The sequence below is a fragment of the Thalassophryne amazonica genome, chromosome 22 (assembly GCF_902500255.1).
Source record: "Thalassophryne amazonica chromosome 22, fThaAma1.1, whole genome shotgun sequence".
NCBI classification, from domain to species: Eukaryota; Metazoa; Chordata; class Actinopteri; order Batrachoidiformes; family Batrachoididae; genus Thalassophryne; species Thalassophryne amazonica.
Genome location: NC_047124.1, coordinates 38028654 through 38100742, shown reverse-complemented (window position 1 = coordinate 38100742; position 72089 = coordinate 38028654). Strand labels below are relative to the sequence as shown.

The window sequence follows — 72089 nt, the reverse complement described above, 5'->3', positions numbered from 1 at the left end:
TGCTGCTGACCGTAAGATATCTCGGCCCTGGCCTATGCAGCCGGTCAGAAGGTTTGGCTATACACTCGCAACCTGTCTCTACATGGTGTTCCCAGGAAGCTTGTTCCCAGGTTCATTGGTCCCTTTCCCATTTCAAAAATGATTAACCCAGTCTCTGTCCATCTCCACCTTCCAAGGTCCATGCACACTCATGCTTCCCATGTTTCACGCCAGCCATGTCAAGCCTTTCCAGTCTTAGTTCTCCCACACTAATGATATCTGAAGAGGATGTGTGCCAGCACTTTCACAAACAAAGGATCAAAAAGACTCCAGAACCTGATGGTGTCTCCACCTCATGTCTGACAGCATTTACTGACCAGCTGGTGCCCATCTTCACCTGGATCTTCAACAGATCTCTGAAGCTGTGCAAGGTCCCCTCCTGCTTCAAACACTCCATTATTATCCCAGTCCCAAAGAAACCCTTCATAACAGGATTAAATGACTACAGGCCTGCCACCCTGACATCTGTAGTCATGAAGTCTTTTGAACGGCTGGCGTTGAGCCACCTGAAAGACATCACAGGGCCCCTGCTGGACCTCCTGCAGCTTGCCTACCGGGCAAACATGTCAGTTGAGGACACACTTAAAATGGATCTGCATTACATCCTGCAGCACCTGGACTCTGCAGAGATGTACATGAGGACTCTGTTTGTGTTCTTTGGCTCAGTGTTCGGACACCGTCTTCGCAAAAAAACTCTCCAGCCTCTCTGTGCCAGCTCCCACCTGTCAGTGGATCTCCAACTTCTTCTGCAGGTGAAGCTAGGGAGTGTGTGCTCTCCCCACTCCTCTTCTCCCTCTACACAAGCAACTGCACCTCAGGGAACCCCTCTGTTAAACTCTTGACATTTGCATGCAACAGCACCATCGTTGGACTCATCCAGGATGGTGATGAGGCTGCATTTGTCAGGGTCTGACAGGGGGGTTTGGTTTTCTGTTTTGTTTCTGCTTCGCTTTGCCTTCTTCCTCTTTGTTCATGTATGCTTTTCCTTGTGTTCCTTTTCTTGTTGGGAGGTGTGTCTGCTGCTTTCTTGCACTCTGTCTCTGGCCACGCCCTGTTTCCGGCCCTCTCCATGCACACCTGTCCTGGATTTCCTGATTAGCTCCCAGGAGTATATATGCTCACCTGCTTGTGTCTGTTCCTCGCCAGATTGTGCGTCCTGTGCCTTCTTTCCAGCTCTTGAGTTCGTGTTTTCTAGTCCTGCCTGCTTTGTGTGTTCTCGACCTCCTGCCTGCCTGCTTCGACCACGATTAAGCCTGATGATCATTGTACTGCTGCTGTGTTTTGGACTGCCTTCCCATGTACCGACCACTGCTTCTCACATTAAAACCTGTCTGCAACCAGAGCTGTCTGTGTGAGCCCTGCATTTTGTCCATGCCAGTCCAGACTGTCAGATCAATCTGGAGCAACGGATGGATCACAATGGGCTCAAGTCCATTTTTTTTTTTTTTTTTCAGTTTGCGGCTACGCCACCATAGTCAGCCGCTTGCCCACAGGAAGACCAGCTTTCTACGCCTCAAGTGCCGGGTTCAGCGAACTTCCTAAATGCCAGGACGCGTTTCTGTCCTCAGTTAGCGCCCAGATGAACCAAATACTGTCCCGGCTGGATCCTCACGCTGTGTCGGGCGCAGCCACCGGGTGTTCTAACACCCTGCCGGCACCGCCAGCCGCCGTGTCGGCTCCTGTATCCTCCCCTGTGGTGTGTAACCAGCTGTCGCGCCCAGAACACTTTTCAGGCGAATCAGGAGACGTAAGACCTCATATTACCCAGTGTGAGCTACATTTTGAATTAATGTCAGCCATGTTCCCGACTGATAGAACAAAGATTGCGTACATCATAACTCACCTGTCTGGACAAGCCGCTGCCTGGGCCACAGCCGAGTGGGAGCGCCAGTCACCATCATGTTCTTCTCTCTCAGCGTTCACCACGGCCCTCAAGCAAGTATTCCAGCACATGGCTCCGGGACGAGAGCGCGCGCTCCTTGATGAAGCTGAGGCAGGGCAGCCGCCGGGTTACTGACTACGCCATAGACTTTCGTATCCTGGCGGCAAAAAGTGAGTGGAATCCGGCCGCGCTGCTCTCGTGTTTTTCCAGGGCCTATCGGCGGAGATCCAATCAATTGATCGCTGTCGACTTGCCAGAAGATCTGGACGGATTGATCGCCCTGGCCATCCGCATCGACCAAGGCTGCAGGACCGACCTCGCCGCGGAAGTCATCCAGATCACTGGACCAGCGCTCCTCCCAGTCGCACCGCCTCCTTCACTCACTCCTGACCCGACCCTCCACTACACAACACTGACGAGCCAATGCAGTTGGGGCGCATGTGCCTGACTCCAGCAGAGCGACAGCGCTGCCGTGTGGACAACCTCTGCTATTACTGCGGACAGTCAGGACACTTTCTTACAGATTGTCAAGCCAGGAGTGCCACCGTGCGGTCAAGAACAGAGTTGCGGGTGAGTCTAAATTCCATTTCTTCTGTTTCAGCACAGAACATAATTCTGGCCAAAATAATTACTGAACACACTGCCATTGATGTTTCAGCTTTTGTTGATTCAGGTTCAGATGCAAATCTAATTTTATTTTCTCTCGCCAGGGATCTACACCTTAAGACGCATAAGATTTCTCGTCCGCTGGTGGTATGTGCCGTGGACGGCCATGTTCTGGGCCAAATAACTCATCGCACGCAATCTGTTAAATTGCAAATCTCTCACACTCACACTGAATCAATCAGTTTTCATATTATGGAAAATATGACTCACCCACTCATCCTGGGGCACCCCTGGCTACTAACGCACGGGCCTAATTTTGATTGGGTTAAAGGGAAATAATTTCATGGAGTCCGGCTTGCAATAACCATTGTTTGCAAAGCACCGAAGGCACCCCGCAGGGTTCTAATCCGGATCTCATCGGGGTACCTGAGTGTTATCATGATCTTGCCGCAGTATTTAGCAAGGCTAGGGCCAAATCATTGCCGCCACACCGAGAATATGACTGCGCTATAGAGCTTCTCCCCGTGCGAGTCTGCCACGGGGAAAACTCTTCTCTTTGTCAGCACCAGAGCGTCACGCCATGAATACGTACATCCAGGATCCTTGGCGGCCGGTCTGATTCGACCCATCTTCACCCGGGAGCAGGATTTTTTTTGTGGAAAAGAAAGATAAAACTCTTCGTCCTTGCATTGATTATCGCGGTCTGAATAACATTACTGTCAAAAACCGCTATCCATTGCCCCTGATCTCCTCTGCTTTTGAATTATTGAAGGTGCAGCCATCTTTACCAAACTCGATCTCCGGAACGCATATCATCAGTCCGGATGAGGGAGGGGGACGAATGGAAGACGGCTTTTAATACGCCGTCCGGGCACTACGAATACTTAGTAATGCCGTTCGGACTGACAAATGCACCCGCCATATTCCAAAATCTTGTTAACGACGTGTTGCGGGGATTTCTTAACCGGTATGTGTTTGTGTACCTCGATGACATTCTTATTTTTTCTCCAGATTTGGCTACCCACACCCAACATGTTCACTCCATCTTGCAGACACTGCTCCAGAATAATCTCTATGTGAAAGCCGAGAGATGTGAATTCCATAAACCCACAGTATCCTTTTTGGGATTCATAATTTCAAAAGGGGAGATCAGGATGGACCCAGAGAAGATCTCGGTGGTACGTGACTGGGCTGTCCCCACATCCCGTAAAGAGTTACAATGATTTTTGGGGTTTGCAAATTTTTATCGTAAGTTCATTTGGAACTTCAGTACAATCGCAGCTCCTTTGCATAACGCCACCTCGTCCCACAGGCCGTTCGCGTGGACACCGGAGTGTGACGAGGCATTCAATCATCTAAAGAATCGTTTTACCACGGCCCCATGCTGCTCCTCCTCTGACCCCGCTCGACAGTTTGTGGTAGAGGTCGATGCCTCTAATGTAGGAGTAGGGGCGGTCCTGTCCCAGAGAGGCACCTCTGATAATAGGCTTCATCCGTGTGCCTTCCTATCAAAGAAGCTGTCCGCAGCTGAACGCAATTACGGCATCGGCGACCGCGAACTGTTGGCGGTAAAAGTGGCCCTGGAGGAGTGGCGGCACTGGTTGGAGGGGGCACAGCTACCTTTTATCGTCTATACCGACCACAAGAATCTAGAATATCTAAAAACTGCTAGACGACTCAATTCGCGCCAAGCTCGTTGGGCCATATTTTTTAGCCGTTTTAATTTCATCATGTCCTATCAGCCAGGCACAAAGAACGGTAAGCCGGATGCACTTTCCCGTCAGGAAGACTCTGTAGAAGGGACCGCGGAGGCCGGATACCATTCTTCCCAAAAACATGTTTTGTGGGCGGCGCTCACACTGGGATATTGAATCCAAAATACGATCCGCTTAGGTGATGCCCGGTTCCCGCGGGTTGTCCACAAGACAAGCTCTTGTTCGGTTTACCCTTAGGGGGAGACTATTAGGTGGGTGCCATGACAATCGTGTTTATTGTCATCCTGGTCTTAAGAAAGACTTTTATACATAGTACAACAAAGATTCTGGTGGCCTGGACTTGTGAGGGATGTCACGATTATGTCTCGGCCTGCCAAGTATGTGCCATGCACAAATCATCTAACACGTCCGCACGGCTGGGCCATTATTTCCATGCCGATTCCAACTCGGCCCGGGACGTCACATCACGTTAGACTTTGTGACTGGTTTTCCATCTTCGTGAAGGGTACACTGTTGTGCTGACTGTGTGGTTGATCGTCTTTCAAAGACGGTTCAGTTCATACCGTTGAAAAAAATTACCATCTGCCAAAGGAAACAGCTGAAGTTATGCTTAACCACGTTTTCAAGTTACACGGTTTGCCACAAGATATAGTGTCTGACCGGGGTCCACAGTTTGTATCTCATTTTTGGAGGGAGTTCTGCCGTCTCCTCGGGGACGAGTAGTCTGACTTCGGCTATCATCCACAGGCCAATGGGCAATCGGAACGGCTTAACCAGGACCTAGAAAAGGGACTCTGCATTCTCACGTCTCGCCATCCCACATCATGGTCTAAACAGCTTCCGTGGATCGAACTGGCACATAATAGTTTGCCTTCAAGTTCCACTGGTTACCCCCGTTCCATGTCGTTTTTGGTCACCCACCCATGCTGTTTCCCTCTGTTACCCACGATTCCACGGTTCCTCCGCCCTTAGTTTGATTCTCCATTGCCAGGGACCTGGACCAGGCTCGTGCCGCTTTGTTGCGTTCCTCGATGGCATACAAGTCCGCAGCTGATCGTCGTCGGTCAGCAGCTCCATCTACTCTCCAGTCCAGAGGTTTGGCTATCGATGCGCCACCTTACTCTTAAGGGGCATACCGAAAAAGTTGGGCCCCAGGTTCATTGGTCCCTTCCCTGTGTCCAAGGTCGTTAATCCAGTTTCTGTTCGTCTCCACCTCCCGCGGTCCATGCGTGTTCACCCCGTTTCACATCAGTCAGGTTAAGCCCATTCGGTCCAGTGCATTGTGCCCTCCTGCCGTCCTCCGCCGCCCGCCCGGTTTGTGGATGGTGGTCCCGTTTTTTCGGTGTGCCTGCTTTTGGCTTCTCGCCGTCGCGGTCACGGCTTTCAGTATTTGGTCGATTGGGAGGGTATGGCCCCGAGGAGCATCGTGGGTTCCCTCCCGTTTTGTTTTGTACCCTAGTCTGGTCCGCGACTTCCATGCTGCTCATCCCTCTTCCCCTGAGCCGCCGGGGGTCGGCCGTGGTGGGGGGGTACTGTCAGGGTCTGATGGGGGGTTTGGTTTTCTCTTTTGTTCTGCTTAGCTTTGCCTTCTTCCTCTTTGTTCATGTCATGCTTTTCCTTGTGTTCCTTTTCTTGTTGGAGGTGTGTCTGCTGCTTCTTGCACTCTGTCTCTGGCCACACTTCCATGCTGCTCATTACCCTCTTCCCCTGAGCTGCCGGGGTCGGCCGTGGCGGGGGGGTCTGTCAGGGTCTGATGGGGGGTTTGGTTTTCTCTTTTGTTTCTGCTTAGCTTTGCCTTCTCCTCTTTGTCATGTACTGCTTTTCCTTGTGTTCCTTTTCGTTGTTGGGAGTTGTGTCTGCTTGCTTTCTTGCACTCTGTCTCTGGCCACGCCCTGTTTCCGGCCCTCTCCATGCACACCTGTCCTGGATTTCCTGAGTAGCTCCCAGGAGTATATAGGCTCACTGCTTGTGTCTGTTCCTCACTCAGATTGATGTGCCCTGTGCCTTCTTATCCAGCTCTTGAGTTCATGTTTTTTTAGTCCTGCCTGCTTTTGTGTGTTCCTCGACCTACTGCCTGCCTGCCTGCTTCGACCACAATTAGCCTGATGATCATTGTACCTTGCTGCTGTGTGTTCTGGACTGCCTTCCCCCGTATTACCGACCACTGCTTCATCACATTAAAACCCGTCTGCAACCAGAGCTGTCTGTGTGAGCACCTGCATTTGTGTCCAGACATTCCAGCCTGTCAGCATTCAGACAGGAAGTGGAACAGTTGGTCCTGTGGTGTGATCATAACAACCTGGAGCTGAACCCTCTCAAGTCTGTGGAGATGGTATTGGACTTCAGCTCCCCCCCCCCCCCCCCCCCCCCCCCCCCCACCCCCCCACCAACCTCTCCATCCTCAACAAGGCTGTGCCTACTGTAGGCCTTTCTGGTTCCTAGGATCCACCATCTCCCAAGATCTGAAGTGGGCATTCCCACACAGATGCCATCAGGAAAAAGGCACAGCAGAGGATGTGCTTCCTCAGACAGCTCAGGAAGTTCAACCTGCCCCAGGAACTGCTCATCATCTCCTACACATCCATCATCAGTCTATCCTGTGCATCTCCATCTCTGTTTGGTTTCCCTCTGCCTCCAAACATGACAGGCCACAAGACTTCAACCAACTGTCAGTCTGGGCCCAGCCTGCTCTCCATCCAGGACTTATACCAGTCCAGGACCAGGAAGCGAGCTGGTAACATCTCTGCAGACCCCTCCCACCCTGGACACACACTGTTTAAACTCCTCCCCTCTGGTTGTGTTACAGAGCTCTGTATGTCAGAACAACCAGACACAGGAACAGTTTCTTTCCACAGACCATTCACACTGATGAACAACGTAACCTGACAAAAAAAGTCACTCATTCATATACCTCATGTACTTCAATCTGTTTTGTCTGTTTCACACTTTTTTTTTTCGTGTTGCACATTTTCTTCACACATTTTTACTGTGAATTATTCAGTGTTTAGTGTATATTTGTACATGCTGTACAGAGAGAGTGCAGCTAAAACCAAAGTCGAATTCCTTGTATTCTTGTGTACTCTGATTCTGAACCTCAGAACAGCCTAAATTACACAGTTACACAGTAACACAGTAACAGCTACAGTGTACAACATGTGCTACTTTATACTGCACCTTTTTTCTCTTCTTTGAAGAATCTCTTCTTCATCTTCTCTCTATGTGGGAGGGAAGTCCCACCCCTTTCTGTAATGTCTTTCCTGTCGCCAGAAAAGACCACCTTCCACAGGTTTCCAGCCACACCCCCCTCCGACTCTTTCTGTGTACTGCCGCTCTGGTGAAGGAGGTGGGTGGAGCTGAGGAGGCTCCTCCTCTTCACCTGCCCAGCACTGACCCTGGTCTCCTTCTTTGGTGGTAGCTCAGGGTTGATGTCATGGAACGATTCCTGTGTGTCAGCATCATATGTGACGTGAACACATGAAGCTCCAGCAGGCTCCTTCCTGGGGGGCTCTGCTTCCTCTAAGCCCATCCTCTTTGTTTTGACGAAGGAGTCACTAGGGGCTGGACTGGGCGAGGTGCGAGTGGCCAAGTAGGGTGGTAGAGTGCATGCTGTGAGAAGCAAAGGCAGAGGCAAGTGACGGATACAGGCGTGGGGAGTGGCTGAGGAGGGAGGAGGCGAGGCGAGTCATGTTCATCAGACGAGTCAGACGCAGAGGAGTGCGTGATGTCACGGTCAGCTGACCACCATGTCTGAGTGCCAAAGGAGACAGCTCCTCTAAAAGGAGGCACAAAGTTCACAAAGGATGAAGGGAGAAAGAAGGGAGGATGGAAGGTGTGGAGGAAAGGTAAAAAGGAAGCATTGAGGAAAAAAGAGAAAGAGATGTTAGTTAAAATGTTACTGTTGTAAAAATGATATTTAAATCATCAGAACTAAACCAAAGAGCTCAAAAATCACTGAACATTGTAGAGCAGCTGTGAGAACTGTCCCACAAAACCACTTCAGCCCGTATCCAGGTTTACTGAATCAGGATGACGATTGTTGTTTTTAAGGTTTTAAATGTACCGTATAAACCAAGTTGGACTTCTTACTGTGGCGTGGCAATCCCTCACAAGATTATCTCTTCATTGATTCCTAAATGAGCAGTGGTGGGCACAGTTCAGCTAATCTGATAACAGATAATTATCGACACAAATATCTTCTGATAAATTTAGTTCCCATCTGGCCTTAAAGACAGTGGAGACTAGAACAAACCACTCTGAAATGAGGAGGTCTAGCTTATGGAGCATTTGCTACTGCATCTGCCCTACCCCCTGTTGACTAGCAACCTTGGCCAACCTCATGCAACAAGCTAGCATAATGGCTATAAACCTGTAGTTTAGTCTCAATTGTCAGTGCTTAGAATTTTGTTATAAACAATACTTATAGAGCTTTAAAGTGTCCTTTTGTTTTTCTTTGAATTTACCAACAGTTTTGTGTTGGGGAAAACAAAATTCTGAGTGACCCAGGGTCACAGTCTGATCACTCCCCCTGTCTGATCAGTCCACCGTCTAATCAGCCCCCCCCCCCCCCCATTTGATCGCCCCTCTCATCTAATCGTCCGCGCTTCCGATTGATCCCCCATGTGATCGGTCCTCCCATCTGACCGTCCCCCATCTGCTCACTCCCCCCTTCCGATCGATCCCCCATGTGATCGGTCATCCTGTCTGATCATCCCCTGTCCGGTCAGTCCATCCCGTCTGATCGTCCCGTCTGATCAGTCATTCCCGTCTGATCATCCCCTGTCCAGTCGGTCATCCCGTCTGATCATCCCCTGTCCAATCATTCATCCCATCTGACCGTCCCCTGTCCGGTCAGTCATCCCGTCTGATTGTCCCCTGTCTGATCAGTCATCCCGTCTGACCGTCCCCTGTCCGGTCAGTCATCCGTCTGATCGTCCCCTGTCTGATCAATCATCCCGTCTGACCGTCCCCTGTCCCATCAGTCATCCCGTCTGATCGTCCCCTGTCTGATCAGTCATCCCGTCTGACCGTCCCCTGTCCGATCAGTCATCTCGTCTGATCGTCCCCTGTCCGATCAGTCATCCCCTCTGACCGTCCCCTGTCCCGGTCAGTCATCCCGTCTGATCATCCCTGTCTGATCAGTCTCCCATCTGATCATCCCCTGTCTGATTGTCATGCCGTCTGGACCGTCCACTGTCTGATTAGTCATCCCATCTGATGTCATCCCGTCTGATTGGTCCTCCCGTCTGATCGTCCCCCGTCTAATTGGTTCCCCTGCCTTCACTGCGCATGCGTCAGTTCAGAGCGTCAGCAGCATTAACAGATTATCACCTCGTTTCTGCTTCAAAACTGCCTCAAGTCATCATCTGTCTCAGCAACAGATGTCTGAAGCTTTTGTACAACAATCATTTCCACATAAATTCAGCATTATTTCATCATAAAGATGGAGGAAGCAATCAGAGCACGACACAGACGTTTCTGAATCTGACTCTCTGAGTCCGACTCTCTTCACCCAAAGCGATCAAAGGGAATAATGTGATTATTAACCAGCAGATGACTGTCAGGATCTGCCCCAGCCCAGGGTTCATGTCTGGGTTTTCACTTTATTTGGTCTAGGCTTCCACTGAGGATTTTACAGTTTTACTTTTCATATTATTATAATACATTGTCATGTAGTCTTGGTTTGGTCTGTTCGTTTCTTTACTTGTGTAATGCTTTTGTTACCAGGAATTATTCTGTGTTTCATTTATTTATGGTTTAGTCATTCATTGCATTACCTAGTCCCTGGTTTGATTTGTTCATCATTTATTTCCTATTCTGTCAATAGTTTGTTTGTCATGTTTAGTGTATTCACTTTCCTGTGTCCACGTCCTCTCGTTTTAGTTATATCACTGGTTGTCCACTCTTCTACTCGCCACCTTAGGTTTAGTTTTGACCCCTCTGTTTTGTTTGTGTTTATTATGATTAGTCAAGCACGTCACATTTTGCACCGTTGGTTTTTCTGTCTTTATTATCTTGCCCCAGTTCACTTGCTTTGCCTTACTGCACTCTCTTGCACTTACCTTTGTCTTCCCTGGTCACGCCCCCTTCCAGTACTCTCTGCACACCTGTTCCTCATTTCACACTCTGATTCTTCCACTAGTATTTAAGCCCTCACAATCTCACAGTCCCTCACCAGATTGTTGCATTTCCAGCCTAACGCTATTGTCCCTGTTTGTGCTTTGTTGTATTTCTGACCTGCCTGTGTTATCGACCTCGGCCTCATCTTATCCCTGAACTCTGCTCATTTTTGACTTTGCCTCTGCCTTAGCCCTGTGAACTCGACGCTGTGTATTTGGAACTTTGCTTGTTTTTTGGACTCTGCCTCAGCTTGCTACCTGCCTGTACCTCCAGCACGTTGATTGATTCCCTGTGTACCGAACCAGTTGCCTGCCTATCAGATAAAGCCATTTTTCTTGCTCTACACCTGTGTCTGTGAGTCTGCTTATGCCTCCTACAACTTTCAGGGCCAAGCCACCACAAGCCATGAAATAAAGTGCAGTTGAGACTCTGTCCCTGGGCGTTGTTGATGGTCATGGCAAAGCACAACTTGACAGTAAACTGAAGCCTTCTGAACTGGAAAGGCAGATCTGATGGAGTCATCTCTATTCGAGGGAGGACGACAACTTAACCTTTGTACAAGCCACAGGAAATGGCTGCTTTGATGACGTTCTGGTGCAGCTGGCGGATGACACAGTGAGTCCCATTGGGACATCAAGAGCCTATGTCACTCCTCATATATCAAAGTATAAGTATGCCCAGTGTGGCTCAATTCTGAGGTGCACTTTGGACAGGAGAGGGACACAAACAAACACACACACACACACACACACACACAAGGAACCATGCTCACACACAAATACAACAGCAGACATGGGTAGATTTGTCAAGACAGATGATTTTCTACATGTGGACACAAGAAAGCTTGCAGAATGAATGAAACAGTGCAGTGCATGGTGCAGTGTTGACAAAGAAAGGATGGACGCAGTGATAATATCAGGCTGGATGCTCAGGAATTGCAGGACACAAATGCACACACACACACAGTTGTCTCTTTGTATACAGATGCTGCTAAGGTGCCTTGGTGTTCAAACCATTTCCTAATTTCTGTGCTCTCCAGCCTCTCCAGATGATCTCCATGAGCCAGAATGACCTCATAGATGGAAACTGCCACATGAGCTGTTGAAGGAGGCTGAACTAGAAGGAGCAGAGCTGCAGTCTCCCTGGGAGAGCAGTGCTGCTGAACATCCTGAGTTCAGCAGCACTTCAGCAGTTCAGAATTGGACGGTGGAGGCTTAGCACTGTTCAGCACTGCTAAGCCTCCACCGTCCAACATCACAGGAGAAGAACGGAAAACTATAGCTATAGCTATAAGCTATAGCTATATAGCAGTCTGCCTCTCTGTAGGAGGGGTCTGGTTAGGTTTAAAACTCCAGCTTTTGTGACTTCTTGATTACTGTTCTCTACAAGAGTCAAGACAGAAGTCAGACCACCAGAGCAAGAATTTTAGCTGAGGAAGCTTCTGCGATTTGAAGCAAAACGTCCTCGTGTCAAGCAACCTAGTCCAGTCGAAGATTCAAGCTTCTCTACTATGGAAACCACCTGGACAACTGAGAGCCTACACAGGAACATTCTTGTGTGGTCATTGCTCTGCAAGAACACAGAGTCTTTGCTGCTTCCACATTCAGAAGTCTGAACTGGGAGAAGTGACTGATGGTTGAGGACTTGTTTACAATAAGGGCAGGATGGATAGTAATCTTTAGGCATGACTCTTTCTTCACATGCCACTTTCATCAGCTTCTAGGGATGTTTCAAGTTGTTGTTAGTAGTCTTACAGCCCATCACATATTTCCACAACATCCACAAAAACTGGGAGAATGCAGTAAGAACTTGTATCACTTACTAGAAACGCAGTAGAAATTGTATGTTATCAAATTTACGCATGTTCAAAAATTTTCAGTGAGAATGTGGTCAAACTGGAATGGAGTAAGAACTAAATAAGGATGTAGGCACTTGAATGACATGGGAGAAGAGTGGTGCAGAGAGGGTCCGTGGACTACTTTGTACATGAAATGTGCTAGTCGCTGTCTATGGTGCTGAAATACAGCTTACAAGGAAAAAATTCTCCTCCACCTCCTTGTACAAATCAAGGTTTGCTTCAAAGCACACGCGAGCGTGTGCGCACACACTCACACACACACACACACACACACACACACACACACACACACCACACACACACACACACACACACACACACACACACATACACATGAGGAACCATGCTCACACACAAATACAACAGCAGACATGGGTAGATTTGTCAAGACAGATGATTTTCTACGTGGACACAAGAAAGCTTGCAGAATGAATGAAACAGTGCAGTGCATGGTGCAGTGTTGACAAAGACAGGATGGACACAATGATAATATCAGGCTGGATGCTCAGGAATTGCAGGACACAAATGCATGGCTCGAACAGACAGCTGTGGTTGTAAAAAGGCTTTACTTGTGTGGATAGCAATGGTCGGTACACGAGTAGGTAGTCAAGAAAAAGCAGCAGTACAAAAATCATCAGGCAATCGGCATGGTTGAGGCCACAGGCTAGAGGTCAGGTACACACAACGAGGCAGGCAGGACTACAGACGCAGAAACAGAGCTGGAATGAAGGCACAAGGCAGAACAAACTGGCGACTAGCAAACACACCCAGTGAGCTTATGTAACTGAAGGTGATAATCAGCAAATCAGGAACACGTGTGCATGGAAAGCACTAGAACCAAGGGCGTGGCCAGAGAAAGGAAACACCCATCACCAAACAGAGACAAGAGAGAGAGTGACAGACAGACCCAAGCAGAAAACCCAGCAACCCAATCCCAACCCTAACCCTAACACACAGAAAAACAAAACACAGCAAAACAGAAGGGTAACAAACAAACCAAAGAAATAAAAGAAAAACAGACAAATATTCAAACCCTGCAGCCTATTATCGGAGGGGTTACGCTGCAAGAGGACCGCACCCACACCGATATCAGAAGCATCGACCTGAACCACGAACTGTCGAGCGCATATAGGACCATGAAAGCCTCATTGCACTCCGGTGTCCAGACAAACGGCCGGAGGGATGACATGACCTCATATAACGGAGATGTGATAGTACGGAAATTACGTATGAATTTTCAGTAGAAATTGGCAAAGCCCAGGAATCTCTGTACCTTCTTCCGCGAGGATGTAATTGTCCAGTCACACACAGCTGCAACTCATCAGGTTCCATCTTGGTCTCTCCCTCAGCTATTACACAACCCCTAAAACAAAATGGTTGGCTTGTGAAATTCACATTTTTCGGCTTTTTACAAAAAGATTGTGGTGCAACAAGGTTTGAAGTATGGTACAAACATGGCCGATGTGGGTTTCTGGGTCAGGAGGGAAATAAGGATCCAGGTACACAAATATGAATTTATTCAGATATGTCATTAACTAAGTTCTGAAACACTGCTGGGGCATTGATGAGGCTGAACGGCATAACTAAGTACTCGTAGTGTCCTGAAGGGGTGTTAAAAGTGGTTTTCCATTCATCTCCTTGTTTAATCCTGACTAAATGGTAAGCGTTGCGATGATAGAGTTTGGTGAATATCTTGGCTCTGTTGTGGTCAGCCTTTTGTCTGCCTCTCTCCCCACCCCCTTCTGTCTCCTCTTGTGTGTTGATTGTCTGTTTTCCTCCAGGTGGTGCGCTGCAGAGCTGAGGAACACCTGAAACTCATCATCTCCTCGCACCTGACGCTCATGAGCTCCTGATTAGGAGCGGGTTACTTAAACCCCGGCTTTAAGCTCAGTCTTCTACATGGACATTGACATTGATCCACAACTTTGATCATGACCTTGTCGACGTTGTCACTTCTATGCGCTTTGACGTATGAGCTTCCAGCAGCTCATCTCAAGCTAACCTGGCTCCTTTATTTTCCATAATAGAGCTCTTTGACCTTTGGTGTTTCCAGACACCTTCCTGTGTGGCTTCCACGCTGCACTGCTTCCTGGCTTCCATGCCACTACCTGCACTACATCACTTTGGAACTCGCTACTGTGGGCGATGACAAAGGTCGAATCAAACCAGCCACTAAGGGTTCCTGTATGTACTCATTCATGGCATTGCGTTCAGCGGCCGGCAGTGTAAAGAGCTTTCCCTGAAGTGGGCTTGCCCCAGAGAGGAGCTCAATGCCACAATAATAATCTCGGTGGGGCGGTAATGATTTAGCATTGCTTTTGCTAAAAATGAGTGCCAAGTCATGGTAGCACATTGGCACCCCCGTGAGATCCAGGTTAGAATTCAGCTGAGACTGAACAGACTTAACAGACAAGACTTTTTACAGGCTGATCCCCAAGAACAATTTCCCCATTGGACCAACTGAAGTTAGGACTGTGTTGTAGTAACCAGGGGAGCCCCAGGATTATCAAGTGAGTCATATTATCAAATATGTGAAACCTGATTAATTCTGAGTGGTTCTCTGACACTATCAGAGAAATGGACTGTGTCCTGTGAATAATACAACCCAATTCATGGCCATCCACAGTGCACTCCACCAGAGTTTGCGAGAGCTTAAACAGTTTTAGGTGCAGGGACCTGGCAAGAGAGGACAAAATCAAATTAACATCAGACCCAGAATCAACAAAAGCTGACACGGAAACTGACAGATTTTCAGAGGTCAATTTAGCAGGAATTACATTTTGTGCTGGGGATGGGGAAATAGAGCTTTCACTCACCCACAAGTCAGATTTTCGCCGCACGGTGGCACCCCTGGCCTGACAATTGGATATCATGTGAGTAAAAACAGAGTCCCCCTTCACGGCGTCATTGTCTCTCAGCTGAAGACAGGTGAGTGCGACCCAGTGGCATGGGCTCCTCTGTGCAGCAATGTTTTGAGTCTGCATTGATGTGGCTTGAGGAGATGGGAGTTGTGGCGGAGCGTCGGTCAGGTAACCGGGCTGCACGGTGAGGATGATCCTGAAGACGCCGGTCAGACCAGATGGCGAATGCGATGAGCTTGTCGAGGTATTCAATTAGATCTATGGCTACGAGCTGGTCCTGGATATTTTCGGTGAGCCCCTGGAAGAAGACGTCATTGAGCACCGCAGGATTCCATTCACTCTTGGCCGCCAGAATACGGACGTTGATGGCGTAGTCAGTGACTTGGCCACTGCCCTGCTTCAGGCAGGCCTCATCAGGGTACGTGCAGCTTCCCGCCCCAGAGATATGTGTTGAAACACCAATTGAAGAGCAACAGTGAATGCCGAAAGGGAAGCACAGGTGGCTGATTGACAATACCAATCAGCTGTTGCCCACGCTGCAGCACGACCAGGCAGGTGAGTTATATAAGCTATCTTCATCCTGTTGGATGGGAACTTACATGACATGAGCTCAAAATGTAACTCACAATGAGTAATAAAAGGTCTGACATAACCGGACTCACCTGAGAAGTGTTCAGGCGGAGACAGCTAATTGGAGTACGGAAGTTGGTGCGACTACTGACAGCCCTGGTGGAGGCACAAAGGTGCTGCCAGTGGCCGTAATAGTAGAAACCTGATGATTGAGTCTTGACAGTAATTGACCCATCTGGGTGCTCACTGATAGCATAAACGTGTCCTGGTGTTTAGCGAGGTCACAAAACCCGGAAGAGAGAGCGGTGAGGTGGTCTTGTTGCTGCGCGAGCTGCCTACTGGGGTGGCGTACTGCCAGCTGAAACGGGTCAGAGCCAGCTGTGTCCATTATTGGCCAGTTTGTTCTATCAGGCTGGATGGTCAGGAATTGCTGGACAAAAATGCATGGCTCAAACAAACAGCTCTGGTTGTAAAAAGGCTTTACTTGAGTGTATAGCAATGGTCGGTACACGAGTAGGCAGTCAAAAAAAAAGCAACAATACAAAAATCATCAGGCAGTCAGTGTGGTTGAGGCAACAGGCTAGAGGTCAGGAACACACAATGAGGCAGGCAGGACCAAGAGAGAGACAAGAGAAGCAGAGACAGACAGACCCAAACAGAAAACCCCAGCAAGAGAAAGAACACACAGAAAAACAAAACAGCAAACAGAAAAGTAACAAAACAAACCAAAGAAATAAACAAAAAACCAGACAAATATTCAAACCCTGACAGATAAACAATCACATTGAACATGCATGTGCAATGTGATTGTTTGCAGTAAGAACGTAGACAGAACAAACTGGACATTGCACGTGTGATCATGAGTGTGGTTAGAAATTACTGGGAACATGTTAGACACTGTGAGAACATGACAGTGACAGTACAGACTTAAGGAATATTTGTCCATTTTGACCACATCCCACTGCCTCCACTAAAACAGACTGGTCCTCATTGTTGAGTGACGGGGACGCCCTCGACTGTGATGTGATATGATTGAAGAGCATTTTAGCTGTATGTTAGAAAGCGTTTCTGTGTCAAAGCTTTCAGTTATTTTATGAGAGCTATAGTTCAGGATGTAAAAGCACCTTGTATGTACGTGTGTGAGTTTTCAGGACAGAAGGTGAATGAAGTGTCCTCACTGTGAGGATTGTCCCTGATGTCCCTCACACCCCGGCTCCACGGTCCATCCCCACCACACTCTGCTGTGTTCCGAGTTCTAAATTTGGGTTTAAAGGCAGACAGACAAAAAGAGGCATGGCCTCACTGGATTCATGCTGCTGGTCTTTTAGGTGAGGGTGGACATCCAGCTCCTCCTCCTCCGCTGTCACATCATCATGGTTGGAAGTCTCAACATGTGGGGTGTCCTCCTCCTCGTGCTGCTCGTCCTCCGAACTGTGAACACAAACAAACAGGGAGCTCGAACAGGCAGCAGCCAACCACAGAGCAGGGATGTGGGGGTGTGGTCAGACCTGGATTGCAGGGCATGGCTTTTCTCCAACACGCTCAGATTGTACTCAGCCAGCATCTCCTCAGGAACCTCCTGCACAAGCTCCGCCTCCAAGGTCTCAGAGCTCCAGCAGTAGGTTTCCAGCATGACACACTCTGGCATTGGCTCCGCCTCCGTCAGAGATACCACTGTAAAATCACCAGCACACACGCACACACACACAGAAACACACACATGCACACACACACTAAAGCCACATTGAATCCAGAGTTCAGACTCCACGCAGTGTGAACGGCAGTATGAAAGGACCAACTGAGATCACCTGAAGAACGGCGCCGTGCCAGTGCCACGGAGCTCAGCGACGACGCCGGTGCTGACCCCAGAGACCCCTGCAAAAGAAAAAACCTTCACTTATCAAGTGCTCAGACACACTGCATGTTTAGCACTGAAACTGTTTCTGCAAAAAGATAATCACTTTTTAGTCGAGTCAAACTTTTTTGTTTTAACGAAAACTACAAATTACTTAAATATTGATTTTTCTTTCTAAAAATCTCAGAGGTCTTTCTCCTAATCCTTGTGTACAATTGGTGGCTAGAAAAATAGGATTCCAACCATGTGAGGCCATTCGCAGCAATCTGAGTGGTTCTCAGTGATATCCAGGAGTACACCAAGAACTACCAGTGCCAAATGCAGTGTGGAGATCTAACAGGGACACAACCAGAGATCAAACAGAGACACAGCCAGAGATGTAACAGGGACACTACCAGAGAATGAATAGGGACACGGCCAGAGATGGAACAGGGACACAACCAGAGATCTAACAGGGACACAACCAGAGATGTAACAGGGACACAACCAGAGATGTAACAGGGACACTACCAGAGAACGAATAGGGACACAACCAGAGATCGAACAGAGACAGAACCAGATCTCTAACAGGGACACAACCAGAGATGTAACATGGACACAACCAGATCTCTAACAGGGACACAACCAGAGATGTAACATGGACACAACCAGAGATATAACAGGGACACAACCAGAGATTGAAAAGAGACAGAACAAGATCTCTAACAGGCACACAACCAGAGATCAAACAGGGACAAAACTAGATATCTAACAGGTACACAACCAGAGATGTAACAGGGACACAACCAGAGATCTAACAGGAACACAACCAGACATTGAGGACACAACCAGATATCTAACAGGGACACAACCAGAGATCGAGGACACAACCAGATATCTAACAGGGACACAACCAGATATCTAACAGGGACACAACCAGAGATCAAACAGGGACACATCCAGAGTGGTGCGGGAGTTCCACTACAGTAACACAATGATCTCAACAGTTGTGAGGTCATAGTGTACACATCATTTACACAATTCACCTGATTTTTAAGTCACCGTGCATGCTACGGTGAGGTGGGTGCACGTCTCAGCAGTCAGAACTGGGTGTAACACAGATATTAAAAGATGGTGGCTGCGATGTGAATGGAAACATATGTCTGTCTGTGCCTGTAAGAGACACATTCAGATCACCTGCAACATACAAGCTGTGCATGGCACAGTGTACGTCAGTGTGATCCACTGCACACAGTGGAGCTGACAAATAACTTGAAGCTACATAGAAATAAGTGCCTGCAGAGATGAGATGAGACAATTTTAATGCCCTCAGAATGAGGGAATTTGTGTTACAGTATTGTCTCAGACCTGAGAACAAAAGTAAAGACAAAGAAAAGTCTTTTGTTTTTCATTGTTTTTATTTTTTGATCAATGAGTGGCTGTTGATTGAGTAGCCACGCCCATCTCTCATTAAATCTAGCTTTTCCTGTGGCATTAGGCCATAATGTATTATTTCACCTCCTTATATAACACTAATTTCAAAAGATGATTCCAAATGTGGAGTGTGAGAGCAGGCCATGAGGGCTCACATGGACAGCTCTGAAACCAATAGATGTCCTCATTGAAACCAAATCTGATACCTCTGTGACCCACTGTGACACCTCTGTGTCCCAATGTGACACCTCTGTTACCTACTGTTACACCTCTGTGACTCACTGTGACACCTCTCTGACCCAATGTGAGACCTCTGTTACCTACTGTTACACCTCTGTGACTCACTGTGACACCTCTCTGACCCAATGTGAGACCTCTGTTACCCACTGTGACACCTCTGTTACCTACTGTTACACCTCTGTGACTCACTGTGACACCTCTCTGACCCAATGTGACACCTCTGTGTCCCAATGTGACACTTCTGTTACCCAATGTGACACCTCTGTTACCTACTGTGACACCTCTGTTACCTACTGTTACAATTCTGTGAGTCACTGTGACTCCTCTGTGACCCAGTGTGACACCTCTGTGACTCACTGTGACACCTCTGTAACCCACTGTGACCAAATGTGATACCTCTGTGTCCCAATGTGACATCTCTGTTACCTACTGTTACACCTCTGTCACTCACTGTGACACCTCTCTGACCCAATGTGACACCTCTGTGACTCATTGTGACAATTCTGTGACCCACTGTGACCACGTGTGATACCTCTGTGTCCCAGTGTGACACCTCTGTTACCCACTATGACACCTCTTCTACCTACTGTTACACCTCTGTGACTCACTGTGACACCTCTCTGACCCAATGTGACACCTCTGTGACTCACTGTGACACCTCTGTTACCCACTGTGACCAAATGTGACACCTCTGTGTCCCAATGTGACATCTCTGTTACCTACTGTTACACCTCTGTGACTCACTGTGACACCTCTCTGACCCAATATGACACCTCTGTGACTCACTGTGACAATTCTGTGACCCACTGCGACCACATGTGACACCTCTGTGTCCCAGTGTGACACCTCTGTTACCCACTGTGATAGCTCTGTTACCCATTGTGACACCTCTATGACTCACTGTGACATCTCTGTGACCCACTGTGACACCTCTGTTACCCACTGTGACACCTTTGTGACCAAATGTGACACCTCTGTTACCCACTGTGACACCACTGTGACTCACTGTGATACCTCTGTGACCAAATGTGAGACCTGTGTGACCCACTGTGACACCTCTGTCACACCTTTGTTACAGACTGTGGCACCTCTGTCACCCACTGTAAAACCTCTGTGACTAAATGTGACACCTCTGGGACCAAATGTGACACCTCTGTGACACCTTTGTGACCAAATGTTACACCTCTGTGACCCACTGTGACACCTCAGTGACCAAATGTGACATCTTTGCAACAACTCTGAGACCCACTTTGGCATCTCTGTGGCAAAATGTGATACCTCTCTTACCTACTGTGACACCTCTATAACCAAATGTGACACCTCTGATACCTAATGTGACACCTCTGTGACATGTGACACCTCTGTGACCCACTGTGACACCTCTGTGACCCACTGTGACACCTTTGTGACCAAATGTGACACCTCTGTTACTCACTGTGACACATCTGTGACCAAATGTGACTCCTCTGTGACCCTCTGGAACCAACATACGTCCCCTTTGTGACCAAATGTGACACCTCTGTGACCCACTGTGACACCTCAGTGACCAAATGCGGGACCTCTGTTACCCAGTGTGACAACTCTGTGACCAAATGTGACACCTATGTTACCCACTGTGACACCTTTGTAATTCACTGTGACACCTCTCTGGCCACATGTGTCACCTCAGTTACCCACTGTGACACCTCTGTGGCCAAATGTGACACCTCTGTTACCAACTGTGACACCTCTGTCACTCACTGTGACACCTCTGTGACCCAATGTGACACCTCTGTGACTCATTCTGACAATTCTGTGACCCACTGTGACCACGTGTGATACCTCTGTGTCCCAGTGTGACACCTCTGTTACCCACTATGACACCTCTTCTACCTACTGTTACACCTCTGTGACTCACTGTGACACCTCTGTGTCCCAATGTGACATCTCTGTTACCTACTGTTACACCTCTGTGACTCACTGTGACACCTCTCTGACCCAATATGACACCTCTGTGACTCACTGTGACAATTCTGTGACCCACTGCGACCACATGTGACACCTCTGTGTCCCAGTGTGACACCTCTGTTACCCACTGTGATAGCTCTGTTACCCATTGTGACACCTCTATGACTCACTGTGACATCTCTGTGACCCACTGTGACACCTCTGTTACCCACTATGACACCTGTTACCCACTGTGACACCTCTGTTACCCACTGTGACACCTTTGTGACCAAATGTGACACCTCTGTTACCCACTGTGACACCACTGTGACTCACTGTGACACCTCTGTGACCAAATGTGAGACCTGTGTGACCCACTGTGGCACCTCTGTCACACCTTTGTTACAGACTGTGGCACCTCTGTCACCCACTGTAAAACCTCTGTGACTAAATGTGACACCTCTGTGACCAAATGGGACACCTCTATGACCCACTGTGACACCTCTGGGACCAAATGTGACACCTCTGTGACACCTTTGTGACCAAATGTTACACCTCTGTGACCCACTGTGACACCTCAGTGACCAAATGTGACATCTTTGCAACAACTCTGAGACCCACTTTGGCATCTCTGTGGCAAAATGTGATACCTCTCTTACCTACTGTGACACCTCTATAACCAAATGTGACACCTCTGTTACCTAATGTGACACCTCTGTGACCCACTGTGACACATCTGTGGCCAAATGTGACACCTCTGTGACCCTCTGGAACCAACATACGTCCATTTTGCGACCAAATGTGACACCTCTGTGACCAAATGTGACACCTCAGTGACCAAATGCGGGACCTCTGTTACCCAGTGTGACAACTCTGTGACCAAATGTGACACTTCTGTTACCTTCTGTGAGAACTCTGTGACCAAATGTGACACTTCTCTTACCCACTGTGACACCTTTGTCACACCTCGGTTATCCACTGTGGCACCTCTGTCACCCGCTGTGACACCTCTGTGACTCACTGTGAAACGTCTCTGACCAAATGTGACACCTCTGTGTCCCAATGTGACATCTCTGTTACCTACTGTTACACCTCTGTGACTCACTGTGACACCTCTCTGACCAAATGTGACACCTCTGTGTCCCAATGTGACATCTCTGTTACCTACTGTTACACCTCTGTGACTCACTGTGACACCTCTGTGTCCCAGTGTGACACCTCTGTTACCCACTATGACACCTCTTCTACCTACTGTTACACCTCTGTGACTCACTGTGACACCTCTCTGACCAAATGTGACACCTCTGTGTCCCAATGTGACATCTCTGTTACCTACTGTTACACCTCTGTGACTCACTGTGACACCTCTCTGACCCAATTTGACACCTCTGTGACTCACTGTGGCAATTCTGTGACCCACTGCGACCACGTGTGACACCTCTGTGTCCCAGTGTGACACCTCTGTGTCCCAGTGTGACACCTCTGTTACCCACTATGACACCTCTTCTACCTACTGTTACACCTCTGTGACTCACTGTGACACCTCTGTTACCCACTGTGACACCTCTGTTACCGACTGTTACACCTCTGTGACTCACTGTGACACCTGTGACCCAATGTGGCACATTTGTGACTCACTGTGACACTTCTGTGACCTACTGTGACCAAATGTGACACCTCTGTATCCCAGTGTGACACCTCTGTTACCCACTGTGATAGCTCTGTTACCCAGTGTGACACCTCTATGACTCACTGTGACAGCTCTGTGACCAAATGTGACACCTCTGTTACCCACTATGACACTTGTTATATTTTTTAGTGGTTTAGTAAGCTTGTGAGTGCCCGGTGGTGTCTGTGTTACACTTTGTTTTGCATATGTTATTCGTTAGTGTTTTCAGTGTTTTCATTGTTATTGTTGTGTCTGACTAACATGGACGCCCTTTTCTGTTTGCTGCAAGTCAAATTTACTTGCGGGTACAAATAAAGTCATGTGAACCTGTTACCCACTGTGACACCTCTGTGACTCACTGTGGCACCTCTCTGACCAAATGTGACACCTCTGTGACCCACTGTGACACCTTTGTGTCAAAATGTGACACCTCTGTTCCCTACTGTTACACCTCTGTGACTCACTGTGACACCTCTGTGACCAAATGTGACACTTCTGTGTCCCAGTGTGACACATCTGTTACCTACTGTTACACCTCTGTGACTCACTGTGACCCCTCTGTGTCCCATTGTGACCCCTCTGTGACTCACTGTGACACTTCTGTGACCCAATGCAACCAAATGAGACACCTCTGTGTCCCAATGTGACACCTCAGTTAACGACTGTGACACCTCTATGACTCAATGTGACACTTCTATGACCCACTGCAACCAAATGTGACACCTCTGTGTCCCAGTGTGACACCTCTGTTACCTACTGTTACACCTCTGTGACCCAATGTGACCCCTCTTTGACTCACTGTGACACTTCTGTGACCCACTGCGACCAAATGTGACACCTCTGTGTCCCAGTGTGACACCTCTGTTACCCACTGTGACACCTCTATGACTCACTGTGACATCTCTGTGACACACTGTGACACCTCTGTTACCCACTATGACACCTGTTACCCACTGTGACACCTCTGGGACTCACTGTGACACCTCTCTGGCCAAAAGCGACACCTCTGTTACCCACTGTGACACCTTTGTGACCAAATGTGACACCTCTGTTACCCACTGTGACACCACTGTGACTCACTGTGAGACCTCTGTGACCCAATGTGACCAAATGTGAGACCTCAGTGACCCACTGTGACACCTCTGTCACACCTTTGTTACACATTGTGGCACCTCTGTCACCCACTGTAAAAGCTCTGTGACCAAATGTGACACCTCTGTGACCAAATGCGACACCTCTATGACCCACTGTGACACCTCTGGGACCAAATGTGACACCTCTGTGACCCACTGTGACACCTCAGTGACCAAATGTGACATCTTTGCAACAACTCTGAGACCCACTTTGGCACCTCTGTGGCCAAATGTGATACCTCTCTTACCTACTGTGACACCTCTATAACCAAATGTGACACCTCTGTTACCTAATGTGACACCTCTGTGACATGTGACACCTCTGTGACCCACTGTGACACCTCTGTGACCCACTGTGACACCTTTGTGACCAAATGTGACACCTCTGTTACCCACTGTGACACATCTGTGACCAAATGTGACTCCTCTGTGACCCTCTGGAACCAACATAAGTCCCCTTTGTGACCAAATGTGACACCTCTGTGACCCACTGTGACACCTCAGTGACCAAATGCGGGACCTCTGTTACCCAGTGTGACAACTCTGTGACCAAATGTGACACTTATGTTACCTTCTGTGACAACTTTGTGACCAAATGTGACACCTCTGTTACCCACTGTGACACCTTTGTGATTCACTGTGACACCTGTCTGGCCACATGTGACACCTCAGTTACCCACTGTGACATTTGTTACCCACTGTGACACCTCTGTGGCCAAATGTGACACCTCTGTTACCAACTGTGACACCAGTGTGACTCACTGTGACACCTCTGTGACCCAATGTGACCAAATGTGAGCCCTCTGTGACCCACTGTGACACCTCTGGGACCATACGTGACACCTTTGTGACACCTTTGTGACAAAATGTTACACCTCTGTGACCCACTGTGACACCTCAGTGACCAAATGTGACACCTTTGCGACACATCTGAGACCCACTTTGGCACCTCTGTGGCCAAATGTGACACCTCTGTGACCCACTGTGACACATCTGTGACCAAATGTGACACCTCTGTGACCCTCTGGAACCAACATACGTCCGCTTTGCGACCAAATGTGACACCTCTGTGACCAAATGTGACACCTCTGTTACCCACTGTGACACGCCAATGACCAAATGCGGGACCTCTGTTTCCCAGTGTGACAACTCTGTGGCCAAATGTGACACTTCTGTTACCTTCTGTGAGAACTCTGTGACCCAATGCAACCAAATGTGACACCTCTCTTACCCACTGTGACACATCTGTGACCTCATGTGGCACCTCTGTCACCCACTGTGACACCTCTGTGACTCACTGTGAAACATCTCTGACCAAATGTGACACCTATGTGACCAAATGTGACACCTCTGTTACCCACTGTGACACCTCTGTGACCAAATGCGGGAACTCTGTTACCCAGTGTGACAACACTGTGACCAAATGTGACACCTCTGTTACCCACTGTGACACATCTGTGACACCTCTGTGGCTCACTGTGACACCTCTGTGACCAAATGTGACACCTCTGACACCTCTGTGGCTCACTGTGACACCTCTGTGACCAAATGTGACACCTCTGTGACCAAATGTGACACCACTGTTACCCACTGTGACACATCTGTGACTTAATGTGACACCTCTCTGACCCACTGTGACACCTTTGCCACACCTCTGTTACCCACTGTGGCACCTCTGTGACCAAATGTGACACCTCTGTGACCCTCTGGAACCAACATATGTCCCCTTTGTGACCAAATGTGACACCTCTGTTACCGACTGTGACACCTCTATGGCTCACTGTGACACTTCTATGACCCACTGCAACCAAATGTGACACCTCTGTGTCCCAGTGTGACACCTCTGTTACCTACTGTTACACCTCTGTGACCCAATGTGACCCCTCTTTGACTCACTGTGACACTTCTGTGACCCACTGCGACCAAATGTGACACCTCTGTGTCCCAGTGTGACACCTCTGTTACCCACTGTGACACCTCTATGACTCACTGTGACATCTCTGTGACCCACTGTGACACCTCTGTTACCCACTATGACACCTGTTACCCACTGTGACTCACTGTGAGACCTCTGTGACCCAATGTGACCAAATGTGAGACCTCAGTGACCCACTGTGACACCTCTGTCACACCTTTGTTACACATTGTGGCACCTCTGTCACCCACTGTAAAACCTCTGTGACCAAATGTGACACCTCTGTGACCAAATGCGACACCTCTATGACCCACTGTGACACCTCTGGGACCAAATGTGACACCTCTGTGACACCTTTGTAACCAAATGTTACACCTCTGTGACCCACTGTGACACCTCTGTGACCAAATGTGACACCTCTGACACCTCTGTGGCTCACTGTGACACCTCTGTGACCAAATGTGACACCTCTGTGACCAAATGTGACACCTCTGTTACCCACTGTGACACATCTGTGACTTAATGTGACACCTCTCTGACCCACTGTGACACATCTGTGACCTAATATGACACCTCTGTGACCAACTGTGACACCTTTGTCACACCTCTTTTACCCACTGTGGCACCTCTGTCACCCACTGTGACACCTCTGTGACTCACTGTGAAACGTCTCTGACCAAATGTGACACCTCTCATTGTTTCCATATCACCCCAGTAGAGCGCTTCGCTCTCAGACTGCAGGCTTACTTGTAGTTCCTAGGGTTTGTAAGAGTAGAATGGGAGGCAGAGCCTTCAGCTTTCAGGCTCCTCTCCTGCGGAACTAGCTCCCAATTCAGATCAGGCAGACAGACACCCTCTCTACTTTTAAGATTAGGCTTAAAACTTTCCTTTTTGCTAAAGCTTATAGTTAGGGCTGGATCAGGTGACCCTGAACCATCCCTTAGTTATGCTGCTATAGACTTAGACTGCTGGGGGGTTCCCATGATGCACTGAGTGTTTCTTTCTCTTTTTGCTCTGTATGCACCACTCTACATTTAGTCATTAGTGATTGATCTCTGCTCCCCTCCACAGCATGTCTTTTTCCTGGTTCTCTCCCTCAGCCCCAACCAGTCCCAGCAGAAGACTGCCCCTCCCTGAGCCTGGTTCTGCTGGAGGTTTCTTCCTGTTAAAAGGGAGTTTTTCCATCCCACTGTCGTCAAGTGCTTGCTCACAGGAGGTCGTTTTGACCGTTGGGGTTTTTCTGTAATTATTGTTTGGCTTTTGCCTTACAATATAAAGCGCCTTGGGGCAACTGTTTGTTATGATTTGGCGCTATATAAATAAAATTTATTTGATTTGATTTGACCTCTGTGACCCTCTGGAACCAATATACATCCCCTTTGTGACCAAATGTGACACCTCTGTGACCAAATTTGACACCTCTGTTACCCACTGTGACACCTCAGTGACCAAATGCAGGACCTCTGTTACCCAGTGTGACAACTCTGTGACCAAATGTGACACCTCTGTTACCCACTGTGACACATCTGTGACCAAATGTGACACATCTGTGGCTCACTGTGACACCTCTGTGACCAAATGTGACACCTCTGTGACCCTTTGGAACCAATATATGTCCCCTTTGCAACCAAATGTGACACCTCTGTGATACCTGTTACCCACTCTAGAGGTCTCCTAGAGGTGTCCTAGGTAGTGTTGCCAGCACTATCCATTACCTAGCTGTTGGTTACTGTCCCAGGGACGCAATAGGTATTGTTTTCTCCCTGTGCCCTCCGTAGTTATTATTAGTGTTCCACAGGCTACTGTGTTATTATCTGGAGTATCCTGAGTTTGTCTAATGTGTCCATGATGTGTTGGCTGTTTTTGGGCTACCTTGCTGTTTTGGACCTGTTGCCTTGAACTTTAGCTGCCAACCTGCCTTGTCACTTGTACACTTGCTACTTGTGTTCTTTGCCTGAGTTCAATAATACAGTATTTTTTAAACTTCACTAAATGTCATTCACTCCACAACCTGGGTCTGTGACACAGGGCCTAAGTTTGGCGATCAGTGTTGAGTACTAGGATCACATTAAAGTATTCAAGAACAAATACGTGAGAAAAGATCATGGGCCAGGGTCACAGGTCAGCATTCAGAAACAAATGTGAGTGATGAGGATCAAGAAGATGATCAGGATCAACAGGGGGAGCCTATTATTGTCTAAGCATCAGAGAACTTTGGTCCAGATCAAGGTGAAGATCCATACCTGGTGGATATGGTGGAATGGACAAAGGTTTGAAATGTAGTTTGGGGCTTAAATTAGTGATGTGTGTCGGAACTGTCAAAGGTCTGTCCTGTCTGAGTGTTCTTCTAGTCTTTAAGAACATTATTTTGTTTTTCTGTGAGATGACAGACGACGTGTCCTGGTTCTGATTGTGCATCAGTGTTTGTCCTTTTTCTTTAGGTGTTTTGTAGAACCTGGTAAGTTTAAAAAGTGCTGCTGTTGTATGAGCAGATTTCACCATGGTGCAGGTGCATGTCCTCCAGCTCCAGTCCACAGTAAGAGACAAAGTTGCTCTCACAAAGACAGATTATTGCATTCAGCAGCTCTGACGCACTGTTAGTGATCATCAGTGGCTCTTACAATGGAGTTGCGGTGGGATGTGTGGAGGTCAGTGGCCAAACTTGCTGCTGCTCTTTTCCTTGCGGTGGGCGCGCTCAGCCTCATGTCGTAGTGCTGCGGGCAGTAAAATCTCCCTGAAAACCAATGAAGAAGAACAATGAGAGTTTTACAATGAGCCAACCAAAAGGACATGAGTGATGTTTCTTGCTTATACCATAAGAGTTTGGACAGACAGACCGAGAGGCAGGCAGGTAGCAGGCAGGCAAATGGGCAAGAATGCAGATAGACAGACAGGCAAGTAGGCAGAGAGGTGGGCAGGCAGACCAGCAGACAGGCAGACAGATGAGCGAACAGGCAAACAAAGAGGCAGGCAGATGAGTGGACAGACAAACAAAGAGGGAGGCAGATGAGTGGACAGACAAACAAAGAGGGAGGCAGACAAGCGGGCAGGCAAACAGACGCAGGCTGACAAGCAGGCCGCCAGACTGGCAGGCAGGCAAGCAAAGAGGCAGGCAGATGAGCGTACAGGCAAACAGAGAGGCAGGCAGACAGAGAAGATCAAAGATATGTTCTGAACTAACAGATTCATCCATTTTCAATGTGGCTTCATGTTTGTGAAGGCTTCAGGGACTGAAGTCCTTCACAAACATGAAGCCATGGGACTTGAAGACTTGAGGAGCAGGAGATTGACTTGAGGAGTTTGATTCAAAGTCAATCTCGTTATTGTCCTGTTATTGCAGTGCATTAAACACTGTCCATGTGTGAATTTGTGTTGTAAAAGTTCTGCTGCCATTCAGGGAAACTACGTTTTAACTTGGGACCATTTTGGACCAGATCTTGTTAAAATGGGGTTAATTACAAAATTAATCTATGCACATCCAGATCGGGATAGGAATTATACTTGGATTCAGTTCCAAACTTGAATTTTGAAGATCAGAATTCTGAAGACTGAAACGCGATCTGTAGCTCGCTGGCCTGTAGGTGAACTCACGGCTGAGCTCATCATAAGCATAGCTGGTCAAATGCAGGGTGGATCCACAGTACTCGCACTCAAAACAGGTCCGGTGGAAGAACAGGCCTTCGGCGCTCAACCTCTCCATCACATACACCCGCATGTTGCAGAAGAAACACACATCGCTGCTGCCACCTGAGCCTGCTGATGTCTGCAAAAACAACCAATTACAGGGAAGAAAACACAGGAGCAATCACAGAGCAGCACTCTGAGGCCAGTATCTGATGTCACTGTTAAACCTGAGAAACCCTGACACATGATCTTTTGGTTACATCTTGGATTCTAATGCTTCAGACATCACCCCGGTGCTCAACATGTGAATGGCCTGGGCAACATCTTAAACTCCACTGACCTTCAGGACATGTCAACAGTTGTTGTGTTGTCGCACGTTACATGTTTTCATGTGTGTTGAACTCTTTGCAGGTGTCTGGATTGCTACTTTCAGCTGGAGGCTGGGTTCGCGGATGGTGGAGGAGTGACGCACTTCACTCCTCACTCCGAACTTCAATAAGTAGAATTACAGACTCTGCATAAACTGTGTACTTGAGGTGGAGGTGTCTTTCCCACCCGACTAACACAAAAAGAACTTGCTGACTGTTTACTGGGTGTGTTTTTCACACACTCATTACTTCTGTCTTCTGCTTCCTGCCAGCAGTACCAGATCCGACAGTCGGAGACGGTGACCACCTGGGGACTCAGGACTTGGCGGCTCCAGTATCCTTCGGGTTCGGTGGCAGTGGAAATCGTGTGGGATCCGGTTCTACTCGGGACAGACGTCTCCTATCCTCGAGCCTACCCACATGTCACTTTGTATATTTTGATTGTGAACCAAATTCTGCATTTGTCTGTATTTCGTTGTGCACATTTCACAACAGTAAAGTGTTGTATTTTTGACTCATCTATTGTCCGTTCATTTACGCCCCCTGTTGTGGGTCCGTGTCATTACACTTTCCCAACAGGATATCTCGGCCATCGTCATGGATCCCGAGGGGCGTCATCTGTTGAAGAGCCAATGGAAGAGCAGGGTGCACAGGCGTCTGCAGGAGGCGTGGTTGGTGAGTTGCAGCAAATCCTCACCGCCTTTACTGCTCGGTTGGATCTAATGACCGAGCAGAACGTCATCCCCAATCGCAGGATGGAGGCTCTTACCGCGCAGGTGGAAGCGCACGCTCAGGGCGCTGGTGCAGCTCCTCCTCCTGCTGACCCGGTGCCGAATATAGACATTCCACTGGTCATTCAACGACCCCCCCCCCACCATCCCCTGAAGCATACATAAGTCCCCCAGAGCTGTACGGGGGTTGTGTGGAGACGTGCATGGACTTTTTAATGCAGTGTACACTCGTCTTTTCACAGCGTCCCGTGATGTACGCGTCGAACGCCAGCAGGGTGGCTTATGTAATTAATTTGCTTCGAGGCGAGGCACGTGCCTGGGCTACGGCGCTCTGGGAGCAGAATTCATGGCTCCTTACCTCTTATACTGGGTTTGTGAGGGAGTTAAAAACAGTATTTGATCACCCAAACAGAGGTGAGACTGCTTCTATGGCGCTGCTGTCAATGAGACAGGGGCGTCGGAGTGCAGCTGACTTCCGCATCGCTGCTGCGAGGTCCGGCTGGAATACCGCTGCACTCCGCGCCGCCTTCGTAAACGGACGGTCGTCAGTCCTGAAGGAGCATCTGGTGGCTAAGGATGAGCCGCGGGATTTAGATGGGCTTATTGATCTGGTCATACGATTAGACAGTCAGTTAGAGGAACGCCATTGGGAGCGAGACGAAGGGCGTGGTTGGGTACGTGCCGTCCCTCTCCCTTCCGGTTCCAAAAAAGTACCGCCCTCCCCACGCTCCACTGCCTCAGCGCTCCGTTTGGCGACAGCTCCCCCTGCTGACGATGCTATGGACACGAGCAGGGCTAAAGTCAGAGCCACTAATAGACAAAGGAGACTGGTCCGCGGAGAGTGCTTTGTCTGTGGCTCAAACGAGAATCAGCAGAGAGACTGCCCCAAATGGTTAACCAACAACGCCCGCTCTTAGAAACTGGGCTAAGGGTGGGCCAAGAAATACACATGGGACAAACCCGTCTTTCTGCATGACTCCCAGTTACGATCCTGAGTGGGGATCTAACCCTTCAGGCCCCCGCACTGGTGGACACGGGGTCAGAAGGGAATCTGCTGGACAGCAGATGGGCAAGGGAGGTAGGGCTCCCTCTGGTGGCGCTTCCTTCGCCATTGAAGGTGCGGGCACTAGATGGCACCCTTCTCCCTTTAATCACACACAAGACACTGCCAGTAACTTTGGTAGTATCTGGGAATCATCGGGAGGAGATCGAGTTTTACGTGACTCCTTCTACCTCCCGCGTGATTTTGGGCTTCCCTTGGATGATTAAACACAACCCCCGGATTGATTGGCCGTCTGGGGTTGTGGCTCAGTGGAGTGAAACCTGTCACCGGGAATGTCTAGGATCCTCGGTTCCGCCCGGTTTGACCGCTAACGAGGAGGTTAAAGTCCCCCCCAATCTTGCGGCAGTGCCTGAGGAGTACCACGATCTCGCTGACGTCTTCAGCAAAGATCTGGCACTCACTCTTCCCCCACACCGTCCGTACGATTGTGCCATTGATTTGATCCCGGGCACTGAGTATCCGTCCAGCAGGCTGTACAACCTCTCACGTCCTGAGCGCGAATCAATGGAGACCTACATCCGGGACTCGTTAGCTGCCGGGTTGATCCGGAACTCCACCTCCCCGATGGGTGCAGGATTCTTTTTTGTGGGCAAGAAAGAAGGCGGCCTCCATGCATTGACTACAGGGGACTGAACGAGATCACGATCCGCAACCGGTACCCTCTACCCCTGTTAGATTCGGTGTTCACGCCCCTGCATGGAGCCCAAATATTCACAAAACTCGATCTTAGGAACGCGTACCACCTGGTTCGGATCCGGAAGGGAGACGAGTGGAAGATGGCATTCAACACCACATTAGGTCACTTTGAGTACCTGGTCATGCCGTTCGGCCTCACTAATGCCCCCGCGATGTTTCAGGCTTTGGTAAATGACGTCTTGCGGGACTTCCTGCACCGATTCGTCTTCGTATACCTAGACGATATTCTCATTTTTTCCCGGATCCTGAGACCCATGTCCAGCATGTACGTCAGGTCCAGCAGCGGTTGTTGGAGAACCGGCTGGTTGTGAAGGGCGAAAAGTGTGAGTTCCACCGCACTTCTTTGTCCTTCCTAGGGTTCATAATCTCCTCCAACTCCGTCACCCCTGATCCGGCCAAGGTCGCGGCGGTGAGAGACTGGCCCCAACTGACAAGCAGTAGGAAGCTGCAACAGTTCCTCGGCTTTGCGAATTTCTACAGGAGGATCATATCAATCAATCAATCAATCAATTTTTTTATATAGCGCCAAATCACAACAAACAGTTGCCCCAAGGCGCTTTATATTGTAAGGCAAGGCCATACAATAATTATGTAAAACCCCAACGGTCAAAACGACCCCCTGTGAGCAAGCACTTGGCTACAGTGGGAAGGAAAAACTCCCTTTTAACAGGAAGAAACCTCCAGCAGAACCAGGCTCAGGGAGGGGCAGTCTTCTGCTGGGACTGGTTGGGGCTGAGGGAGAGAACCAGGAAAAAGACATGCTGTGGAGGGGAGCAGAGATCGATCACTAATGATTAAATGCAGAGTGGTGCATACAGAGCAAAAAGAGAAAGAAACAGTGCATCATGGGAACCCCCCAGCAGTCTACGTCTATAGCAGCATAACTAAGGGATGGTTCAGGGTCACCTGATCCAGCCCTAACTATAAGCTTTAGCAAAAAGGAAAGTTTTAAGCCTAATCTTAAAAGTAGAGAGGGTGTCTGTCTCCCTGATCTGAATTGGGAGCTGGTTCCACAGGAGAGGAGCCTGAAAGCTGAAGGCTCTGCCTCCCATTCTACTCTTACAAACCCTAGGAACTACAAGTAAGCCTGCAGTCTGAGAGCGAAGCGCTCTATTGGGGTGATATGGTACTACGAGGTCCCTAAGATAAGATGGGACCTGATTATTCAAAACCTTATAAGTAAGAAGAAGAATTTTAAATTCTATTCTAGAATTAACAGGAAGCCAATGAAGAGAGGCCAATATGGGTGAGATATGCTCTCTCCTTCTAGTCCCCGTCAGTACTCTAGCTGCAGCATTTTGAATTAACTGAAGGCTTTTTAGGGAACTTTTAGGACAACCTGATAATAATGAATTACAATAGTCCAGCCTAGAGGAAATAAATGCATGAATTAGTTTTTCAGCATCACTCTGAGACAAGACCTTTCTGATTTTAGAGATATTGCGTAAATGCAAAAAAGCAGTCCTACATATTTGTTTAATATGCGCTTTGAATGACATATCCTGATCAAAAATGACTCCAAGATTTCTCACAGTATTACTAGAGGTCAGGGTAATGCCATCCAGAGTAAGGATCTGGTTAGACACCATGTTTCTTAGATTTGTGGGGCCAAGTACAATAACTTCAGTTTTATCTGAGTTTAAAAGCAGGAAATTAGAGGTCATCCATGTCTTTATGTCTGTAAGACAATCCTGCAGTTTAGCTAATTGGTGTGTGTCCTCTGGCTTCATGGATAGATAAAGCTGGGTATCATCTGCGTAACAATGAAAATTTAAGCAATACCGTCTAATAATACTGCCTAAGGGAAGCATGTATAAAGTGAATAAAATTGGTCCTAGCACAGAACCTTGTGGAACTCCATAATTAACTTTAGTCTGTGAAGAAGATTCCCCATTTACATGAACAAATTGTAATCTATTAGACAAATATGATTCAAACCACCGCAGCGCAGTGCCTTTAATACCTATGGCATGCTCTAATCTCTGTAATAAAATTGTTGTGTGGGCCGCTGAAGAGGAGGTACTGCTGGCCCACCACCACCAGTGGGCGCCCTGCCTGGAGTGCGGGCTCCAGGCACCAGAGGGCGCCGCCGCCTCACAGGAGCAGCCAAGGTGACAGCTGTCACCCATCACCTGAGACAGCTGACAGCAATCATCAGTGGGGTATATCAGCAGGACAGCATCTCCACCTCATTGCCGAGATATCGTTTCTACCTGAAAGGTAACGTATCAAAGCTGACGGAGTGTATCCTTTTGGATTAGTGCTTAGATTGTGGATTACTGTTCCAACGAGAGGTGGAGGTAACTTCCCTGCTGTTCGGAGTCTTGGGTGCAAACGCGCCCCCATCTAACTGTTCTTTGTTCCTCGCCAGCAGTACCAGGTCCGACACGCGGAGGCAGTGGCCACCTGGGAGTTCGGGACTTGGCGGCTCCAGTATTCCCGGGGTCCTGTGGCGGAGGAAGCCGTGTGGTTCCGGTCTTACCTTGGAGAGGCGTCTCCTATCTTCGAGCCTGCCCACACGACACTTTTGTGAATTGACTGTTGTCCATTTCCATGATTGGTTGTATTCGTTGTGCACGTTCACAACAGTAAAGCCTTGTTATTTGACTTTCTCCATTGTCCGTTCATTTGCGCCCCCTGTTGTGGGTCCGTGTACTGACACTTTCCCAACAGGATATCTCGGCCACCGCTTTCACGACTCGGTTAGATTTGATGACCGAGCAGAACGTTCTCCTGAACCGCAGGGTGGAGGCTCTAGCCGCCCAGGTGGAAGCGCGCCCTCCGGGCGCCGCTGCGGCTCTCCCTCCCGTAGATCCTGTGCGTAACATAGACGTTCCACTGGTTGTTCAACGACCTCTCCCACCTTCCCCGGAAGCATACATAAGCCCCCCAGAGCCATACGGAGGCTGTGTGGAGACGTGCGCGCATTTTCTCATGCAGTGCTCGCTCGTCTTCGCACAGCGTCCCGTCATGTACGCGACCGATGCTAGTAAAGTAGCTTATGTAATAAACCTGCTTCGCGGTGAGGCACGCGCTTGGGCTACAGCGCTCTGGGAGCAGAATTCACGGCTCCTTCTGACATACGATGGGTTTGTAAGGGAGCTCAGAACCGTGTTCGATCACCCTAATAGAGGCGAAACCGCTTCAACTGTGCTGCTGTCAATGAGACAGGGGCGTCGGAGCGCAGCTGCCTATGCAGTCGACTTCCGCATTGCGGCTGCGAGGTCCGGCTGGAATAGCACTGCCCTCCGCGCCGCCTTTGTAAACGGACTGTCTTTGGTTCTTAAGGAGCACCTGGTGGCTAAGGACGAACCGCGGGATTTAGATGGGCTCATCGATCTTGTCATACGGTTAGACAACCGGTTAGAAGAACGTCGGCGGGAACGAGACGAAGGGCGTGGCCGGGCACGCGCCGTCCCTCTCCCTTCCGGTTCCGACCGCGCTCCGCCTTCCCCACGCTCCACGGCCCCTGCGCTCCGTGGGGCCACAGCTCCTCCTGCTGACGAAGCTATGGACACGAGTAGGGCAACATTTAGGGCACCAGATGCACAGAGGAGACGGGCCCACGGAGCTTGTTTTGTTTGTGGTGCAATAGAGCACCATATGAGAGACTGCCCCAAGCGGTTAAACTCCAACGCCCGCCCCTAGAAACTGGGCTAGGGGTGGGCCGAGACATTCACGTGGGACACACCCACATTGCCACACGACTCCCAGTTACGATCCTGTATGAGGACTCAACCCTGAAGGCCCCAGCACTGGTGGACACGGGCTCTGAGGGGAATCTGCTGGACAGCAGATGGGCCAGGGAGATAGGGCTCCCTCTGGTGGCGCTTACCTCGCCTGTGCAGGTTCGAGCACTAGATGGCTCCCTACTCCCTCCAATCACACATAAGACACCACCTGTAACTCTGGTGGTGTCAGGAAATCACCGGAAGGTGATCGAGTTTTTTGTGACTCAGGCCACCTCCCGTGTGGTTTTAGGATTTCCCTGGATGTTGAAGCACAATCCCCGGATTGATTGGCCGTCCGGGGTAGTGGTTCAGTGGAGCGAGACCTGCCATCGGGTGTGTCTAGGTTTCTCGGTTCCTAAGCTAAGGAGGAGGTCAGAGTCCCGCCCAATCTGGGGACGGTGCCGGTGGAGTACCACAACCTTGGCGACGTGTTCAGCAAGGATCTGGCGCTCACACTTCCCCCCCACCGTCCGTATGATTGTGCCATTGATTTGGTTCCGGGCAGTGAGTTTCCGTCCAGCAGGCTGTACAACCTCTCCCAGCCTGAGCGCGAATCAATGGAGACCTACATCCGGGACTCATTAGCCGCCGGGTTGATCCGGAATTCCACCTCCCCGATGGGCGCAGGTTTCTTTTTTGTGGGCAAAAAAGACGGCGGACTTCGTCCATGCATTGATTATAGGGGGCTGAACGAGATCACGGTTCGCAACCGATACCCATTGCCCCTGTTGGATTCGGTGTTCACACCCCTGCATGGAGCCCAAATCTTCACCAAGCTCGATCTTAGAAATGCGTATCATCTGGTTCGGATCCGGAAGAGAGACGAGTGGAAAACGGCATTTAACACCCCCTTAGGTCACTTTGAGTACCTGGTCATGCCGTTCGGCCTCACAAACGCCCCCGCGACGTTCCAAGCATTAGTTAATGATGTCTTGCGGGATTTCCTGCACCGGTTCGTCTTCGTCTATCTAGACGATATACTCATCTTTTCTCCGGATCCTGAGACTCATGTCCAGCATGTACGTCAGGTCCTGCAGCGGTTGTTGGAGAACCGGCTGTTTGTGAAGGGCGAGAAGTGTGAGTTCCACCGCACCTCTTTGTCCTTCCTGGGGTTCATCATCTCCTCCAACTCCGTCGCTCCTGATCCGGCCAAGGTTGCGGCGGTGAGAGACTGGCCCCAACCCACAAGCCGTAGGAAGTTGCAACAGTTCCTAGGCTTTGCTAATTTCTACAGGAGGTTCATTAAGGGCTACAGTCAGGTAGTTAGCCCCCTGACAGCCCTGACCTCACCAAAAGTCCCCTTCACCTGGTCAGATCGGTGCGATGCCGCATTCAAGGAGTTGAAACGGCGCTTCTCGTCTGCACCTGTTCTGGTGCAGCCCGATCCTAGTCGCCAGTTAGTGGTTGAAGTGGACGCCTCAGACTCAGGGATAGGAGCCGTGCTGTCCCAGAGCGGGAAGACCGATATGGTCCTTCACCCGTGTGCCTATTTTTCCCGCAGGTTGACCCCAGCCGAACGGAACTATGACGTCGGCAATCGAGAGCTCCTTGCGGTGAAAGAGGCTCTTGAAGAGTGGAGACACCTGTTGGAGGGAACGTCCGTGCCATTCACGGTTTTCACTGACCACCGGAACCTGGAATATATCAGGACCGCCAAGCGGCTGAATCCCAGGCAAGCCCGCTGGTCACTGTTCTTCGGCCGTTTTGACTTCCGCATCACCTACCGGCCCGGGACCAAGAACCAGAAATCGGATGCCTTGTCCCGGGTACACGAAGACGAGGTCAAAACGGAGTTGTCGGATCCACCGGAACCCATCATCCCGGAGTCCACTATCGTGGCCACCCTCACTTGGGACGTAGAGAGAACCGTCCGGGAGGCCCTGGCACGAAGCCCGGACCCCGGGACTGGACCAAAGAACAGACTTTACGTCCCACCAGAGGCACGGGCTGCAGTCCTGGACTTCTGTCACGGCTCTAAGCTCTCCTGTCATCCAGGGGTGCGAAGAACCGTGGCAGTTGTCCGGCAGCGCTTCTGGTGGGCGTCCCTGGAGGCCGACGTCCGGGACTATATCCAGGCCTGTACCACCTGCGCCAGGGGCAAGGCCGACCATCGCAAGGCTCCGGGACTGCTACAGCCGCTGCCCGTGCCTCATCACCCCTGGTCCCACATAGGCCTGGATTTTGTCACGGGCCTCCCGCCGTCCCAGGGAAACACCGTCATCCTCACGATAGTGGATCGATTCTCCAAGGCGGCCCACTTTGTGGCCCTCCCGAAGCTCCCAACGGCCCAGGAGACAGCGGACCTCCTGGTCCACCACGTCGTCCGCCTGCATGGGAGACCATCAGACATCGTCTCCGATCGCGGTCCCCAGTTCTCCTCACACGTCTGGAGGAGCTTCTGCCGGGAACTGGGGGCCACGGTCAGTCTCTCATCCGGGTATCACCCCCAGACCAACGGGCAAGCAGAGCGGGCTAATCAAGAAATGGAGCAAACACTACGTTGTGTGACAGCCGCGCACCCGGCGGCCTGGAGTACTCATCTGGCCTGGATCGAGTACGCCCACAACAGTCAAGTGTCATCAGCCACCGGCCTCTCCCCCTTTGAGGTGTGTTTGGGGTATCAGTCCCCACTATTCCCGGTGGTTGAGGGAGAGGTCGGTGTGCCCTCGGTCCAGGCCCACCTGCGGAAGTGCCGTCGGGTGTGGCGTGCCGCCCGTTCTGCTTTGTTGAAGGCCCGGATGAGGGTGAAGACCCATGCAGACCGGCGGCGGACCCCGGCCCCTACGTATTGCCCCGGGCAGGAAGTGTGGTTGTCCACCAAGGACATTCCACTGCAAGTGGTCTCCCCAAAACTGCAAGATAGATACATAGGTCCGTTTAAGATTCTCAAGGTCATCAATCCCGCCGCAGTGAGGCTTTGGCTTCCAGCCTCACTGCGGATCCATCCGGTATTTCATGTGTCAAAGATCAAGCCCCATCACACCTCGCCCCTCTGTGCACCCGGTCCGGCACCACCTCCTGCCCGGATCATCGATGGCGAGCCGGCTTGGACAGTGCGCCGGCTGTTGGACGTCCGACGGATGGGCCGGGGCTTTCAATATCTGGTGGACTGGGAGGGGTACGGTCCCGAAGAACGCTCCTGGGTGAAGAGGAGCTTCATCCTGGATCCGGCCCTCCTGGCCGACTTTTACCGTCGCCACCCGGACAAACCCGGTCGGGCGCCAGGAGGCGCCCGTCGAGGGGGGGGTCCTGTTGTGTGGGCCGCTGAAAAGGAGGTACTGCTGGCCCACCACCACCAGTGGGCGCCCTGCCTGGAGTGCGGGCTCCAGGCACCAGAGGGCGCCGCCGCCTCACAGGAGCAGCCAAGGTGACAGCTGTCACCCATCACCTGAGACAGCTGACAGCAATCATCAGTGGGGTATATCAGCAGGACAGCATCTCCACCTCATTGCCGAGATATCGTTTCTACCTGAAAGGTAACGTATCAAAGCTGACGGAGTGTATCCTTTTGGATTAGTGCTTAGATTGTGGATTACTGTTCCAACGAGAGGTGGAGGTAACTTCCCTGCTGTTCGGAGTCTTGGGTGCAAACGCGCCCCCATCTAACTGTTCTTTGTTCCTCGCCAGCAGTACCAGGTCTGACACGCGGAGGCAGTGGCCACCTGGGAGTTCGGGACTTGGCGGCTCCAGTATTCCCGGAGTCCTGTGGCGGAGGAAGCCGTGTGGTTCCGGTCTTACCTTGGAGAGGCGTCTCCTATCTTCGAGCCTGCCCACACGACACTTTTGTGAATTGACTGTTGTCCATTTCCATGATTGGTTGTATTCGTTGTAGACGTTCACAACAGTAAAGCCTTGTTATTTGACTTTCTCCATTGTCCGTTCATTTGCGCCCCCTGTTGTGGGTCAGTGTACTGACACTTTCCCAACAAAAATTTTATGGTCAACAGTATCAACAGCCAGCACTGAGGTCTAACAGAACAAGCACAGAGATGAGTCCACTGTCCGAGGCCATAAGAAGATCATTTGTAACCTTCACTAATGCTGTTTCTGTACTATGATGAATTCTAAAACCTGACTGAAACTCTTCAAATAGACCATTCCTCTGCAGATGATCAGTTAGCTGTTTTACAACTACCCTTTCAAGAATTTTTGAGAGAAAAGGAAGGCTGGAGATTGGCCTATAATTAGCTAAGATAGCTGGGTCAAGTGATGGCTTTTTAAGTAATGGTTTAATTACTGCCACCTTAAAAGCCTGTGGTACATAGCCAACTAACAAAGATAGATTGATCATATTTAAGATCGAAGCATTAAATAATGGTAGGGCTTCCTTGAGCAGCCTGGTAGGAATGGGGTCTAATAAACATGTTGATGGTTTGGATGAAGTAACTAATGAAAATAACTCAGACAGAACAATCGGAGAGAAAGAGTCTAACCAAATACCGGCATCACTGAAAGCAGCCAAAGATAACGATACGTCTTTGGGATGGTTATGAGTAATTTTTTCTCTAATAGTTAAAATTTTGTTAGCAAAGAAAGTCATGAAGTCATTACTAGTTAAAGTTAATGGAATACTCAGCTCAATAGAGCTCTGACTCTTTGTCAGCCTGGCTACAGTGCTGAAAAGAAACCTGGGGTTGTTCTTATTTTCTTCAATTAGTGATGAGTAGAAAGATGTCCTAGCTTTACGGAGGGCTTTTTTATAGAGCAACAGACTCTTTTTCCAGGCTAAGTGAAGATCTTCTAAATTAGTGAGACGCCATTTCCTCTCCAACTTACGGGTTATCTGCTTTAAGCTACGAGTTTGTGAGTTATACCACGGAGTCAGACACTTCTGATTTAAAGCTCTCTTTTTCAGAGGAGCTACAGCATCCAAAGTTGTCTTCAATGAGGATGTAAAACTATTGACGAGATACTCTATCTCCCTTACAGAGTTTAGGTAGCTACTCTGCACTGTGTTGGTATATGGCATTAGAGAACATAAAGAAGGAATCATATCCTTAAACCTAGTTACAGCGCTTTCTGAAAGACTTCTAGTGTAATGAAACTTATTCCCCACTGCTGGGTAGTCCATCAGAGTAAATGTAAATGTTATTAAGAAATGATCAGACAGAAGGGAGTTTTCAGGGAATACTGTTAAGTCTTCTATTTCCATACCATAAGTCAGAACAAGATCTAAGATATGATTAAAGTGGTGGGTGGACTCATTTACTTTTTGAGCAAAGCCAATAGAGTCTAATAATAGATTAAATGCAGTGTTGAGGCTGTCATTCTCAGCATCTGTGTGGATGTTAAAATCGCCCACTATAATTATCTTATCTGAGCTAAGCACTAAGTCAGACAAAAGGTCTGAAAATTCACAGAGAAACTCACAGTAACGACCAGGTGGACGATAGATAATAACAAATAAAACTGTTTTTTGGGACTTCCAATTTGGATGGACAAGACTAAGAGACAAGCTTTCAAATGAATTAAAGCTCTGTCTGGGTTTTTGATTAATTAATAAGCTGGAATGGAAGATTGCTGCTAATCCTCCGCCCCGGCCCGTGCTACGAGCATTCTGACAGTTAGTGTGACTCGGGGGTGTTGACTCATTTAAACTAACATATTCATCCTGCTGTAACCAGGTTTCTGTAAGGCAGAATAAATCAATATGTTGATCAATTATTATATCATTTACCAACAGGGACTTAGAAGAGAGAGACCTAATGTTTAATAGACCACATTTAACTGTTTTAGTCTGTGGTGCAGTTTAAGGTGCTATATTATTTTTTCTTTTTGAATTTTTATGCTTAATTAGATTTTTGCTGGTTATTGGTGGTCTGGGAGCAGGCACCGTCTCTACGGGGATGGGGTAATGAGGGGATGGCAGGGGGAGAGAAGCTGCAGAGAGGTGTGTAAGACTACAACTCTGCTTCCTGGTCCCAACCCTGGATAGTCACGGTTTGGAGGATTTAAGAAAATTGGCCAGATTTCTAGAAATGAGAGCTGCTCCATCCAAAGTGGGATGGATGCCGTCTCTCCTAACAAGACCAGGTTTTCCCCAGAAGCTTTGCCAATTATCTATGAAGCCCACCTCATTTTTTGGACACCACTCAGACAGCCAGCAATTCAAGGAGAACATGCGGCTAAACATAAAGGGCTACAGTCAGGTAGTTAGCCCCCTGACAGCTCTGACCTCCTCCAAAGTACCATTTACTTGGTCGGATCGGTGCGAGGCCGCGTTTAGGGAGTTGAAACGCCGGTTTTTGACTGTACCAGTTCTGGTGTAGCCCGATCCTAGCTGCCAGTTTGTGGTAGAAGTGGACGCCTCGGACTCAGGGATAGGAGCCGTGCTGTCCCAGAGCGGGGAGTCCGATCAGATTCTCCATCCTTGTGCCTATTTCTCACGCAGGTTGACCCCAGCTGAGCGGAACTATGACGTGGGCAATCGGGAACTCCTCGCGGTGAAGGAGGCTCTTGAGGAGTGGAGACATCTTTTAGAGGGAGCCGCGGTGCCATTTATGGTTTTCACAAACCACCCGAACCTGGAGTATATCAGGACCGCCAAGCGGCTGAACCCCAGGCAAGCCCGCTGGTCATTGTTCTTCTGGCGTTTTGACTTCCGGATCACCTACCGCCCTGAGACCAAGAACCAAAGATCGGATGCTCTGTCCCGGGTTCACGAAGTCTAAGTCAAAACCGAGCTGTCGGATCCGCCGGAATCCATACTACCTGAGTACACTATCGTGGCCACCCTCACCTGGAACATGGAGAAGACCGTCCGGGAGGCCCTGGCATGGAACCCGGACCCAGGTAAAGGACCGAAGAACCGCCTCTACATCCCACCAGAGGCCAGATCTGCCGTCCTGGACTTCTGTCACGGTTCCAAACTCTCCTGCACATCCGGGGGTGCGAAGGACCGTGGCAGTGGTCCGGCACGGGCCTCCTGCCGTCCCGGGACATGACTACCATTCTCACGATAGTGGACCGATTCTCCAAGGTGGCCCACTTCATGGCCCTCCCGAAGCTCCCTACGGCCCAGGAGACAGGAGACCTCCTGGTCCACCACGTCGTGCGTCTGCATGGGATACCCGTGGACATCGTCTCAGATCGAGATCCCCAGTTCTCCTCTCAAGTCTGGAGGAGTTTCTGCCGAGAACTGGGGGCCGCCGTGAGCCTCTCGTCCGGGTATCACTCGCAGACCAACGGACAGGCAGAACGGGCCAACCAGGAATTGGAGCAAGCCATGCGCTGTGTGACGTCCGCACATCCGACGGCCTGGTGTGAACATCTGGCCTGGATCGAGTATGCGCATAACAGCCAGGTGTCCTCTGCCACCGGCCTCTCCCCGTTTGAGGTATGTCTGGGGTACCAGCCCCCATTGTTTCCTGTGGTGGAGGGAGAGGTCGGTGTGCCCTCGGTCCAGGCCCACCTGCGGAGGTGCCGTCGGGTGTGGCGCACCGCCCGTTCTGCCTTGTTGAAGGCCCGCACGAGGGCTAAGGCCCATGCAGACCGCCGGCGTTCCCCGGCCCCTGCATACCAGCCTGGGCAGGAGGTGTGGCTTTCTATGAAGGACATCCCCTTCCAAGTGGACTCACCCAAACTAAAGGACAGGTACATCGCTCCATTCAAGATCCTCAAAGTCCTCAGTCCGGCCGCAGTGAAGCTCCAGCTCCCAGCTTCACTGCGGGTCCACCCGGTTTTTCATGTTTCCAGGATCAAGCCACACCACACCTCACCCCTCTGTGCTCCCGGACTGGCGCCGCCTCCTGCTCGGATCATCGACGGGGAGCCGGCTTGAACTGTGCGTCGGCTCCTGGACGTCCGCCGGAAGGGCCGGGGTTTCCAGTACTTGGTGGACTGGGAAGGTTATGGACCCGAAGAACGCTCCTGGGTGAAGACGAGCTTCATCCTGGATCCGGCTCTCCTGGCCGATTTCTACCGGCGACACCCCGACAAGCCTGGTCGGGAGCCAGGAGGCGCCCATTGAGGGGGAGGGGTCCTGTTGTGTGGGCTGCTGAAGAGGAGGTACTGCTGGCCCACCACCACCAGAGGGTGCCCTGCCTGGAGTGCGGGCTTCAGGCACGAGAGGGTGCTGCTGCCTCACAGGAACAGCCGGGGTGACAGCTGTCACTCATCAACTATGACAGCTGTCACCAATCATCTGGTCATCACCCACACACACAAAAGCCAGACGACATCTCCACCTCGTCGTCGAGATATCATCTACCTTCACGGTAAATTCTCAGCCGTTGTTGTGTTGTTGCACGTTACGTGTTTTCGTGTGTGTTGAACTATTTGCAGGTGTCTGGATCGCTACTTTCAGCTGAAGGCTGGGTTCGCGGATGGTGGAGGAGTGACGCACTTCACTCCTCACTCTGTACTTCAGTAAGTAGGATTATAGACTCTGCATAAACTGTGTACTTGAGGTGGAGGTGTCTTTCCCACCCAACTAACACAAAAAGAACTTGCTGACTGTTTACTGGGTGTGTTTTTCACACACTCATTACTTCTGTCTTCTGCTTCCTGCCAGCAGTACCAGATCCGACAGTCGGAGACGGTGACCACCTGGGGACTCAGGACTTGGCGGCTCCAGTATCCTTCAGGTTCGGTGGCAGTGGAAATCGTGTGGGATCCGATTCTACTCGGGACGGACGTCTCCTATCCTCGAGCCTACCCACATGTCACTTTGTATATTTTGATTGTGAACCAAATTCTGCATTTGTCTGTATTTCGTTGTGCACATTTCACAACAGTAAAGTGTTGTATTTTTGACTCATCTATTGTCCGTTCATTTACGCCCCCTGTTGTGGGTCCGTGTCATTACACTTTCCCAACAATAAACCAAATTAATCCAGATAGTTTAACTACATTAATGTCAACTCTGTCATTTTTAAAAAGTGAAAATATAACACACATCTTTTAATTTTAAAATAATGCACTAATTCTGAAGGTTTGAACATTAACATACACATGCCAAAAAGCATTGTGGGAAAAATTAGTCTTGGCTCATCACTGATTGGTTGATTTATTTTATGTGAAAACCAACACACATTACTGTAATGTCTGTGTTGGGTTTTACAAATAAATGTGTATTTGTAAAATATGTAATTTTTTTCATTTGTAAAAAAAGGCATTTGCAAAACTGAAAATTCTGTTTGTTAAGTTGTGATTCAGCTCAACGGCTGTGTGATATTTGGGTGAGCGCTATTCACACTGCTATCCAATAGATGGATCAAAACGCATAGATCACATCTACTAGATGGCAGTGTGAATAGTGGCCACAAATATCGCAGGGCACAGAAAATGTAGATTTATGGTGAAACCCTCTTGAAAACATTGACCATGCTCATCAATTTCTACTTATGCCTGATTGTTAGATGCTAGTGATTCAATACAAATTGATGGTGCTCCCACGAGTCACACTCTAGAACAAGGAAGACGTTCTGAGACTTAATGATAGTGTTGTGTGGGCCGCCAGAAGAGGAGGTACTGCTGGCCCACCACCAGAGGGCGCCCTGTCTGAAGTGCGGGCTTCAGGCACAAGAGGGTGCTGCCACCTTCCAAGAGCGGCCGGGTTGACAGCTGTCACTCATCGGCTATGACAGCTGTCACCAATCATCTGCGCCTCACCCCGCATAAAAGCAGGACGACACCTCCATCACGTTGCCGAGATATCGTTCTTCCATGGACCAAGCAACGTCAGCAGGGGGAGCTGTTGTCACGTGGAGAGCCCTGGCAGTGGAGCGTGGGGAAGTCGGCTTCCTTTCGGACCCGGGAGGAAGAGGGACAGCTTGTGCCTGACCACGCCCCTCGTCTCACTCCCGTCGGTGTTCCGTTAATCGGTTGTCTAACCGTATAACCAGGTCGATAAGCCCGTCTAAATCCCGCGGCTCGTCCTTCGCCACCAGGTGCTCTTTAAGGACCAGAGATAGTCCGTTTACAAAGGCGGCGTGGAGCGCAACAGCATTCCAGCCGGCTCGCGCTGCCGCGATTCGGAAGTCGACTGCATACTTCGCTGCGCTCCGACGCCCCTGCCGTATCGACAGCAGCACACTTGAAGCGGTCTCGCCTCTATGAGGGTGGTCGAACACCTGTCGGAACTCCCTCACAAACTCAGTATAAACCGTTAGTAGCTGTGAATTCTGCTCCCAAAGCGCCGTAGCCCAGGCGCGTGCCTCTCCTCGAAGCAAATTGATCACATAAGCCACCCGGCTGGCGTCTGCTGCGTACATGATGGGACGCTGTGAAAAGACGAGCGAGCACTGCATCAAGAAGTCCGCGCACGTCTCCACACAGCCTCCGTACGGCTCCGGAGGGCTTATGTATGCTTCAGGGGAAGGTGGGGGGGTTCGTTGAACGACCAGCAGAATGTCTGTTTCTGGCACACGGTCAGCAGGAGGAGGTGTTGCAGCAGCGCCCTGAGCACGTGCTTCCACCTGGGCGGTGAAAGCCTCCATCCTACGATTGAGAACACTGCTCTGCTCGGTAACTAAGTCCAACCGAGCGGTAAAGGCGGTTAAGATGTGCTGCAGCTCACCCAACACGCCTCCTGCTGGCGCCTGTGCACCTCGCTCTTCCATTGGCTGTTCAAGCGATGGTTGACGCCCCTCGGGATCCATGACGCTGGTCGAGAAATCCTGTTGTGAAAGTGTCGTGACACAGACCCACAACAGGGGGCGTTAATGAACGGACAATGGATAAGCAAAAAGTAACAATTTAATGTTGTGAATCGCACAACGACGTACAAACAATAACAATATGGTGGACTGTCAATCATACACCAGGTGACATGTGGGCAGGCTCGACGATAGAAGACGCCTGGCGAGAGAAGAGCCGCATCCCCACACAGCTTCCACCACCAATGGAGCTGAAGAACACCGGAGCCGCCAAGCCCTGCGCCCCAGGTGGCTGCTGTCTTCAGCAGTCAGACCTGGTACTGCTGGCAGAAAACAGAGACAGTCCTGATGAGTGTGAGTTCGCACACTCAGTAATCCCGCAGTCAGTGTTTAGTTAGGAGGGAGCACCTCCACCAATCACACACTCGTGCAGCTCCTGTTTCACCACTTATCTGGTTTGGGGTGTGAGGCGAAGCCGTCGCTGATCACACCAAACGCCAATCCCACAGATAAGGACACACCAGGAAAACGGCTGCAAAGAAGTTCAGATTAATACTCAATGTTTTGAGTCAGAAGAGAAAATTACCTGAATGGTAGCTGATTTCTCGGCGGGGAGGTGGATTTGCAGTCCGGCCTTTATGGTGGTGGTGATGAGTAGTGGATGAGTGACAGCTGGTATGGATGATGTGTGACAGCTGTCACTCCTGGTCGCTCCGACGCCCTCTCGTGCTTGAAGCCCGCACTTCAAGCAGGGCGCCATCTTGTGGTGGTGGGCCAGCAGTACCTCCTCTTGATGCGGTTTTAGTCTTGACACATGAAATACCGGATGGATCCGCAGTGAGGCCAGGAGTTGGAGCCTAACTGCGGCGGCACTGAGGACCTTGAGGATTTTATAGGGCCCAATGTACCTGTCCTTGAGTTTGGGGGAATTGACCCGGAGTGGGATGTCCCTCGTAGATAGCCACACTTCCTGCCCGGGCTGATATGCGGGGGCCGGGGAACGTCGACGGTCTGCATGGGTCTTCGCCCTCGTCCGGCCCTCAACAAGGCCGAACGGGCGGTGCGCCACACCCGAGGGCATCTCCGCAGGTGGGCCTGGACCGAGGGCACACCGACCTCTCCCTCAACCACAGGAAACAAAGGGGGCTGGTACCCCAGACAGACCTCGAACGGGGAGAGGCCGGTGGCAGAGGACACTTGGCTGTTATGCACATACTCGATCCAGGCCAGGTGTTCAATCCAAGCCGTTGGGTGTGCGGATGTAGTACAGCGCAGGGCCTGCTCCAGCTCTTGGTTAGCCCGTTCTGCCTGTCCATGGTCTGTGGGTGATACCCAGACGATAGGCTCACGGTAGCCCCCAGCTCCCAGCAGAAACTCCTCCAAACCTGTGAGGAAAACTGGGGACCACGATCTGAGACGATGTCTGTTGGTATCCCATGCAGACGTATGACATGGTGGACCAGGAGGTCCGCTGTCTCCTGGGCCGACGGGAGCTTCGGGAGGGCCACGAAGTGGGCCGCCTTGGAGAACCGGTCCACTATCGTGAGGATAGTGGTGTGCCCCCGGGACGGCGGGAGGCCAGTGACAAAATCCAGACCGATGTGGGACCAGGGGCGATGAGGCACAGGAAGCGGCTGAAGGAGTCCCTGTGCCTTTTGGTGGTCCGCCTTGCCCCTGGCACAGGTGGTGCAGGCCTGGATGTATTCCCGGACGTCAGCCTCCAGGGACGCCCACCAGAAGCGCTGCCGGACCACTGCCACGGTCCTTCGCACCCCTGGGTGGCAGGAGAGCTTGGAACCGTGACAGAAGTCCAGGACGGCAGCCCTGGCCTCTGGTGGGATGTACAGTGTGTTCTTTGGCCCTGTTCCGGGGTCCAGGCTCCGTGCCAGGGCCTCCCGGACGGTCTTCTCCACATCCCAGGTAAGGGTGGCCACGATAGCGGACTCCGGTACGATGGGTTCCGGTGGATCCGACAGCTCGGTTTTGACTTCATTTTCATGCACCCGGGACAAGGCATCCGACCTCTGGTTCTTGGTCCCAGGGCGGTAGGTGATCCGGAAGTCAAAATGGCCGAAGAACAGTGACCAGCGGGCTTGCCTGGGGTTCAGCCGCTTGGTGGTCCTGATATACTCCAGGTTCCGGTGGTCAGTAAAAACCGTGAATGGCACTGATGCTCCCTCCAACAGATGTCTCCACTCCTCAAGAGCCTCTTTCACCGCAAGGAGTTCTCGGTTGCCCACGTCATAGTTCCGTTCTGCTGGGGTCAACCTGCGGGAAAAATAGGCACACGGGTGAAGAACCTTATCGTTCTTTCCGCTCTGGGATAGCACGGCTCCTATCCCTGAGTCAGAGGCGTCCACTTCAACCACAAACTGGCGACTGGGATCGGGCTGCACCAAGACGGGTGCAGTCGAGAAGCGCTGTTTCAACTCCCTGAATGCGGCATCGCACCGATCCGACCAGGTGAAGGGAATCTTTGGTGAGGTCAGGGCTGTCAGGGGGCTAACTACCTGACTATAGCCCTTAATGAACCTCCTGTAAAAATTTGCGAAGCCGAGGAACTGTTGCAGCTTCCTCCAGCTCGTAGGTTGGGGCCAGTCTCTCACTGCCGCGACCTTGGCCGGATCCGGGGCGACGGAGTTGGAGGAGATGATAAACCCCAGGAAGGACAAAGAGGTGCAGTGAAACTCACACTTCTCGCCCTTCACAAACAGCCGGTTCTCCAACAACCGCTGCAGGACCTGACGTACATGCCGTACATGAGTCTCAGGGTCCAGAGAAAAAATGAGTATATCGTCCAGATATACGAAGACGAATCGGTGCAGGAAGTCCCGCAAGACATCATTTACCAAAGCTTGGAACGTCGCGGGGGCATTAGTGAGGCCGAACGGCATGACCAGGTACTCAAAATGACCTAACGGGGTGTTGAATGCCGTCTTCCACTCGTCTCCCTTCCGGACCCGAACCAGGTGATATGCGTTTCTAAGATCCAGCTTCGTGAATATTTTGGCTCCATGCAGGGGGGTGAACACCGAATCTAACAAAGGCAACGGGTATCAGTTGCGAACCGTGATCTCGTTCAGCCCCCGATAATCAATGCATGGACGAAGACCGCCATCTTTCTTGCCCACAAAAAAGAAACCTGCTCCCATCGGGGAGGTGGAGTTCCGGATCAGCCCAGCAGCTAAGGAGTCCTGGATGTAGGTCTCCATCGATTTGCGCTCAGGTCGTGAGAGGCTGTACAGCCTGCTGGACGGGAACTCCACGCCTGGAATCAAATCGATGGCACAATCGTACGGACGGTGCGGGGGAAGGGTGAGTGCCAGATCCTTGCTGAAAATGTCAGCAAGATCGTGGTACTCAACCGGCACCGCCGACAGATTGGGAGGGACTTTGACCTGCTCCTTAGCCTGGGAACCGGGAGGAACCGAGGATCCTAAACACACCCGATGGCAGGTCTCGCTCCACTGAACCACCACCCCGGATGGCCAATCAATCCGGGGATTGTGTTTTAACATCCATGGGAACCCCAGAATCACACGGGAGGTAGAGGGAGTCACAAAAAACTCTATCTCCTCCCGATGATTCCCTGACACCACCAGAGTTACTGGTAGTGTCCTGTGTGTGATTAAAGGGAGTAGGGTGCCATCCAGTGCTTGCACCTGCAATGGCGAAGGAAGAGCCACCAGAGGGAGCCCTACCTCCCTGGCCCATCGGCTGTCTAGCAGATTCCCTTCTGACCCTGTGTCTACCAGTGCTGGGGCCTGAAGGGTTAAATCCCCGCTAAGCATTGTAACTGGGAGTCGTGTGGAAATATGTGTGTGTCCCACGTGAATTTCTTGGCCCACCCTAAGCCCAGTTTCTAGGGGCGGGCGTTGGTGTTTAACCGTTCGGGGCAGTCTCTCAATTGATGCTCAATTGAGCCGCAGACAAAGCACGCCCCGCGTGGGAGCCTCCTCTGTCTATTCGGTGGTCTGAATGTGGCCCTGCTCGTGTCCATAGCTTCGTCAGCAGGGGGAGCTGTAGCCACACGGGGCGTAGAGGCCGTGGAGCGTGGGAAGGGCGGACCTTTTTCGGACCCGGAAGGAAGAGGGACGGCGCATGCCCGGCCACGCCCCTCGTCTCGTTCCCGAAGGCGTTCCTCCAACCGATTGTCTAACCGTATAACGAGGTCGATAAGCCCATCTAATTCCCACGGTTCGTCCTTGGCCACCAGGTGCTCCTTCAGGACCGACGACAGTCCGCTTATGAAGGCGGCGTGGAGCGCAGCGTTATTCCGGCCGGACCTCGCAGCCGCAATGCGGAAGTCGACTGCATAAGCGGCTGCGCTCCAGCGTCCCTGTCTCATTGACAGCAGCACAGTTGAAGCGGTCTCTCCCCTGTTAGGGTGGTCAAACACGGTTTTGAACTCCCTCACAAACCCAGTGTACGTATAAAGGAGCCGTGAATTTTGCTCCCAAAGCGCCGTAGCCCAAGCGCGTGCCTCTCCTCGAAGCAGATTAATCACATAAGCTACTTTACTAGCATCAGACGCTTACATGACGGGATGTTGTGCAAAGATGAGCGAACACTGCATAAGAAAGTCCGCGCATGTCTCCACACAACCCCCGTATGGCTCTGGGGGACATATGTAAGCTTCAGGGGATGGTGGGAGGGGTCGTTGAACGACCAGTGGAACGTATATATCCTGCACAGGAGGAGGAGCTGCAGCAGCGCCCTGAGCGCTCGCTGCCACCTGTGCGGAGAGAGCCTCCACCCTACGGTTCAGGAGGATGTTTTGCTCGGTCATCTGATACAACCGAGCAGTAAAGGCGGTGAGGATGTGCTGCAACTCACCAATCATGCCTCCTGCAGATGCCTGTGCACCCTGCTCTCCCATTGGCTGTTCAACTGCTGAGTGACGCCCCTCGGAGTCCATGACGCTGGAGATTACAGAGGTCTGTAATTTTTATCGTAGGTACACTTCAACTGTGAGAGACAGAATCTAAAAAAAAAAATCCAGAAAATCACATTGAATGTTTTTAAATATTTAATTTTCATTTTATTGCATGAAATAAGTATTTGATCCCCTACCAACCAGCAAGAATTCTGTCTCACACAGACCTGTTAATTTTTCTTTAAGAAGCCCTCTTATTCTGCACTCTTTACCTGTATTAATTGCACCTGTTTGAACTTGTTACCTGTTTAGAAGACACCTGTTCACACACTCAAACAATCACACTCCAACCTGTCCACCATGGCAAAGACCAAAGAGATGTCTAAGGACATCAGGGACAAAACTGTAGACCTGCACAAGGCTGGGATGGACTACAGGACAACAGGCAAGCAGCTTGGTAGAAGACAACAACTGTTATGATTATTTATTAGAAAGTGGAAGAAACACAAGATGACTGTCTCCCTCGGTCTGGGATTCCATGCAAGATCTCACTTTGTGGGGTAAGGTGATTCTGAGAAAGTCCAGAACTACACAGGAGGACCTAGTCAATGACATGAAGAGAACTGGGACCACAGTCACAAAGATTACATTAGTAACACACGTGTTGTGAAAGTGTAGTGACACGGACCCACAACAGGGGGTGCAAATGAACGGACAATGGAAGAAGTCAAATATGAACACTTTACTGTTGTGAATGCCACAACTACACACAGCAGATTTTAGAATGAATACGAAGTCAATCAATCAAGGTGTCGTGTGGGCAGGCTCGACAATAGGAGACGTCCATCTGGAGAAGAACCGGAACCACACGATTTCCTCCGCCACTGAACCAGGAGAATACTGGAGCCGCCAAGTCCCGAGTTCCCCAGGTGGCCACCGTCTCCGCGTGTCGGATCTGGTACTGCTGGCGAAGAGCAAAAACAGTCAGCATGTTCGTCTTCTACTGGTCAGGTGGGAAAAACACCTCCACCTTAACACCAGAAAACACAGTTCGTGAAGAGCCTGAAAAGTACTACTTAGCCGGTTTGGAGTGAGGGGTGAAGACGTCACTCCTCCATTAACCACAAACCCAGCTCCCAGCTGGCAGTAGTAGACAGGAACTCCTACAACACTCAGAAAAGAGAGAACTTGTGCGTACGGCACAGTCAAAAACGGCTGAGAATATTACCTCCTTGGTAGGACGATATCTCGGCGACGTGGTGGAGGTGTCGTCTTGCTTTTATTAGGGGTGAGGAGTAGATGATTGGTGACAGCTGTCATAGTCGATGAGTGACAGCTGTCACCCCGGCCGCTCTTGTGGGGCTGCAGCGCCCTCTCATGCCTGAAGCCCGCACTTCAGGCAGGGCGCCCTATGGTGGTGGGCCAGCAGTACCTCCTCTTCTGGCGGCCCACACAACAACACGATGCTGTCATGGTTTAAAATCCTGCAGGGCAGCAAGCATGTCCAGGCCCGTTTGAAGTTCACCAGTGGGAGAAGTTCATGTGTTCAGATGAGACCAAAATAGAGCTTTTTGGAATCATCTCCACTTGCTGTGTTTAGAGGATGAGAACAACCCCAAGAAAACTGTCCCAACAGTGAAGAATGGGGGTGGAAACATCATACTCTGGGGGTGCTCTTCTGCAAAGGGGACAGGACGACAGCACCATATTGAAGGGAGGATGGATGGGGTCATGTATTGCGAGATTTTGGCAAACAACCTCCTTCCCTCAGTAAGAACATTGAGATTGGTCATGGCTGGGTCTTCCAGCATGACAATGACCCCAAACACACAGCCAGAGCAACTAAGGAGGGGCTCCGTAAGAAGCATTTCAAGGTCCTGGAGTGGCCTAGCCAGTCTCCAGACCTGAACTGAAAAGAAAATCTTTGGAGGGAGCTTAAACTCCAAACCTGAAAGATCTGGAGAAGATCTTACGGAGGAGTGGACCAAAATCCCTGTTCAGTGTGTGCAAACTTGGTCAAGAACTACAGGAAACATCTGACCTCTGTAATGGCAAACAAATGTTTCTGTACCAATTATTAATATCTGTTTTTCTAGGGGATCAAATACTTATTTCATGCAATAAAATGCAAATTAATTATTTAAAAATCATACAATGTGATTTTCTGGATTTTTTTTAGATTGTGTCTCTCACAGTTGAAGTGTACCTACAATAAAAAATACAGACCTCTCCATTCTTTGTAGGTGGAAAAACCTGCAAAATTGAATGTGGATCAATACTTATTTCTCCCACTGTAGTAATGGGTACTAAGTTTGCAAAACATATCCCTCTATGCTCTTTATGCGCACATCTGCAGAAACAGGCCACAGTCTCAACTTGATGAATTTCCCTCCTTGCCACATAAACTGCCCTATCAACATAATGGATTTTCTGCACTAATTTCTCCTCTGAGAGGAGTTCAGGGAGGACATGGAGGACGACTATTGGTCGGCCTCGAAGAGATTCTGGCAAACCGTCCGACGCCTCAGTAGGCGGAAGCAGCTCTCCACCAGCACTGTTCATGGTGCGGGTGGGGAGCTGTTGACCCTGACTGGGGATGTTGTCAGGCGGTGGAAGGAATACTTTGAGGATCTCCTCAATCCCATTGTCACGTCTTCCGAAGAGGAAGCAGAGACTGGGGACTCAGAGGCGGACTCATCCATTACCCAGGCCGAAGTCACTGAGGTGGTTAGAAAGCTCCTCAGTGGCAAGGCTCCTGGGGTGGATGAAGTCCGTCCTGAGTACCTTAAGTCTCTGGATGTTGTGGGACTGTCTTAGCTGACACGCCTCTGCAACATCACGTGGTGATCGGGGACAGTGCCTCTGGATTGGCAGACTGGGGTGGTGGTCTCTCTGTTTAAGAAGGGGGACCGGAGGGTGTGTTCCAACTATAGGGGGATCACAGTCCTCAGCCTCCCCAGTAAGGTATATTCCAGAGTACTGGAGAGGAGAATTCAACCAATGGTTGAACCTCAGATTCAGGAGGAGCAGTGTGGTTTTCGTCCTGGTCGCGGCACACTGGACCAGCTCTACACCCTCCATTGGATGCTCGAGGGTTCATGGGAGTTTGCCCAACCAGTCCACATGTGTTTTGTGGATCTGGAGAAGGCGTTCGACCGTGTCCCTCGGGGCACCCTGTGGGGGGTGCTCCGGGAGTATGGGGTCCGGGGTCCTTTGCTAAGGGCTATCCAGTCCCTGTACAACCACAGCAGGAGCTTGGTTCGCATTGCCGATAGTAAGTCAAACCTGTTTCCAGTGCACGTTGGCCTCCGCCAGGGCTGCCCTTTGTCACCGGTTCTGTTCATTATTTTTATGGACAGAATTTCTAGGCGCAGCCAGGGTGTAGAGGGGGTCTGGTTTGGGAACCACAGAATCTCGTCTCTGCTGTTTGCAGACAATGTGGTTCTGTTGGCTTCGTCAAATCGGGACCTTCAGCGTGCACTGTGGCGGTTTGCAGCCGATTGTGAAGCGTCCGGGATGAAAATCAGCACCTCCACATCCGAGGCCATGGTTCTCGACCAGAAAAAGGTGCTTTGCCCTCTTCAGGTCGGTGGAGTGTCCTTGCCTAAAGTGGAGGAGTTTATGTATCTCGGGGTCTTGTTCACGAGTGAGGGACGGATGGAGCGTGAGATCGATAGACGGATCGGTGCAGTATCTGCAGTGATGCGGTCAATGTATCAGACCATGAAGAGAGAGCTGAGTAGGGGGGCAAAGCTCTCGATTTACCGATCGATCTACGTTCCGATCCTCACCTATGGTCATGAGATTTGGCTCATGACCGAAAGAACGAGATTGCGAGTACAAGCGGCTGAGATGAGTTTCCTCCGCAGGGTGGCTGGGCGCTCCCTTAGAGATAGGGTGAGGAGCTCGGTCACTCGGGAGGAGCTCGGAGTCCAGCCGCTGCTCCTCCACATCGAAAGGAGTCAGTTGAGGTGGCTTGGGCATCTTTTCCGGATGCCCCCTGGACGCCTCGCTGGAGAGGTGTTCCGGGCATGTCCCATTGGGAGGAGGCCGCGGCGAAGACCCAGGACACGCTGGAGGGATTACATCTTTCGGCTGACTTGGGAACATCTTGGGGTTCCCCCAGAGGAGCTGGGGGAGGTGTGTGTGGATGGGGAGGTCTGGGCGGCTTTGCTTGAGCTGCTGCCCCCGCGACCCGACTCCGGATAAATCGGAAGAAAATGGATGGATGGATGGATGGATGGATGGATGGATGGATGGATGGATGGATGGATCATTTCTCCTCTAAGCTAATGGATTCTATGGCCACATTAGTTGTAAGCCCTGCAGGTTCTCTAATCACCTGCTCCGTGGCCTGCTGTAGAGTCCTAATGTTACCCTGTCTGCAGAGCTCTATCTATGTTCATAGATAATGTAGGTTGGAGATATAACAGGTTGAAGGCCATCCAGCATCAGCAAGCCATGGCGACCCCAAAAAGAAGGCCAGTTATCAATTACACTAAAGCCTTGCTGTCTACAGAATTGCACCAGCCACTGATTCAATGATCCTAGTCAACCTGCTAAATGCTTTATCATTACCCCAGGAGGGGAGGGGACCAGAGACTATTAACTGATACGACACATTTTCCTGGTAGATAACAATTCCTCTCTATGTCTATTTTTGTGACCTCTGAGTGTCTCATCCTAATATCATTGGCGCCAATGTGAATAACGATGTGGCTATATTTAGTGTCGTGTTCCTCTGGCTGTCTGTGCTTGTGCAATGTCAGAACCAAGGTTCTAGCCACGGTGGGCAGTGCCGGGCGTCCTTGACTGAGTGATTCAGAAAATGAGTAAAAGGACACTGAAGGTGAACAGACAACCATTTTCCACCACATGTGGTTCCTCTGAGAGTGGTGACGACTGACCTGTGTGTGAAAAATTCTGTGGGTACAAAAGGTTCGGAGCACCCAAAATGGAATGTGCATCCACCACAATGCCTGGATTTGTAAAGAAATGTTTTTTGAAAAGTGTGTAAGTTATTAATGGAAGAAAGCAACACATGTATGTAAAAAGGAAAAAACGAACAAGTGAAGTATATAAACTACAGGGGAGGACTGTGGTGTTTAAAAGAATCTGTGAGTGTAGTAAAGTAGGTACCCCTACAGAGGGCGCAAATCACCTATTTAAAAAGGTGTATCTGCCCTGAGAGCAGTGCAGAGGAAGACCAACAAGACCTGTTCAGTGTTTCACCTGTAAATAAATGCTCGCCGTTGTTCCAGAACCGCTCGCCGGTCTTCCTTGACATAACAAACAAACTTTCTCTCGATGCAACAACGGGTAAGTTAATATTTGTTGTTTTTAAAACCGAATATTGCTATCAATTTCAATTTCAATTTATTTTCATTTATATAGTGCCAAATCACAACAGAGGTGCCTCAAGACGCTTCCCACAAGTAAGGTCTAACCTTACTAACCCCCAGAGTAACAATGGTAAGGAAAAACTCCCTCTGAGGAAGAAACCTCAAGCAGACCAGACTCAAAGGGGTGACTCTCTGTTTAGGCCATGCTACAGACATGGATTACAGAACAATTAACAAAATGAATATACAGGTCTATGTTATGTTTTATAATGTTTAACAAGCTCTCTGTCTTTTACTTTTTCTACATGTACTGTGGCATGATTTTCAAATGTCACGTGACTCCTTCTGTGTCAGGATTCTGCCTGAGAGCAGACTGTCAAGGATGGAGATGAGAACTGACTTGTCCTTAGCCTCCTGTGTTCAGGAGGCTAAAGATGCACACCTCTTACTCACCAGCTCTGTCACTATCTAAAGAGGAATTCACACCACATCTGGTTGTTGGATTATTTCAAATGCTTCCAGTGCATCTACAGTGGAAGACCACATCCACGTCTCCATGCTACATGACAGAATATTAAGGATTACAACCACGGCAAGAATCACAATTCCTTTTTTTATTTAAATTACCTCACAGCCAGACAAAGTCCAGATGAATCTGTTGTCCTCTGTCTGTTGTTTACTGCTGTTGCTGCTGAACCTGATTCCGACTGCCATTCACCATTTTATCCTGTGTCTCTGTCCATCCCACTCAGTCAGGATCACTGTGGAGGGAGGCACTCTCCACCAGATGGTGCCTCAGACCTGTTCCTCACAGACTGTATTTCTTTTGGACATGAACTTCTCATTATAATATTACACCATAAATAAACCTGGCCTTGAATCCTGCCCTCTGGATCCAGGGCAAGATGTAGTTAAAACGCTCGTAAAGACGAGAGGTTGCAGTGAAGATGTGCCCTTTGGGACATCCTCTGCCACACCCAGCTCCGGGCACTGATCAGATGCCCACCCTATCCACTTGATCCTGAAAAGGATCTGTACCACAGTGGTAACAGTATCGTAACCCTGACATGGGAGGCTCGTGGGAGATGCACCTTGCTCAAGGGTGGCACAGAACAGTGGTGATGAGGAAATAGTTTCTGTCTGAAGCAACATCAGCAGGAACACAACGTTATTACCGACACGGTGGCATCGAACTCGGCCAGCTAAGGTGATGTTTCTCAGTAAACTGGATTTACCTCAGTTGATTCATTTTAAGTTTTTTTAAATCAGAAAAATAGATTTGCACCCACCAGTATATGACATGACCACAGGCATAAATACCAAGAAGCTCATCATACCGGCTCCACGCTGCCGAGCAGAGTCTGGGACTTGATCTTCTGTCTGAAACGAAAGCTCATCTGCTCCTGCTGCTGGGTCCGTTTTTTCTAAGGAAGAAAAAAAAATCCAGATCAGAGCAAAACAAACAGGACTCACAGGTTTCTATAAAATATGTTTTTGCTCATGCTGGGTCACTGAATCTTTACCGGTCTCCATGTGGAGGTCTGGTTCTGAGCAGACTCTTGAAGTTCACCCTGCAACAACAACATCACTATCACATTTATAAAGTACCACCTCAGATCATCTCTGACTGTGTTCAGGTTCCCCCTTTGTCCTAGTCCAAATCTGGACGAAAGTCCTCAATGGATTTGGTTGGACCTTAAAGGAACTTGAATCAGAGACCTATCTCACCTGCTTTTGGGAGGCTGCAGAAGCTGAGGTTTGGCAGTAAGCAGTTTTCTCTTCAAGCTTTGCCTGAAGCTGATTGGCCATCAGACGCACTCTGGAGCAAGGGGCTCCGCCCACAAGCCCATCATCAAAGGCCTGGCTGTCCCCATGAACAGTCACACCACTGGGCTGGAAACCAAACATTTGAAGACAGTGGTTATTTCCAGCAGGGTGCTGATGAGCTTCAGACGACAGCTTCATAACCTGTAGTCACAGTTTCAATCTTCAAACACTATGACAATTTTTTTTACTCAAAAAAAAAAAATCCATTAAACACAAGTGAGTATTGTGAAGTCCCGGAGCGCTCTACACGCTGCGATACAAATGTACAAGTAAATGTACATCGATCTGAAATGACTACATTATGAAGTCTGTTGTGTGGGCCGCTGAAGAGGAGGCACTGCTGGCCCACCACCAAAGGGCGCCCTGCATGAAGTGCAGGCTTCAGGCATGAGAGGGCGCAGCCGCCTCACGGGAGCAGCCGGGAATGACAGCTGTCTCTCATCACTGCACTGTTGTGCATTGCACTGTTTCTTTCTCTTTTTGCTCTGTATGCACCACTCTGCATTTAATCATTAGTGATCGATCTCTGCTCCCCTCCACAGCATATCTTTTTCCTGGTTCTCTCCCTCAGCCCCAACCAGTCCCAGCAGAAGACTGCCCCTCCCTGAGCCTGGTTCTGCTGGAGGTTTCTTCCTGTTAAAAGGGAGTTTTTCCTTCCCACTGTAGCCAAGTGCTTGCTCACAGGGGGTCGTTTTGACCGTTGGGGTTTTACATCATTATTGTATGGCCTTGCCTTACAATATAAGGCGCCTTGGGGCAACTGTTTGTTGTGATTTGGCGCTATATAAAAAAAAAATTGATTGGAATTGAATTGATCACCACCTGACAGCTGTCACACATCACCACCTCATCACCATCTGCATAAAGGCCGGGCAGCAACTCCACCTCCCTGCCGAGATATCTTCAAGCCAAGAAGGTAAACTGCTCAGCCATTTTTTGAGTCTTGCTCATACAGTTTTTGCTTCTGTATCGTTTGCAGTCGTTCTGTGAGTGCTTGCAGCTGAAGGCTGGGTTTGTGGTTCGTGGAGAGCTGACGTCTTCGCTCCCCACGCCAAACTTCGATAAGTAAACTCACTAATACTGCACGTGCTGAGTTTCTGGATTGGAGGTGGAGGTTTTCCCTCCGTGTGAAACTAAAGACTGTTTTTGCTGACTGTTTGCTGGGTGTGTGCTCACACCCACCCTTGATTGATTCTGCTTCCTGTCAGCAGTACCAGATCCGACAGCCGGAGACGGTGACCACCTGGGGACTCGGGACTTGGCGGCTCCAGTATTCTCCGGGTGCGGTGGAAATCATGTGGGTTCCGGCTCCCCTCTGGACAGACGTCTTCTATCCTCTAGCCTGCCCACACGTCACCTTTGTAGATTGACTACATACAAAATTCTGTAATCGTCTGTATTTCGTTGTGCACTTTCACAACAGTAAAGTGTTCTATTTTCGGCTCATTCATTGTTCATTCATTTACGCCCCCTGTTGTGGGTCCGTGTCACTACACTTCCCCATCAGGATATCTCGGCCACCTCGTCATGGATCCCGAGGGGCGTCAACCATCTGTTGGACAACCAATGGAAGTGCAGGGTGCACAGGCGTCTGTAGGAGGCGTGATTGGTGAGTTGCAGCAAATCCTCACCGCCTTTACTGCTCGGTTGGATCTGATGACCGAGCAGAATGTCATCCTCAACCGCAGGATGGAGGCTCTCACCGCGCAGGTGGAAGCGCACGCTCAGGGCACTGCTGCAGCTCCTCCTCCTGCTGACCCGGTGCCGAATATAGACGTTCCAATGGCCATTCAACGACCCCCCCCACCATCCCCTGAAGCATACATAAGTCCCCCAGAGCCGTACGGAGATTGTGTGGAGACGTGCGCAGACTTCTTGATGCAGTGTTCGCTCGTCTTTGCACAGCGTCCCGTGATGTACGCGTCAGACTCCAGTAGGGTGGCTTATGTGATTAATTTGCTTCGAGGTGAGGCACGCGCTTGGGCTACGGCGCTTTGGGAGCAGAATTCACGGCTCCTTACCTCTTATACTGGGTTTGTGAGGGAGTTCAGAACGGTTTTTGATCACCCTAACAGAGGCGAGACCGCTTCAACCGTGCTGCTGTCTATGAGACAGTGGCGTCGGAGCGCAGCTGAATATGCAGTCGACTTCCGCATCGTGGCTGCGAGGTCCGGCTGGAATACGACTGCGCTCTGCGCCACCTTCATAAACGGACTGTCGTCGGTCCTGAAGGAGCACCTGGTGGCTAAGGATGAGCTGCGGGATTTGGACGGGCTTATTGATCTAGTTATACAATTAGACAATCGGTTAGAAGAACGCCATCGGGAGCGAGACGAAGGACGTGGCCGGGCATGCGCCGTCCCTCTCCCTTCCGGGTCCGAAAAGGTTCCGCCCTCCCCACGCTCCACAGCCTCGGCGCTCCGTGTGGCAACAGCTCCCCCTGCTGACGATGCTATGGACACGAGCAGGGCCAAATTAAGATCATCTAACAGACAGAGGAGACTGGCCCGCGGGGAGTGCTTTTTCTGCGGCTCAAGTGAGCATCTGCAGAGAGACTGCACCAAGCGGTTGAACACAAATGCCCGCCCTTAGAAACTGGGTTAAGGGTGGGCCAAGACATTCACGTGGGACATACACGTATTTCTACACATCTCCCAGTTACGATCCTGAGCGGGGATTTAACCCTTCAAGCCCCAGCACTGGTGGACACGGGGTCAGAAGGGAATCTGCTGGACAGCAGATGCACAAGGGAGGTAGGGCTCCCTCTGGTGGCGCTTTCTTCGCCATTGAAGGTGCGGGAGCTAGATGGCAACCTTCTCCCTTTAATCACACACAAGACACAACCAGTAACTCTGGTGGTGTCTGGGAATCATCGGGAGGAGACTGAGTTTTTTGTTACTCCTTCTACCTCCCGCGTGATTTTGGGCTTCCCGTGGATGGTAAAACACAATCCCCGGATTGACTGGCCGTCTGGGGTTGTGGCTCAGTGGAGCGAAACCTGCCACCGGGAGTGTTTAGGATCCTTGGTTCCCCCTGGTTTAATTGCTAATGAGGAGGTTAAAGTCCCCCCAATCTGACGGCGGTGCCGATTGAGTACCACGATCTTGCTGACGTTTTCAGCAAAGATTTGGCGCTCACCCTTCCCCCACACCGTTCGTATGACTGTGCCATTGATTTGATCCTGGGCGTTGAGTACCCGTTCAACAGGCTGTACAACCTCTCACGTCCTGAGCGCGAATCTACGGAGACCTACATCCAGGACTCATTAGCTGCCGGGTTGATCCGGAACTCCACCTCCCCGATGGGTGCTGGTTTCTTTTTTGTGGGCAAGAAAGATGGCGGACTCTGTCCATGCATTGATTACAGAGGGCTGAACGAGATTACGGTTTGCAACCGATACCCTTTGCCCCTGTTGGATTCAGTGTTCACGCCCCTGCATGGAGCCCAAATTTTCACCAAATTAGATCTTAGGAATGCGCATCACCTGGTTCAGATCCGGAAAGGAGACGAGTGGAAGACGGCATTTAACACCCCGTCAGGTCACTTTGAGTACCTGGTCATGCCGTTCGGCCTCACTAACGCCCCCGCGACGTTCCAAGCTTTGGTAAATGACGTCTTGCGGGGCTTCCTGCACCGATTCGTCTTCGTATATCTGGACGATATACGCATCTTTTCCCCGGATCCTGAGACCCATGTCCAGCATGTACGTCAGGTCCTGCAGCGGTTGTTGGAGAACCGGCTGTTTGTGAAGGGCGAGAAGTGCGAGTTCCACCGCACTTCTTTGTCCTTCCTGGGGTTCATCATCTCCTCCAACTCCGTCGCCCCTGATCCGGCCAAGGTTGCGGCAGTGAGAGATTGGCCCCAACCCACAAGCCGTAGGAAACTGCAACAGTTCCTCGGCTTTGCAAATTTCTACAGGAGGTTCATTAAGGGCTACAGTCAGGTTAGTAGTCCCCTGACAGCCCTGACCTCCCCAAAAGTTCCCTTCACCTGGTCGGATCGGTGTGAAGCCGCGTTTAGGGAGTTGAAACATCGGTTTTCCACTGCACCAGTTCTGGTGCAGCCCGATCCTTGCCGCCAGTTTGTGGTTGAAGTGGATGCCTCTGACTCAGGGATAGGAGCCGTGCTGTCCCAGAGCGGGGAGTCCGATAAGGTTCTTCACCCTTGTGCCTACTTTTCTCGCAGGTTGACCCCGGATGAACGGAACTATGACGTGGGCAATCGAGAACTCCTTGCGGTGAAAGAGGCTCTTGAGGAGTGGAGACACCTGTTGGAGGGAGCTTCGGAGCCATTCACGGTTTTCATAGACCATCGGAACCTGGAGTATATCAGGACCGCCAAGCGGCTGAACCCCAGGCAAGCCCGCTGGTCACTGTTCTTCGGGCGTTTTGACTTCCGGATCACCTATCGCCCCGGAACCAAGAACCAGAGATCAGATGCCTTGTCCCGGGTACACAAAGATGAAGTCAAAACCGAGCTGTCGGATCCACCGGAGCCCATCATTCCTGAGTCCACTATTGTGGCCACCCTCACCTGGGATGTGGAGAAGACCGTCCAAGAGGGCCTGGCACAGAGCCCGGACCCAGGAACCGGTCTGAAGAACCGTTTGTATGTCCCACCAGAGGCCAGAGCTGCCGTCTTGGACTTCTGTCACGGTTCTAAGCTCTCCTGTCATCCAGGGGTGCGAAGAACTGTGGCGGTGGTCCGGCAGCGCTTCTGGTGGGCATCTATGGAAGCCGACGTCCGGGAATATATCCAGGCCTGTACCACCTGTGCCAGGGGCAAGGCGGACCACACTAAGACTCAAGGACTTCAACCGCTTCCTGTGCCTCGTCGCCCCTGGTCCCACATCGGCCTGGATTTTGTCACGGGCCTCCCACCGTCCCAGGGCATGACGACCATCCTCACGATAGTGGACCGATTCTCCAAGGCGGCCCACTTCGTGGCCCTCCCGAAGCTCCCAACGGCCCAGGAGACCGCAGACCTCCTGGTCCACCACGTCGTCCATCTGCATGGGATACCAACTGACACTGTCTCGGATCGTGGTCCTCAGTTCTCCTCACAGGTCTGGAGGAGTTTCTGCAGAGAACTGGGGGCCACCGTGAGCCTCTCATCCGGGTATCACCCACAGACGAATGGACAGGCAGAGCGGGCCAACCAGGAACTCGAACAGACCCTCCGCTGTGTGACATCCATGCACCCAACGGCCTGGAGCAACCATCTGGCCTGGATCGAGTACGCTCATAACAGCCAGGTGTCTTCTGCCACTGGCCTCTCCCCGTTTGAGGTGTGTCTGGGGTACCAGCCCCCATTGTTTCCCGTGGTGGAGGGAGAGGTCGGTGTGCCCTCGGTCCAGGCCCACCTGTGAAGATGCCGTCAGGTGTGGCACACCGCCCGTTCTGCCTTGTTGAAGGCCCGGATGAGGGCTAAGGCCCATGTAGACCGCCGGCGTTCCCCGGCACCTGCATACCAGCCCGGGCAGGAGGTGTGGTTATCTACAAAGGACATTCCTCTCCAGGTGGACTCCCCGAAACTGAAGGACAGGTACATTGGCCCCTTCAAGATCCTCAAAGTCCTCAGTCCGGCCGCAGTGAAGCTCCAACTCCCAGCTTCACTGCGGATCCACCCGGTATTCCACGTCTCCAGACTCAAACCACACCACACCTCACCCCTCTGTGCTCCCGGACCGGCACCGCCTCCTGCCCGGATCATCGACGGGGAGCCGGCTTGGACGGTCCACCGGCTCCTGGACGTCCATTGGAAGGGCCGGGGGTTCCAGTACTTGGTGGACTGGGAGGGGTATGGACCTGAGGAACGCTCCTGGGTGAAGAGGAGCTTCATCCTGGACCCGGCCCTCCTGGCCGACTTCTACTCTCAACACCCTGACAAGCCTGGTCGGGCGCCAGGAGGCGGCGGGGGGGGGGTCCTCTTGTGTGGGCCGCTGAAGAGGAGATACTGCTGGCCCACCACCAGAGGGCGCCCTGCCTGAAGTGTTTGCTTCAGGCACGAGAGGGCACAGCCGCCTCACAGGAGCAGCCGGGAATGACAGCTGTCTCTCATCACCACCTGACAGCTGTCACTCATCAGCACCTCATCACCATCTCCATAAAGGCCAGGCAGCAACTCCACCTCCCTGCCGAGATATCTTCAAGCCAAGAAGGTAAACTGCTCAGCCGTTTTTTGAGTCTTGCTCATACAGTTTTTGCTTCTGTATCGTTTGCAGTCGTTCTGTGAGTGCTTGCAGCTGGAGGCTGGGTTTGTGGTTCGTGGAGAGCTGACGTCTTCGCTCCCCACGCCAAACTTCGATAAGTAAACTCACTAATACTGCACGTGCTGAGTTTCTGGATTGGAGGTGGAGGTTTTCCCTCCGTGTGAAACTAAAGACTGTTTTTGCTGACTGTTTGCTGGGTGTGTGCTCACATCCACCCTTGATTGTTTCTGCTTCCTGTCAGCAGTACCAGATCCGACAGCCGGAGACGGTGACCACCTGGGGACTCTGGACTTGGCGGCTCCAGTATTCTCCGGGTTCGGTGGCGGTGGAAATCATGTGGGTTCCGGCTGCCCTCTGGACAGACGTCTTCTATCCTCGAGCCTGCCCACATGTCACCTTTGTAGATTGATTACATACAAAATTCTGTAATCGTCTGTATTTCGTTGTGCACATTCACAACAGTAAAGTGTTCTATTTTCGGCTCATTCATTGTCCATTCATTTACGCCCCCTGTTGTGGGTCCGTGTCATTACACTTCCCCAACAAAGTCATTCATTTCAATCAGTCACACATATTTTGCTGATTAATATATGCTTTCTGCTTGTTGGATATTCAGAATTCATTTTTTTCAGACCATGTTTTCTTTGCCCTTGACCTTTGACCCAAACTACTACAAAGTCTGATCATCTCCAGATGATCTATTCAAGTCCTATTCCCACCATATTTGGAGGAAAACCTTCAGCCATTTTTGAGGTCTCTTCAAATTCAAATTCAAACTTATTAATTTATATAGCGCCAATTCACAATGAAATCGTCTCAAGGCGCTTCACACAACATAAAAAAACTGAATTAAAAATTTAAAACACAATAAAAAGAAGACCATAAAAGAATACAAGAATAAAAACACATCATAACACTAATGATAAAACAAGGAAAACAAATGAGTCTTTAAACGTGACTTAAAAGTCTCTACAGTATCCGACTGCCGTATGTGTGCCGGGAGATTGTTCCACAGAGCTGGAGCATGGTAGGAGAAAGCTCTGTGACCGGCAGACTTTTTCTTCATCCTGGGAACACATAAAAGTCCTGCACCCTGAGAACGCAGGGCCCGAGCTGGTACATAGAGGCTTACCAGGTCAGCCAGATAGGGAGGTGCAAGTCCATGAACAATCTTATAAACTAATAACAGAACCTTAAAATCCGATCTTGCAGCAACTGGAAGCCAGTGCAGGGACACCAAAACAGGCGTAATGTGGTCAAACCTTCTGCTTTGTATCAAAAGTCTGGCAGCAGCATTTTGAACCAGTTGAAGAGCCCTAATCCTGGACTGCGGTAAGCCAGAAAATAGAGCATTACAGTAGTCCAATCTAGAAGAGACAAATGCATGAATCAAAGTCTCAGCATCAGCCATAGACAGGATGGGACGAATCTTCACTATATTTTGCAAATGGAAGAAAGCAGTCCTCGTAATGTCTCTAATGTGGAGGTCAAAGGACAATGTAGGATCAAAAATTACTCCAAGGTTCCTCACTTTATCCGTATGATGTACGAGGTCTGTTAGAAAAGTATCCGTCCGACCTTATTTTTTTCAAAAACCATATGGATTTGAATCACGTGTGATTACATCAGACATGCTTGAACCCTCGTGGGCATGCGAGTTTTTTCACGCCTGTCGGTTACGTCATTCGCCTGTGGGCAGTCTTTGAGTGAGGAGTGGCCCACCCTCTCGTCGATTTTTTTCATTGTTTAGGAATGGCTCAGAGACTGCTGCTTTGTTTGATCAAACTTTTTTTCAAAACTGTAAGGCACAACTGAGTGGACACCATTCGATAAATTCAGCTGGTTTTCGGTAAAAATTTTAACGGCTGATGAGAGATTTTGGTCTGGTAGTGTCGCTTTAAGGACGGCCCACAGCGCCTGACGGCAATCTGCGCTTCAAGGCAGCAGCGTCTCGCCGTTTCAAGCTGAAAACTTCCACATTTCAGGCTCTGTTGACCCAGGAAGTTGTCAGAGAACAGAGAACTTTCAGAAGAAGTCGGCATGAGGAGTTTATTCAGACATTCCATTGTTAATGGACATTTTATAATGAAAGAACATGCGGGCAGAGTTGCATGTCGGGCCGGACCCGACCGCGGGGGGTCGTGACAGGAAAAACACCTCCGTTGGAAATCTTAACGGGCAAGTTGGAACATGCCCAAGCTGTTAAACAATTTCTCAGTTACTCACTTGTTGAAAGCCATCAAAAGCTGCCTGAATTTTACAAATGGTTTTCAACACGGAGGTGTTTTTCCTGTTGTGGTGCACACAGATTCGCCGAGTCGTCACGGAAACGATTGGCGAATTTGCGCGCACGTCTTTCATTAAAAAATGTCCTTAAACAGTGGAATGTCCACATAAAGTCCTCATGCCGGCCTCTTCTGAATCTTCTCTGTTCTCTCACGACGTCCTGCGTGAATTAAGCCTTAAATTAGGATGTTTTCAGGTCAAAACAGGCCGACGACAGCGCCTGAAAGCGCTGCGCAACGTCCCGCTCCGTGGGAAGTCTTTACAGCGACAGAAACACCCCATAATCTCTCATCAGCCGTTAAACTTTTCACCGAAAACCAGCTAAATTTCTCGAATAGTGTCCACTCGGCTATTCCTCAAAGGTCCAGAAAAAATTTTTGATAAAGCAACGCGCGCCGTCTCGAGCAGCGTGTGAAACAAAGGAATTCAGCCGAGAGGGCTGAACCACATCTCACTCAAGGCCTGCCCACAGGGAAATGACGTCACCGACACTCGTGAAAAAAACTCACGCATGCGCACGAGGGTTCAAGCATGATTGGTGTAATCACACGTCATTCAAATCCATATAGTTAAAAAAAAAATAAAAGTGTTGGTTTCTTATCTAATACACCTCGTATAACACACGAACCTAAGCTAAGTGCTAGCTGATCAAATTGATGCCGATAACCTCGCTGGACCAAGAACCATAACTTCAGTCTTATCAGAATTTAAAAGTAGGAAGTTACTAGACATCCAACTTCTTACTGATACAAGGCAACATTACAAAGATTTTATGTGAATGAGATTACCAGCAGTTATTGGCATGTACAATTGGGTGTCATCAGCATAGCAATGAAAGGCAATCCCAAAGCGCCGCAGTATATTCCCAAGGGGTGCTACATAAAGGGAAAAAAGCAGGGGGCCTAAAACGGATCCCTGTGGAACCCCAAACTTCATGTCCCTACAATCAGAGGAGGTGCCATTACACAGTACACAGTAAGAATGACTGGACAGGTATGACGTCAACCATGCAAGAGCAGTTCCAGTAATCCCAAAGTGATTCTCCAGCCTATTGAGTAAAATATGATGATCCACAGTATCAAACCCAGCACTAAGATCCAGCAGCACCAAAACTGTAGTGATATCCGAGTCCATTGCTCGCAAAAGGTCATTCACTACTTTAGTAAGTGCTGTCTCTGTGGAGTGATATTTTCTAAAAGCAGACTGCAGTGGCTCAAAAAGATTATTCTCAGTAAGATAGTCCACAAGCTGCCGCGAAACCACTTTTTCCAGGATTTTAGAACAAAATGATAGATTTGATATCGGTCTATAATTTTTCAATACACTAGAGTCAAGATTGGATTTCTTAAGTAATGGTTTAATCACTGCAGACTTGAAACATTTAGGAACAGATCCAGAAGTTAATGAGAGATTTATCATTTCCAGCACAGTCGGTCCAAGAGTGGGCCACAGGTGCTAGACTCTTGTCTACAGTCACACACCCGTGAAAACAATATCCCACCAAGTAATTATCAAATCCATGACCAGTAATAAGTAAGGACTGTGACTCAGAACCGTCCAGTTCTGACACATCCTCTCAGGATCTGTCAGCTTGTTTTGTTGAGCCATCGTCAGTATGCCTGATCAAATTTATGGTCATAGCTGGAAATCTTTCTCTTCTTGTTGATGCTGTTCTTTCAGCTGCTCCCATTTGTTCAGGGACACCACAGTGGGTACAGCGGGTACAGCCAGATCCACATCAGTTTTACGCCAGAATCCTGATGCAACTCCAGTCTTACCCGGAGAAACACACACAGCACCTGGTGTTCCGAAGTGGTCTTCAGTCCAAGTACTAACCAGGTCCCACACTGCTTAGCCTCTGAGATGTGATGAGATCAGACCGGCTGCATATCTGGGACTAAGTCACTGCTGACCGTTGGCATCGGCCCTGTTGGTTGTGAAGCTGGTGGGGTAAAACCTCTTCTTATGAAATGTAGTTTGGTCCCCAAATTGGTGGAAAGTTACAGACATTTATTTCATTTATTTATTTATTTATTTATTTATTTTTAATCATTTTTTAAAGTGGCCTTTAAGCAGCTTATAGAATATTTGGTGTAAAATGGTATTTTTGAGGCTCTGTTGTGTTGCCTTTGTTTTCTGCACCTTGCTGCGGTGTCTGCCTCACTCCCCCTCCCTTCCTGCGTCTGCTGGAGCCACCTGTGGAACTGATTGGATTCACCTGCTCACACTCATTAACCTCCTGTACAAATACCTCATCTCTTCACACTCTCAGATGCCAGAAATTGCTACAGGCCTACAGGTTTCCTCGGCCTCGTCTCTGTATTACTTTCTGTTGTATGTTTCAGTGTGGCTTAAACTAACTCTGTTTTATGCATCCTCAGCGCCCCTGGTTCCATCTGCTTCATTGTGCCACCTGGTCCTGTTCTGTGCTGACTCTGGACTAACTGTGTTTGGGTGTGACATTCCTGCCTCCCATGTGCTCCATCAGTCTCTCCCTCCTCAAGTGCTTGGCTTCTTGGCTTGTACCATTCACAATATAACAATAAATCATTCTGTTTTTGTACTTTGGTTTGTTTTCTGCATTTTGGGTCCGAAAACAATCTCTCTTGGGTTTAACCCTAACAGGCTCATCAGAAAACAGGTGGTGCTACAGCTGTTTGGTCTCGACAAAAATATGCAGCAGAGGCACTCGGTCAACTTGATAATACCAGTTCTTATGATCAATTGACTTCTAATCCATTGGACATGCTAAAACAAGAGCTGAAGAACTTTGTTAAGGGCTAAGACAAATAAATGGGTCGCAATCAAAGAACATGAATATCCCTATGAACGGTGTCTTGCAACTTTATATATGTTACCTGATAAAGATGTGAATAATCCACATGGGATCCATAAAGAGGTAAATAAGGCACCTGAGATGCATAAAGATGTGAATAATCCTCCTGAGATCTATAAAGAGGTGAATACACCACCTGAGATCCATAAAGCTCCCAATTCAGATCAGGGAGACAGACACCCTCTCTACTTTTAAGATTAGGCTTAAAACTTTCCTTTTTGCTAAAGCTTATAGTTAGGGCTGGATCAGGTGACCCTGAACCATCCCTTAGTTATGCTGCTATAGACGTAGACTGCTGGGGGGTTCCCATGATGCACTGTTTCTTTCTCTTTTTGCTCTGTATGCACCACTCTGCATTTAATCATTAGTGATTGATCTCTGCTCCCCTCCACAGCATGTCTTTTTCCTGGTTCTCTCCCTCAGCCCCAACCAGTCCCAGCAGAAGACTGCCCCTCCCTGAGCCTGGTTCTGCTGGAGGTTTCTTCCTGTTAAAAGGGAGTTTTTCCTTCCCACTGTAGCCAAGTGCTTGCTCACAGGGGGTCGTTTTGACCGTTGGGGTTTTACATAATTATTGTATGGCCTTGCCTTACAATATAAAGCGCCTTGGGGCAACTGTTTGTTGTGATTTGGCGCTATATAAAAAAATTGATTGATTGATTGATTGATTGATAAAGAGGTGAATAATCCACCTGATATCTATAAAGAGGTGAATAAACCACCTGAGATCCATAGAGGTTAATAATCCACCTGAGTTCCATAAAGATGTAAATAAACCACCTGAGATCCATAAAGAAGTTAATAATCCCCTGGAGATCTATAAAGAGGTGGGTAAACCACCTGACATCCATAAAGATGTGAATAATCCACTTGGGATCTGTAAAGAGGTGAATAATCCACCTGAGATCTATAAAGTGGTTAATAATCCAGATGGGATCGATAAAGAGGTGAATAATCCACCGGAGATCTATGAAGAGGTGAATAAACCACCTGAGATGTGTAAAGATGTGAATAATCCACTTGGCTTCTGTAAAGAGGTGAATAATCCACCTGGGATCTGTAAAGAGGTGAATAATCCACCGGAGATGTATAAAGAGGTGAATAAACCACCTGAGATCCATAGAGGTTAATACACCACCTGAGTTCCATAAAGATGTGAATACACCACCTGAGATCAATAAAGACATGAATACACCACCTGAGATCCATAAAGACGTGAATAAACCACCTGAGATCCATAAAGACGTGAATAAACCACCTGAGATCCATAAAGATGTGAATAAACCACCTGCGATCCATAAAGAGGTGAATAAACCACCTGAGATCTGTAAAGATGTGAATAATCCACTTGGCATCTGTAAAGAGGTGAATAATCCACCTGGGATCTGGAAAGAGGTGAATAATCCACGAGAGATCCGTAAAGAGGTGAATAATCCACCTGGGATCCGTAAAGAGGAGAATAATCCACCGGAGATCTATAAAGAGGTGAATGCATCACCTGAGAGCCATAAAGAGGTTAATAATCCACCTGAGTTCCATAAAGATGTGAATAATCCCCCGGAGATGTATAAAGAGGTGAATAAACCACCTGAGATCCATAAAGAGTTGAATAATCCACATGAGATCTATGAAGAGGTGAATAATCCACCTGAGATCCATAAAGAGGTGAATAATCCACCTGAGATCCATAAAGAGGTTACTAATCCACCTGAGTTCCATAAAGAGGTTACTAATCCACCTGAGTTCCATAAAGATGTGAATAAACCACCTGAGATCCATAAAGAGGTTAATAATCCACCTGAGTTCCATAAAGAGGTGAATAATCCACCTGAGATCCATAAAGAGGTTACTAATCCACCTGAGTTCCATAAAGAGGTTACTAATCCACCTGAAATTCATAAAGAGGTTACTAATCCACCTGAGTTCCATAAAGAGGTTACTAATCCACCTGAGATCCATAAAGAGGTTACTAATCCACCTGAGTTCCATAAAGATGTGAATAAACCACCTGAGATCCATAAAGAGGTGAATAATCCACCTGAGATCCATAAAGAGGTTACTAATCCACCTGAGTTCCATAAAGAGGTTACTAATCCACCTGAGT

General features: G+C 49.8%; 1 protein-coding gene across 1 annotated transcript; it reads right to left on the bottom strand.

Annotated features, from left to right (window-relative positions):
• Positions 1–28396: 28396 nt before the first annotated feature.
• Positions 28397–58414, bottom strand: LOC117503923 (protein-methionine sulfoxide oxidase mical3b-like). Its single transcript, XM_034163220.1, has 4 exons — positions 58352–58414; positions 58166–58252; positions 29391–29562; positions 28397–28533 (listed from the first exon to the last, which is right to left on the bottom strand). Exons 1-4 carry the CDS (start codon positions 58412–58414, stop codon positions 28397–28399), a joined length of 459 nt encoding a protein of 152 aa, XP_034019111.1.
• Between the last annotated feature and the right edge of the window lie 13675 nt (positions 58415–72089).

Excerpts from the sequence above, each read along its gene's own strand:
- LOC117503923 (XM_034163220.1), bottom strand. The coding sequence starts at position 58,414 with ATGTTGTTGTTGCAGGGTGAACTTCAAGAGTCTGCTCAGAACCAGACC. Across the intron at positions 58,253-58,351 it reads AGACCTCCACATGGAGACCG|AAAAAACGGACCCAGCAGCA; the intron begins GTAAAGATTCAG and ends TTTCTTCCTTAG. Across the intron at positions 28,534-29,390 it reads TGCTTATGATGAGCTCAGCC|GGAGATTTTACTGCCCGCAG; the intron begins GTGAGTTCACCT and ends ATTGGTTTTCAG.